Source organism: Clarias gariepinus, chromosome 17 (genome assembly GCF_024256425.1).
Source record: "Clarias gariepinus isolate MV-2021 ecotype Netherlands chromosome 17, CGAR_prim_01v2, whole genome shotgun sequence".
NCBI classification, from domain to species: domain Eukaryota; kingdom Metazoa; phylum Chordata; class Actinopteri; order Siluriformes; family Clariidae; genus Clarias; species Clarias gariepinus.
The window spans coordinates 6720520-6792088 of NC_071116.1; the positions used below are offsets into that span (position 1 = coordinate 6720520).

The 71569-nt window shown below is 38.8% G+C and overlaps 5 protein-coding genes across 15 annotated transcripts in view; 2 read left to right on the plus strand and 3 right to left on the minus strand.

The window, feature by feature from the left end:
* Positions 1 to 508: 508 nt before the first annotated feature.
* Positions 509 to 10958, minus strand: LOC128505682 (glycolipid transfer protein-like). Its single transcript, XM_053476227.1, has 5 exons — positions 10745 to 10958; positions 7277 to 7335; positions 7060 to 7193; positions 6581 to 6731; positions 509 to 1468 (listed from the first exon to the last, which is right to left on the minus strand). Exons 1-5 carry the CDS (start codon positions 10845 to 10847, stop codon positions 1286 to 1288), a joined length of 630 nt encoding a protein of 209 aa, XP_053332202.1. The 5' UTR covers positions 10848 to 10958; the 3' UTR covers positions 509 to 1285.
* Positions 10959 to 12374: 1416 nt separating this feature from the next.
* git2b (G protein-coupled receptor kinase interacting ArfGAP 2b) lies at positions 12375 to 36431 on the minus strand. 9 transcript variants are annotated; one of them, XM_053516218.1, is made up of 20 exons: positions 36200 to 36431; positions 35181 to 35314; positions 34808 to 34920; positions 33667 to 33772; positions 33410 to 33496; positions 32119 to 32249; positions 29158 to 29252; positions 28881 to 28926; positions 28618 to 28669; positions 26313 to 26385; positions 25848 to 25945; positions 23101 to 23209; positions 21919 to 22061; positions 21271 to 21423; positions 19339 to 19551; positions 19015 to 19101; positions 17412 to 17494; positions 16225 to 16404; positions 14386 to 14449; positions 12375 to 13531 (listed from the first exon to the last, which is right to left on the minus strand). In XM_053516218.1, the coding sequence occupies exons 1-20, from the start codon at positions 36249 to 36251 to the stop codon at positions 13325 to 13327; spliced, it is 2226 nt and encodes a 741-aa protein (XP_053372193.1). In that variant the 5' UTR covers positions 36252 to 36431; the 3' UTR covers positions 12375 to 13324. The 9 variants fall into 9 exon arrangements, with proteins under 9 accessions (XP_053372193.1, XP_053372195.1, XP_053372194.1 ...); XM_053516220.1 differs by lacking the exon at positions 21271 to 21423; XM_053516219.1 differs by lacking the exon at positions 19015 to 19101.
* Positions 36432 to 44869: 8438 nt separating this feature from the next.
* On the plus strand, positions 44870 to 63858 carry sgsm1b (small G protein signaling modulator 1b). Its single transcript, XM_053476275.1, has 25 exons — positions 44870 to 44942; positions 45077 to 45120; positions 51832 to 51907; positions 52546 to 52708; positions 52810 to 52968; positions 53653 to 53720; positions 54020 to 54162; positions 54252 to 54383; positions 54471 to 54595; positions 54710 to 54777; positions 54878 to 55041; positions 55139 to 55265; positions 55846 to 55972; positions 56065 to 56129; positions 56220 to 56365; positions 56484 to 56612; positions 56697 to 56861; positions 57119 to 57190; positions 57287 to 59803; positions 59938 to 60062; positions 60190 to 60272; positions 60394 to 60503; positions 60593 to 60689; positions 60797 to 60964; positions 62255 to 63858. The coding sequence occupies exons 1-25, from the start codon at positions 44936 to 44938 to the stop codon at positions 62341 to 62343; spliced, it is 5169 nt and encodes a 1722-aa protein (XP_053332250.1). The 5' UTR covers positions 44870 to 44935; the 3' UTR covers positions 62344 to 63858.
* A 3139-nt stretch (positions 63859 to 66997) lies between these two features.
* On the plus strand, positions 66998 to 68794 carry triap1 (TP53 regulated inhibitor of apoptosis 1). Its single transcript, XM_053476178.1, has 2 exons — positions 66998 to 67282; positions 68393 to 68794. Exons 1-2 carry the CDS (start codon positions 67136 to 67138, stop codon positions 68468 to 68470), a joined length of 225 nt encoding a protein of 74 aa, XP_053332153.1. The 5' UTR covers positions 66998 to 67135; the 3' UTR covers positions 68471 to 68794.
* Positions 68795 to 68915: 121 nt separating this feature from the next.
* The window catches only part of srsf9 (serine and arginine rich splicing factor 9), a 5618-nt gene continuing 2964 nt past the window's right edge, over positions 68916 to 71569 (minus strand). For all 3 annotated transcript variants that reach the window (XM_053476176.1, XM_053476175.1, XM_053476177.1), the window contains exons 2-5: positions 70947 to 71320; positions 70651 to 70820; positions 70043 to 70215; positions 68916 to 69655 (exon numbers count right to left, since the gene is read on the minus strand). In XM_053476176.1, coding sequence (XP_053332151.1) covers positions 69437 to 69655; positions 70043 to 70215; positions 70651 to 70820; positions 70947 to 71104 — 720 coding nt within the window. In that variant the 5' untranslated portion in view covers positions 71105 to 71320 and the 3' untranslated portion in view covers positions 68916 to 69436. The remainder of the gene's footprint in view (positions 69656 to 70042; positions 70216 to 70650; positions 70821 to 70946; positions 71321 to 71569) is intronic.

Sequence of the window (71569 nt, forward strand, 5' to 3'; positions counted from 1 at the left end):
GCGAATAATCAAACTGCTGTCAGCAACTTATAAGTCAGGAGTTTTGTGCAGCAAATCCCAGAGTGTCAGTACATATAATCGGAAATGTATGATATTATCAGTTAATGAGTCAGTCATCTAGATGTGTGTGTGTGTAGTGCATATATACACTATCATCTTTGCATATTAATAAATGGTTACCGATTGTTGTGAGGCACTTCATTGTGTATTTCTATTGTTAAAAACAGGAACGAGGACAAAATTGAAATGTTGCTATCTAACGAACACTTAATTGCGGGAAAAAAAACCTTCAAGGACTTTTTTAAACATTTTTTTAAACAAACTATATCTTAAAATTATTTTGTTTCAAAGTTTTAAATAATGTGACATATAAGTCCCAGAAATCATTGTTGAAGATCATCTCCTCCAGGACAGATTTCTGTCCGGTATTAAGGATCCTTTTATCTTCCAATCTTTGGAACTCCTTACTAATTTCTGATACTTAAATATATATATATATATATATATATATATATATATATATATATATATATATATATATATATAGCACCTGAAAGTACACCTTCTTGTTATAATTTATCCGGTTCAGTCGTCTTCTGTTTGTCTCAGCTTATTTTCTTTGTAAGAAATGTGCTATGTAAATGGTTCTTCGTTATCATCATCATCACTGGCCCTAATTATTCTAATGCTTCAGTAAATCTGGATCTCCAGTCTGTCCCAAACACTATGATTTAAAAGTTGTTTTTTTTTCAATTGTAAGCAATTATTATTGAGAAAACTTATCATAAAGACGTATCAGGTATTCTTGCTATTTGTCTTGCATTGTGAATCTCGTATCAGCCATGAAACAAATGTTAAAACTACGTATTTCTCTATCGGCTTCTTCCGAGTTCTGTGGCTACCTAGACCTTCTACCAGACTCCAGCGTTTGGGATTTTTTCAAGATTTCCAGAAGCAAGCTTTCATTTAAAAAAACAAAACAAAAAAAAAAAAAAAAACTGTACAAGTTTCCCTCAAACCAGTGAGAACTTCTTCTCACAACTATAACACCTTGTGTGATCTAGTGGTTCATCACAGGTAGTTCAGCATCTCTCCGCTCAGACACGCCAGACACGATGTAAATGCACTTTAGGTTCACGTCAAGACAAAAAAAAATTCTTTCAGAAACAAAACAACAAAACATACGGATAATAACAGTTAGAGTTAGAGTTGCATTGGTTTCGAGGACTGATGATTTCCAGCGGAATGCTGTCTGACCTGAGAAAGGCATCGGCGCCACAACCGGTCACACCGTGTAGTCCAGCTCAGCGTTCATCACCGTGTACATCTCGTAAATGGCGTCCACGGTGACGGTATAGTTCACCAAGAACTGCTGAATGTTCGCCAGGCAGTCTTCCTCCTTCACCACCTGACCTTTCGAAAGAGACTTCAGGAAATCCGACCTGTACGGCGCAGCCAGAAGTGCAGCCTAAAGCAGAGACAGGTTTCAAAAGTGAGTACAGCCCTCGAATTTCAGCATACATTTTAGTACAGCTTCTCAAAGGACAATACTATAAAAATGAAACTTGGATATATTTTCGAGTAGTCAATGTCAAAATAGCTGGCAACAAAAAAAAAAAAAAGTGAGTACACCCGAAGTGATAACAGCTGTATATCTTTAACCATGCAGAGTCACATGTCCTATTCATGTGTTTGTCAGTGACTGAGTACGTCTCCAGACCTGAACCCTCTTGAGCACCTGTGGGGCGTTCTCGAGAGTAAGGTGGTGAATCGCTGTGTGTCTAACAACCAGCAGCTCCGTGATATCATTATGGAGGAACCACATAAGCAGCTCTGGTGAATTTCAGGCCCAGGATGATTAAAGCGTGCTAGATAACAATAGTGCTCACACAAAATATTGACAGTTTTTGACACTGTTCGGGTGTACTCATTTACATTGCCAGTTATTTAGACAATAAACTCTGCATGCATCTGAGTTATTGTTAGTGGACAGTAATTTGAATCTTCTACGGTACAGTATATACAGTTTTTATTTCTATAGTAATGTCCCTTAAGAACATATAATAAAGTGGTTGCTGAAATGTGAGGAGTGTACTAACTTTCATGAGATACTATAACCCTTTTTTTTATTTATTTTTTTAATATTTGACAGTTCAGGGTTGTTTGTATGGACCTAAGTGTATACTGTAGCCTCAGATTTCCTTAACATGCCTGACCGACAGGAGATTAGGTGTGAAACTCTCACAGTTTTCATACGTTTGGAGATGCTTTTCAGTTTGTCACGGTTGTAAACTGGGGTTATTTGAGTCAATGTCGGTTCAAATTAGGCATTCTGGCCATTCACCTTAGATTTCTTTCAACAAAACTTTCCTTGTTTTTGTTTTTTTATTCTACAGAGTGTGAGATCAGCATTTTTGGTACTAACAATCATGTAATTTCCCCCTATATGTTTCTGATGTAACATACTGTAACTGAAGATCTTGACCTGTATCTAGATGATTTCATGCAATGTGCTGTGCATATAATCCAGGATCAAGTTACAGTTTACAATACACTATAAAGTTTTGTTGATGTTGCATGGGTGACTCACACAGTTACGGCTCTGGTTAACTTAGTTTAATTGGTGGTTTGAGCCCCAGCACTATCAAGCTGCCACTGTTGAACCCTTGAGCAAAGCCCTTAACCCCATCTGCACTGTATCCTGGCTGCACTCTGACCCCAGCTTCTTAACTGGGATATCCAAAAAAATAATAATTTTATTGGGCTTTAAGGTTCATGTGGCAAATAATTGAATCTTCTTTGATTGATAAATTCATTAACTCGTTCGTCTACAGGGGAAGTGGATGCTCCAGTGTGCTTCCCAGTCATGTGTAGAAGACTAAATGTAATTAAACACGTGAAATTAAGTTAAGGTAAAGTTAAGAAAGTTTAGGTAATTTAATAATACAAGGCCAACTAGACAAACAGTTACATGGATTAACACACAATAAGGGAAATAAGGGGAAAGTTAATGTGTGTACAGTATATGAAATTAAAAAAATGAGACAACTTGTGGCTGTCCTCTCCAAAGAAAAAAAAAGTGATGTAGCATATAAAATGTTTGTGTCTTTGTGTGAAAACGTCAGTGAATGTTTTAGCTTTTAGATATAGAGGAACAGTGTTCGATCTTCATTTCACACTTAGTCTGCTTACTGTCTTCATCTTCTTCAGCGTTTTCACACCTGCTCTTTTCCTTTCTTTTTTGTCACCCGGGCACGCTAATTAATTCAGCTATTAAAATTCCTTGTATCATCAGCCACCTCATGCCTCGACTGCAGCAAGGATTCGGAACGAGAAGTACTTAACTGTAGTTAACATATCAAACTTTTATAACCATCCCAATTATATATATATATATATATATATATATATATATATATATATATATATATATATATATATATATATAAATGAGCCTTCTCCAAACTGTTGCCACAAAGTAGGAAGCATAGCGTTGTCCAAGATGTCTTGATACGCTGAAGCATTAAGATTGCCCTTGACTGGGGATAAGCGACCTGATGGAAACTTTTTTTTCCAAAACAACCTTAGTGTTTTGGAGTGCACCACCTGCAGGATTATAGAGGAATGGCAACATTTTAATACCTAAATTGCAAATATACAGTGTCTGGCCGAAACAACAACAAAAGTTGCACACTTTAAGGTCTTGTCCACACGTAGTCGGGTATTTTAAAAAATTTTGATTTCTCTATGTGGTTTTCACCTTTATTCCACACGCAAACAACGTTTTGGTCGTTGAAAATGAAGCTTTTGGGGGAAACGAAGATTCTGGCTTGTTGTAACATCACCTTGTGTCGATGATGTAATTGTCTGTGTGCTCGTCTCCTTGATTTGACATCAGCTTTGTTTATGATGATATTTTGTCCAATGATGAACTTACACAAACATAAACATAAACTAGTGTGTGTTAAAGTTGCGTACTGGACTTTTTACATGCGTGTACATACACATGCAGTTACTTACACATTTACGTTAACGAACAGGTGGTGATGACTAAATGTACTAGACAGCGACGGCGGTTTCGGACGAAACCCGTCAGATTTCTACAAAGCGCAACAGGTAAACTCCATGCACACAGAGACGGGAATCAAACCCGGACCCTGGAGGTGCAAGGAAACAGTGCTAACCACTACACCACCGTGCCGCTATGCAAAGAGCTGTTTTCCAAAATTCAATAGGAAGTAGGGTTTGTTTTTATTTACCCGGTTGCTCAGTTTGCTTGGCTGCCAAAGAAACTGCACTAACCCGTAGAGAACAGATGCAACTTCACACAAGACAGTAACCGGAGCTCAGGATCCCTGCGTGCCAGATCTGTAACGCCCTTGCTTTAAATATTTATCACGATTCTTTCTGGTTTATATCTCTGCACACTTCTATCACGCTGTATATTTCCGTCTATTCGGCTTTTTAATCTAGTATTTTGGCAGCTCCAGGATTCCTGATTCTTTTAAGTGTGGAATTTCACATGTCTCCGTGCCTGCATGGGTTTCTCCTGGGATTCCTCAACTCTCAAATACTGCCTGGAAGTTAATTTGTGACTTTTCTTTGCCCCTAGATGTGAATGAGTGTGTGAATTGTGTATTGAGATAGATCAGTGTCTCAGTCAGAGTGTATCCCTGCATCAAACTTCCAAAAAAGAAAGATGCTTCGGATTCACCGCGACGTCATGATCGGATAACTCAAGATAAACGACCAAACTGATTTCATTTAAACCTGACACTTTATATGCAAAGACTGGACTCTAGGGTGATGTCTAGGACTCTTTCACCTATCTTATCCCCAACATGGCACTCTTTACCATAAATCTTACATTAAAATAAGAATTTGCATTACAGCAAAATGTTATTTAACATCATTAGTTGACGTTTTCGAGGATAAAAAGAAATAAAAAAAAGCCAGCTAAGTGTAGTGTGTGATTTGTATTTGCCTCCTCAAATCAGTGGACTGTAGAGTCAGTGTAAAAGTTTTACCTAATCATTTTATTAAAGGCATTTATATTGTATAGAAGATGTAAAGAAAGAAGTGCCCCTGTGTTTACTCTTCATGCTGTGAGCATCCGTGTCGATTTCGTTGTCACATGCCAAGGAATAGGAATTACGAGGTTTGTTTCCCTAGCCTGAGGTCGAACTTGGCGGGTTATATGCCAGCTGTAAATGGACGCAGTATAGCCTTTCTCAGATTCTCTGGTTTATACTTTTGATTGCATCCCATGTCCATTATATCCAGTAGACATATGGCTCGTTCCAGTGAAAGAAAAGAGTTACATATGTAAAAGGATTAAATGAGTCTCAGGTGAACTTTTTTACACTGTACTTGCATTCCGAGTGACAACCACTATCCAAACACACACAGGCACACAATGGATCTGTTCCTACTAAAATCTTATATAAGCTGAGTACTAAAAAAGGCTAGGTTAGCTATTAACAGTGTTGGGGGACGTCACTTTTTAAAGTAACTAATTACGTGACAAAATTACGGTCTTTAAAAAGTGATCAGTTACATTACAGCGATACTTTCTGATAAAAGTAACTAGTTCGAGTACTTTTCCATTTCAGAAAATAAAAACTCCTTTGTGATTCCTCATGCATGTTGTTTTAATCAAGACCTTTATAATTATTCTACCATCATCACTCAGCCAAGTTTGGCCCATAATCTGTTAACTACTAACACCCCTATCTCACCTACGTGGTTTCACGCGGTGGCCGTAAGTACGGTTCATCAGGATTCACTGTGAGTTTTGGCGCTGTGATTAGATTTTCATCTTTCCACGCGACAGTCCTCGCTGACCTTGCAGAATTTCACGGTACGCTCATGGTGCTCAACTAGTCAAACCGCATAGGTGAGATAGGGGTATAACGGGGGTTGGGGCACGGGGGCGGGGCTTGTAGGATGACTTTCACGCACTCACTAACGGAATGACTGCTGTCTGGCTCACGGATTACATAAATTGTCTGAATAAAGCTGCTTTGGGACAATGCCAATTGTTAAAAGCGCTATACAAATAAAATTGAATTGAATTGAATTAAATAACCGATTACATTTTTTTAAATATAACTAAATAACTGAGTACTTAAATGGCGGACCTAAGGCGTTAGATTACTCGTTACATCAAAAAAGTAATCCAAGTACTCCAACCCGTTACACGCAACAATGGCTATTAGCAGTTTGCCGCTACACACTAACCTTCTTACAATTTACCAAGTAAATTTCGCATAATAAGACCCCTTAAAAAAAGGCATGATGCTAATAACAATCTGATTGATGCAATAGGATGTAAAAGCTAGTTTGTGAATGTTTCTACTGAATTCAATAAGAAATTTTATTGCTGTTGTTTTTTTTTTCTTTTCAATTTCTAAAGCAATTCACCTCCTATAACGCTCTACTTTGGGGTATTGGGGATATTATTTCAAGGCTCTGATGTGTAAAATCTTAATACTGCACACCCTATTGCGGATTGACACGTTGCTTCCCTTAAATATAGCCATTTATATTCCATCTCGATCTGTCGGTTTCTTTCCCTTACCTTAAAGACCTTCTGCACTACCCAGCCGTGGTACCTCTTTAGCGCCCCATCGTAGGCTTTAGTGATATTGACACGGATGTGGTTTGGATTGTTCTCGTCCCGCTCGCCGTCTGCCAAACTCTGCAGCATGATCTGAATGAAGCGCAGGCCTCTGGGGGGAAACAGGTCACAAAGAGCGAGAGCTGAATTTCAGAAACATACTGACAGGAAGCCAAGAGGAAACTGAATGACTTTTGTTAATATGTTCAGGCTGAAAACATGACCAGCTCGCTGTAAAAGGCTTATCCTGTGATTCAAAGCCATGGTCATGTGATAGCACATTAGGAAGCGAGAATATTTTTGTACATAATATTACTCAATTGTAAAGCTTTATTCTTCCGTTCGTCCTCCAGTTGTCCACTTACTGACACGCCTCTCTTAGGTAAACTTGACGAAGATGTCTTGACGAGCATCAGTACACAAACGTGATTCTGTCTCACCTTTTTAACCACATGAGCGCTAACGTGGCTCCCGCTTTCGGCCACTCGGACCCGTACATGACCTTCTCAGCTTCCAGGATCATCTGAAGCGTCTCGTACTTCGCCGGATCGGAGTCATGTACAGCTCGGATTTTCTAAGTATTGAGATCAGAGAGCTGTCTAAATAATTGAGAGCAAAAAAAAAAAAAAGTGTTAAGGTGAGGAGAGTCACACTTACCGTGATGTTTCCGTTTATGTCGGCTTTGATGGGCGCAAAAACTCTGGAACCGAGACAGTCTGTTAAAACAAAGCACAAAAAACATTCGCAAATCAGATTGAGAGTAAATAGAAAGTGTTAACACGTTATACATTTAGATAAGTAGCAGTCACATACATCACACGTCCTTAAACTAATTATACAGCAGAAATTGAGATCCTGTTAAAAAACCTGAAGGTTCAGACTAATGAAGCATCAAATGATTGGTATTTCTTCAAAAACAAGATGTCCAGGAGTGTTTTATTCCCCTTATACAGTAATATGCTGATTAATTTAAACTCATTAATAAATGTCATGTACTATATACTTTTTACCATTTACAGTAATGTTGTGCAAAGTCTGAAGATAAGACTATAATTTTTTTAGTGTCCAAAAGTTTATGGACAGCTGCAGCATACACTACTTGGGATCACTTGCAATTTTCTTTGTTTTCGTTTAGTGATTTATTTTCTACATTCTACAACAATACTGGGGATTTAAAAACGATGAAATAACACAAATGGAATTAGGTAATTATGTAACAACAACAGTAGTTATTTTAAGACACGGAGGTCAGCCATTCTGGAATAGCTTTTGCAAGAACAGTATTGTGTCGAGTCTTTGCAAAAACCATCAAGCACCATGATGAAACTCTCTCATGAAGACCTTCTCATGAAGTTACCAGCCTCAGAAATCACCAATTAACAAACAGCACGTCAGATTAGAGCTGTTAAGAAGACTTTACAGAGGATGAGTAGGGGATACTACTGCGAATATTGTGTATTTTGGACGCCTTCTGTATTGTTTTATAGTGTAGAAAGAAATAAAATCAGGAACGACCATGGTGTTGGAAAGTGATCCCACGTTTTTGAGTGGTAGTGTACGTCTCACTCCTTTGCATTTGGAATAAGCTCCAGTTCTTCAGGAAGGCTTTCCACTAGATTTTTTCATCATGAGGTGCACTCCATCCAAAAAGACAGGACAAACTCTACCTTGGATAACCTTTGTCATCATGAAGCTCTCGTAGTCATGCAGGAGCACGTTCAAGTCTCTTAGTTCACTTGTAAAGCTCCATTGCACAAATATGTTAAAATAAATGTGTGCTTTTAACTTTAAGGTCACGTGTCCACATACTTACAGTACATATAGGATGCCATTGCATACAGTAGGCGCAAAAAGCAAGGGTGTGCCAAGATCCTAAAAATTACATTCCCCAAAATAGTGTGTTTTTCCCTTGTTATTAAGAACAAACACACCGGTACTTTTTTTGGCCTGTATTTTCTGAGGAGACTTTAAAAGTCCCGTCTGTGCTCCAGGAGACACCGGAGAACTTTTACCGCTGTACCACTGAGATTATCCTCACAAACGCATCTCAGTGTGGCACTCAGCTACCCACCCTGGAGGACATTTACAAGAAACGCTGCCTGCAAAAGAGCGAGAGGTACTATCAAAGGTACCTCTCTAACAGCAATCATGGACTATTCACCCTTCTCTCTCTGGCAGGCGCTACAGGTGCCTCAGAGTCTGCACAAACATACTGCAAAATAGCTTTCTCCCTGCGGCTGTTAGCGCACTGAACAACTGATCATAGAAGGTTAACAAATAAGCGACTGCACTGTCACATCATTGTCACACTAATGTTTGTTAAACAGGGTGGATACTCCCTCCAGGCTGGATATATCCGTCATTTTTGTGGTATTTCCTTACAGGGTCGAACTGCCAGCCCAACAGCCAATTGTATTCGAGCAATTGTATTTGTTGGACTTGGGGTCTAACTAATTTCGAATTTTTTGGTCACATACACACATACAATGCTTATACAACCGCCTGTAATCTAAAAAGAAGAGTCTCTCTGCAAGAATAAATTTACGATATAAAAATCTAATATTTAAACAGAGAAATAAGAACATGAAATACAAGAAAATGATACAAAACTTCAAGGTGAAAAAGTTACAATTTGTAAAACGTTGCTAATAGAATAGAATTGAAATAGAAGTGTATGAGTTGTTAAGTGTATAAATGCAGTTAGACCTCATTTGCATACAAATAAGCAATCTGCAAACACGAGCAGAGAAATGTGCAAGGTCCCATGTAGGCAATGTGCAAATGTGCAACGTGATGAGTGGTGTGTTACATCCTGACTTGGTGTGTTAGTAGAAATGCAATGTGAGTGTTTACTGTGTGGGAGAACAAAAGAAAACAGATCCGATTGTTTAGCCCTATGTGGTGTTTGGGTTGAGAAGCTCCTCCCCATCTGTTTGTGTTAGCCTTCAGGGAGTGGAAGCGCTTTTCTGACCGCAACAGAGGGAACAGTAAATTGAGGTGGCTGAGGTCCTTCACTATCCTTGGCCTTGGTCCAACACCATCAACCGTGGCACTCCAGTGGTATCAGGGCTCGAATTGGGGGACCTAATGATCAGCAGCCCAACACCTTAACAACCGTGCGTGTTATCTCCTTCCATTTGTCTAGAAATGGATTGGTTTCCATCCATTGTAGGTTTCCATCCTCTGTAGTTCAACTAGGGACCGTGGAGGCCAATGGTGATTATAATTGTATTTATTGTACATATGGGGACACACCCCTTATTTACCACATTTATTATTATTTATTGTAAATAGGCCAGGTGGCACGATGTCTTAGAGGTTAGCACTGTCGCCCTTGAACCTCCAGGGTCCAGACTCGATTCCCACCTCCGTCTCTATGTGCATGGTTTCCATGTTCTCCACGTGCTTGGTGGGTTCCCTCTGGGTACTCCGGTTTCCTCCCACAATCTGAAGACATGCAGATTAGGCTAATTGGCGTTCCCAATTTGCCCGTAGTGTGTAAATGAGTAGGGTGTATGTGTGTGTGTGCCCTGCGATTGATTTGGCACCCTGTCCAGTATGTACCCTACCTCATGCCCTAAAATAGGATGAGTGAGTGAGTAAGTGAGTGAGTGAGTAAAGGCCATTCATGTACTCCTGCTTAGATGCTAAGTGCATTTCATTGGCTCTGAATATGTACTTAAAATATAAAGTTGAATTTAATCGAATTGAATCTAATCTAACCAACGTGAAAGCCGAAACAGACTTTCAGGGCAGCACGATCATGAATAATTCACCAGTCTCAATTTTAGACTGCACCATTCCAGGATTTACAGGGGAGCACTTATTAAAAACCTTTATCTCCTCAAACAGCCTCAAGGTAACATTGTGTCAAAACATGAAAGAAAGAAATGTTAAACTGTTTCCACACAGCTTGTCTTTTATCTTACCGTCTCAGTTAGCTAACTTTAACCCCAGAGCCCCTAAAACCTCCAGACTCACATTAATGAGCCCCCACACTGTATATATAGAGGAGGAGCTTGGGTCTCGTTCCAATAACTTTTGTACGTTTTTGGTTCACTTTAATCATCAAACACTAGGCCACTCACTTACCGTTTTACTTACTCACGGGCTAACGTTACTCACCGAAGAAAGACGGAAGATGAGACACCGAGTCCAAAAACGACTTTGTAGCGATTTCTTTGGTATTAGGCAACTCTGGGAACTGTTTATCTAATAACAGAGACATGCCGAAAAACGAAAAAGATTTTAAAAATATATATAATTTTGATTAGGAGGTGGTAAAGGTAGCAAGCCAGGAGAGAGAGGGCAGAATTAACCCGGAACAAGCCGAAGTGACACTTCGTACAGCAACAGGGAAGTAGTGGGCGGAGTCTGAGTAGAATATTAAGTAGGTCGGCAGTAATCTAACCAATAGAAGAGCCGTATTTGGTAGGTTAACAAAATTGACCAATAGGCATCGTTTATGCAAATATGATGAGAAGCGACTTGTGTGTTCACTGGCAAAAGTGCATCAATGTACTTTACTTGTGATTTTACGCCGTCGTTAATATCCGTCGTCAACGTGAAAAGAGTTCCTAACTTATTAATACAACGAAATAAAAGTTTGTAAGGTTGAGTATTGAGCATTGTTTAGAGTGAATCACAGACAAGAAAGCGAAAAAGTGGATCGAATAAAGATTAACGACTCCGGCGCATTAAAATTCATTTATACCACTTCAGAATATATATATTAAAGCTTTTCATATTAATATCTATTGGTGCCGGTGTTTGTTTTCATTGAGAAAGTAGTTTATTTTAAGATAGATTATTAAATCCAGCACATAAATTGTTAATTTAACATCTTAAACTTCATAAGTTTCATTAATTTAAATTCTGTCCAGCGGTCGATTTAAGACACGCCCACAGTTTGACGCATGCGCAGTACCCTGTCGTGGGGGGGGTGGTTATAATCTGGCACATGACTACTCATATAACTTCACTTCCACTCAACATTCTGATTTAATTCATGTCGCAGGTTTAACTTCAATGTACAGATAAAACCTTTCTTTTATTTATATAGATACATTTATCTAAACAGTGTGTTCAAGTTATGTACTGCATTTCACTTATTGGTATCATTAATTTATGCTTTTTTCTGTTTGTAATTAGTATTATTACTTGTGACGTATATACTTTAATTGTATTCTTTATATATATCTATTTTTTTTTGTTCTGAGCATTACACTAGCACCTTTTTTTTTTTTACCATTTTTCTACTTACTATATGTAAGATATACAGTGTGCAGTCACATCTACAAACTGTCTGTGTTACTGTCACATTTGCTGTTGAATATCTCAAATTTCCTTTAGGGTAAATATAGTATCTATTGATTTATCTATATTATGAATCTATCTATCATTTCTAAATCTGCCTAATTACTCAACCAGCGGTAAACCTAGGGCAAAAGGTGGGGTACACTCTGGACAGGGTGACCATCCATCTCTGGATGCACACACATGATCTTTCACACACTACGGGCAATTTGGGAACTCCAGTTAGACTAATCTGCATGCTTTTGCACCGTTTAAACTATTATGCATCATTAAAAAAAAAAAAAAAAAAAAAACACGACTAGTGTAATTGGAAAATAATTTGACTTTACACGTACCACCACCCTGTTCCCGATTACTTTTCCGACTGCGACAACACTAATTACATACATCTTATTTTCATCCTGAATTCAAACAGACGAAAGTTACACATGCACAATGCCCATGTTATAAATTCTGGTTTATTATATTCAATGGCAAGGGTTTTCACAGAAGCTAAACCGCCACGGTTTTTGTTATTCCTGTACGCAGCTGGTACTGAGCCTACACCACCGTATTAGTTGCATAATGTAGAAGACAGCGTAGCAGCATTTATATATTATACAATATACTGAAGTATATGAGGACACACTATCAGCACCAAGTAAAGGAAATCACAAGCGCAACTGCTGATGAATTTTGAGACACAAGGCAACTGAATACACACACACACACACACACACACACACACACACACACACACACACACACACACACACACACACATCCTTTGGATGAATCTCCATTCATAATTGCACACAGCACAATTACAAATAAATGCAAGTGAAAACAAGAGCAGAGCTTTTGCAAAAAACAAACAAAAGTACTCAAACGAAGCAGAAAAGAAAAACAAATCGGTTTCCTGGGGTCTCTGGAACGTGGTAACACGAAGGTCTGGCACAGTCGACTATGTTTATATTTATATATATTTGAGGTATTACAGCGTATAGACTTCAGCATTACATGTATACATTAGATACTGTACATGTGTTAAAGTCACAGGATGAGGGTTTGAAGTGGTTTTTATGCAGAAAGGACTAAATATTCACAAATTATGCCTGGGTTTTATTACCACAAGAGACTGCACTGTCACATGACCATTCGACATTGACGTTACCAGAGAACGGCAGCACAGACTGAGCTACAGTAAAAAAAAAAAAAAAAAAAGCCTCAAGGCTTGAACATGTCCCCATGTCAAGGTTATAACTTAAAATTTGGTTAACACACAAGAATAAAATTCCTTTAAATAAAAATACATTTCGTAATACTGATGCTGTTAAAAAAAAAACATTTTTTTTTTCAAAAGTGACGGCGGGCGTGTTGAAATGAAGAGGATGGTAAAAGGCGAGCGGTTTAGTTGCTCTCTTTGGTGGTGACGGTGACGAGCTGCTTGGCGGCCTTGGCGATGTCATAGGCGCATTGGATGAGCTGCTGCGTGACCAGCTGGGAGTCGGCGGGGCAGGAGTCGGGCGGGGCTGCTCGCTGGCACTCACCCTGAAGTCGGCTGGCGCTGGAGGTCAGCAGCCGCAGCGAGCCGCGAACCATCTCCGAACTCGGCCTCTAAAAAAAATAGAAAGATGGCAGATGGTGATGTCAGTTACCAAACCCACAGTTTCAACTTAAGCTTTGGAGGAAAACATGGCTTGATATAAATTTTTCAATCGAAAATATACATGTAAAAGAATATAAATCTGGCCGGTATTTACCAAGCGTCTCAGAATAGGAAAACGCTTCTAAGTGGCCAAAAATTCTTAAAGTGGTGCAATGCCGCTTATTTTACCGTTTTGCTTTTCCACTTTTTAAAACTACAAAACACCCAATATAAAGAAACGCCTACTATGTGTCGTAAACCTTAACACCACATGCTTTCCTAGGAGCAGTAATTCTCGCTGAAAGTAAGCGTAGGAAGCTTCCTAGATAATTTTTATGTCCTACTCTAAGAAAGGAATATCTTTAGTCCTAAATGAACTTTGAGCGCTATTCCTAGGAGTGATCCTGAGACACTTAGTAAATACAGGCTCGGATATTAGTGCAACCAAATAAATAAAATACAAAAAAAACTTTATGGTCAATAAAATAAACGTGGATTCCAATTTATTTATGTTTTTAGCAGAGCTGATGCAGAATCAGCAGTTCTCTTAGTCTATATGATATTCTTCATATTAAACAGCTTCGATGAGAAATCTAAACAAAATCAGGTCCATACATCTTGGAACAAAGCTTTTACAATGCCGGATTGAATTTTAAATTTCAAAAGAGTTTTAGCTCTAATTTAAGAGGTTTGACTAAAGTGTGGCATTAACCATTCAGGAATTACAGCCAGTTTTACACACACAGACACACCCTTTTGTGGGGAGTCAAATGCAACAAACTAATAAGATTACAAACATTTGGACTACGGTGCACAAACTCACCTTGGGAAAGAGAGTGGCCATTTCAGTCACAGCTAAATGAATCCTTTCAGAGCAAGGCACGAAGCTGGACGAGAGAGAAAAATAAAAGTCATTTAGTGGACGAATTAACATTTCATGGGCACACGGCACACGATGCAGGATTTAAAAAATATATTTAAAAAAAACTGCATTCAGAAATCTTAACCATATAATGCATCTGAGGCAGTACTGTAAGTGATGTGCTGAACCTATTCATTTTCTATAAAGGTCGAAACTTTCAATGCAAAGTTGAACCAGGACTTTTGACTGTGCAGAATAACAGAACACAGTCATGCGAGTAAAAACTCTAAAAACTATTTCTCTACATAATGCATTGGATACCATCAAGGTAGAAAGTTGTCTCAGTAAAATAGAGCAACAATCAGGCTGCCTGCTTCATGCCTGAAACACTGGTCTCCCAGGAACTCCATTAATGGCCCAATTATGTGGTCATGGCTCGGAGCGAGGTCAGGACTGTAATATGCAAGTGTAAATCTGTAGATTTTCAGGGATCACGTGTTCCAATCGCTGAACATTTAAATGAACAACTGCAGAGGGCTCTAAGCATTATTCATAGACATACGACTTTCTTCACTGTGCTTGAAGTCTTCTGTAAATGTGAATCAGTTTAATGCCGTCATTCACAAGAAGTTTCATCCCATGTCCCAGTTTGACTTGAACACCACACGAGCAAAAGAAGAAGGAAAAAAAAAAAAAAAAAAGAACTTCCTCAACGTGAGTCACAGACACACAAACAAAAACAGTTCTGAGAACAGCTCTACAATTAGATTGAACCAGTTGAGTGATTTTAAACTGATCTTAGAACTGTTTGCGCATCTCAGGCTGCGGTTCTGGAATTTGTCAAATCAGGCACGCAGAGTAGGTACTTTGGTACCACAACACACTTTAATGATGAATATCGATGTAGTTATATTATAAGGCAAGATTTTTCATTGCCATTTTTGGACAATAATAATTGCCACCAGTGAAGCTATTAGGATAATATTTAGTTCAATTGAATTGAAAGTTTATTAATATCGCACCTAACAACTATCAAGTAGAACCTAGGTGCTGAACAAAGTGCAAATGTTCAGATTATAGTAATAAAATTAGAGTTCACAAAAAAGTCATAAGCAGAAAGCACAGTCGTGTTAAAAGCAGGAACTAAATGACTTGACCTCTTTACGCATGAGGGATCGGGGAACCCTGAGTGAGTCGGTGAATCGATATTTCTACACAACACAAATCTAGACAGAACAGACCGATGCCGTCACCTCTCCCTTAAGTGGAAACATTACTAACTTATAAATTTATTACAGAACTTATTATCAAGACATGCTCGGTGTCGCCTTAATGCAAACGGCGACTATTATGATAACATGCGATGCGGTTATAAATGGCAGCTGCGCCTGACACACTCGCGCCACTCGGCATCAAGACAAAGGAGCCGCTGTGGCCTCCGAGCAAACAGTACCAGGACGAGTCAGCCTGGAGCTCAGCGCAGGGCAGCAGACCACTGAAACAACCCGGGCTGAGGGGTCCACCCACCACACATACACAGAGAGAGAGAGAGAGAGAGAGAGAGAGAGAGAGAGCACAGATGACCGAAAGTGAAAAACATAAGATCATTCAAAGAAATGGATTTTCCAAAAGCATGCATTGGTCTCCTCTCAGTTCTGCTTTATGTACGACTGAAATAATAGTCATGACAGGAACTTCAGATAAGGAAGTAGAGAAAGTCGGTCAGGTCCGTGTGTGTGTGTGTGTGTGTGTGTGTGTGTGTGTGTGTGTGTGTGTGTATATATATATATTTTGGATCACCTCTCTTGTTTGTTCTCCTGTGCGGCTCGTAGCAGCTCCTGGATATTCTTGGTAATCTGCTCCGTCTTGCTGATGACGTCTTCGGTAGAGGGCAGCACCGAGTCCGTCTCGCTTTCGAAGTCACCTGATTCAGGGATGGCTCCCTCTCCAAGCCGGACAACGGTTCTAGGGACACTCGGCCTAGAACGAGTAACGTTAATGACGCGACGTCATTATACAGTCCAGGGGAGACAACTTCTTCTGGATACTAGAAGATCTGATGCCAGAGTAAAAATTCTTCTCATGCTATCACACAAGCCTGCTATTATATCTTCCTCTGAAAAATGATCAGCATCATTATAAATCGATGAAAATCAAAATACACAGTTATAACAACAATACGAGGGGTGTATTGTTATTATAACTATAATTAGGTCAACCCGGAACTTGTGATGAAATTTCTAGTAAATGAAGGCGTAGAACCAATAAAACCAAGCACAGTACGGTGATGAGACTCTCAGCCGCACTAAAACATTTGAATATTTTTTTTTTTTTTTTTTAAATAAAAGGCCGTATGCCCGTGAATGACCGACTCGGCACCCACGGCAGACGTTCCCGTGAACATTTAGCGAGTGAGATGTCTGATCCTTGAAAATCACCGATAACTTGTTGGCAACTTGCGGAAAAGACGCAAGTTCTCTGTGGGAACCGTAGACACACCACTTGAACAAAAACCCGGCTGGAAGTTATCGTCAGAATTCTGACCTCGCTCCAAGCCATTGGCACATGCTTGGGCTATTAAAGGAGTTCCTGGGAGGCCAAATCATGGCAGTCCGAACATGTCTACAGTGTTCTGAGAAAGCTTTCTACCTTGATGGTGTCCAAGCACAAGTGAAATCCTGGGATAAGTGCATTAGTGCAGCAGAGAGTGCAGATTATATACACCAATGGTTCTCAAGTCCAGTTCCAGAGGACCACCTGTCCTTCATATTTACTGTTTTTCTCGGCTCTATCACACCTAGTTCAATTAAAGAAATTGGCTAATTAGGTGAGAGCTGAGAAAACACTAAAACATGCAGGACAGGTGGTCAAGTGTAACTGAGAACCACTGATATAGAAAAATAAAGCTAGTTGTGTTATTCTCCACAATCAAAAGTCCCGGTTTGACCAGGTTCGAAACAGATCTAGATTTGAGTTTCAAATCCTACCTGGAATCGTCCTGCTCAGCATGATTGGGCGTGTTATCGTAATTGCTCTCGGACGTGCTGCTCTTTCCCTCCACCCTGGACCCCTGTCGCGAGAGAAGAAAAGTGATCAGAGCTCAGTCTTTAAACCACAAACCTGCTTTGCCTCAATGAGATTTACAGAGTATCACTACAGGGCTTGCAAGAGACACAGCCATGTTAAGAGCAGGCCAGGCTGCAGCAGACATGCTTTCCTGATTAGTCTCAACACTTCATCAAATCACTACAGATGTACACAGGGCGATCCAAAAGCCTCAAGTCCACTACTAACAACTGTTCAGTTATAAGAGAAATAATAATAATAGTCTTTCAAAAATAATAATAAGCGATTATAATAATAAAAGTAGGTGAACACTGGATTATGATATTGGTTGAATTTTTAATTTGTCATCTGGTTGTAAAGCCAATCACTGGATTATGTGGAATTTATGTCCTTGTTTTGTTATTTGTGTGCTAATCTATCTATCTATCTATCTATCTATCTATCTATCTATCTATCTATCTATCTATCTATCTATCTAAAATACAACTGTAAAGTTGGCGTGTCTGTACATTGAAAAGATATTTGAGAAATAATTATTTAGGAGAGATGAGTAATATGGATTGTTTGATACACGCTGATAAGTGTGTGTGATTAAATTCCACGCGAACAAAGTCACAGGCACATCTAGTATGTTATAATTTCTATAGTAAAACCAATTCACAAAAAACTTCTCGGAAAAATATTAATAAATAACACGGTCCAGTTTTCTGTAAGAACACTAATTTACATGTTCGGTGAATGAGTCTCTGGTGTCGGCTCTTTATAACAGTAGTTTTTCCACCACAGGAAAGTCCTCTTTCACCTAGAGAGAAGGTTCTGGCTGAGAGCTGCTACATTATAATGCAATTGGAGGACTAACATGTTTGACAGACGATCTACGTCAGAATTTTAATCAGGAAAAAAAAGAAAAACACAGAATCGACTGAATTGATGGTAAATTGCGAGCATTTCTTCTTCTTTAAAATTCAGTTCACTCGTTAAATCTACTGAATATCTCCTTATGGGATGCTGTACTTCTGTTTGGGTTATACAATAATAATTACAACACTATTCCGACCAATCAGGACCCGATTACACTTGAGGACACTGGGAAATTACTTTAAACTACTTCTAATCACTTCCATCCAAGATAAATAATTCTCCTAATCAGGTTTTTTTTTTGAGTCCAGAGAAAGCAAAAAACAATAGAGTTGTTGGTGGGAGACTGAGGACACTTTCACTTTATCAGGCATTATCGTCCGTGCCAGAGCTGTACAGTGAGCGGGCCTTCACAGTCCTTAAAAATGCAGCAAGCACAAAGGAGCAGTCTACTGCAAACCCTGCATCTCTGATAAAGAGATCAGTGTAAACTAAAACAGTGGTGTGTGTGTGTGTGTGTGTGTGTGTATACAGATGGGCTGCATGCGTATCTGCATAGAGCTGAGGAAAAGAAATGTGATGCAGTGGATGAAGGTGGGCTGATGGAGGAGAAGGGAAAACGGAAAAGAGAAAGGGAGCCAGGCAGTAGAGGAGCGAGTACTTCACCCTTTGGGCTCGCTCGTCCCACGCCCACGACAGGGTGGAAGGGAAGGTGGGGAGGGAGGAGGCGCCCATGGAGGGACCCTTCCCAATCTAGAAAGGGTTCAGATCAAGTTGGCGATTTCCATAAAATAGTATGAATGAAATTAGTGCTCTGATAAATAAATATAAAAACATGGCCTGGGTCAATGGGACAAATCACATGAACAGAACACACACACACACACATATATACATACACGCGCACATAACGCTGCGATTTCAGGCTGAAAATCACACTCAAAGCCACAAATCGAGCATGGCGTGCTCGCAATATCGACTGCAACTTACACCAGGAGGGAGGGGCTGGAGGGCGAGGCCGCCAGGCTCGGGATGCGCACCGTCTGCTCTGGCATGGTAGTGCTTCATTCCCGAGCCCGTCTCGTACATGGACATGGTTCTGCCTCCGCGGGGCGGGGCCCGTCGCTGCTGCTCCTGCGGGTGCACCATGCTGTTGGCGCCCTGCCATTTCAGGTTGCTGTTCTCGTTCTGCAGGGAGTTCAGCTGGAGACGAAGCAAACACACACGCGCAGACGTTTGTGCCTTTAACCTTTATGCTCCGGCCAGATCATTACAGATTTGTTTTTTTCCCCTCATTAGAATTTATTCGAGTATTTTCCCTTTGCCTTTCATCTTTTATTTACTTACTCTCACACACATCACAGGAAAGTGACAATGTCTCCGCAGACACAACCTTCGCTCTAACTCTGTGTATATTAGAATGAAGATAAAGGCAGAAGTATTAAATATTTTTAATAAACAAGCTAAAACGATACCTGGAATTCACGGCAACCGGTGAACCAAAAAAAAGAAAAAAAAGAAAAGCTAAATATTCTTGTTTTTAAGTACGTAGTTTTTTTTTTTTTTGTACCGTTATATAAATTGACAATTCTTAGGGTTGGGAATCACCAGGGGCCTCCCGATACGATACTAACACGATCTCAGGTGCCCGTTCGATTTATATTGCGATTCTGTAAGTATCACGATTTTATAAAAATACAGCTTCTATGACACCGTCAATGTGCAAATAACTTAACTTAGAGGATCTTAGATGATCTGGAAGAAAAATCTGCATGATTTTTACTACCCCAAACGCAAGCATTGACAAAATGTTTAAATAGTCTTAACAAAAAACATTTTTAGAGTCTTTGTGGCACAAAAAAAAAAAATCGTGATACATTACTGAATAAATTCCCCCACATCTCTATGGTCATTATAGTAAAGAAGCTTTTTAATGTTTCTTTATATAAAAATCACAATGTAAACATACAATAAAACTGGACAGTTAATGTGTCTGTATATTAAGGATATTTGCAGTAAAAATTATTTGGGTATGTAAGACGAGTAATAAAACACGAGATTTTTTTTGTGTGTTTTTTTTTGTCTGTCTGTCTGTGCACGTCATGTTAAAACTACAGGTGTATTTGGCTGAGCTCGAGATAACACACAGGCTTTGTTTCCTCATAAAATTTAAATTTAAATAGAAAATACCCTCATATCATATGCCTTTTATATATATAAAAAAAAACGACCTTGAAAAAAATCATTAGTTCATCTCAAAATTCAACAGTACTTTTTAATACGCGCTTATAAGTGTGCAATTAAAATCTACATACTAAACGCCATCTCACACCGACACGTCGCACACTTCACGTAACGTACAAAAATTTTTGTTCATTTTAAAATACAACAGATGGCGCTGTACATATTTTAACACGCTTATTGAGTGTTTAATTAAATTCCATGTAAACAAAGTTGCAAATAGATCTAATCAATACTTAATATTAATTATTAGCAAGTTCAAATCAATCTAATATTATGGTAACAAAATGTATTATAATTATACACAAAAAAAGGTTAAATCTAATCTCTCTAATGCATGTTTTTTTAATCCAAATCACCCAAAATATTAGCGCCTCCTGAATAACCTATAATAAACTTTACAGTAGTGCTACTGTAAAATCAACGGACGTGAGCAGTTATCGAGTCATCCGCGACTCACTCAAAGTCAGAGAGAGCGAGCTGTAAAACGAGACAGTGCATGAGGACACACTATCTGCCTCCTCATCTAAAATGCTTAGCAAGCAGCCCCGAGCCAGCAGCTCAACAAACGCAGATCAGATAAGCGCAGCAGCACCGAGCTAGCAGCGTTTCCCCGCACCCAGCTGAAGCTCGATCGCGCAGAGACGCTAGGGGTCATCGGACGAGCAGGGTCACACACACCTTGCTCTGCATGTGCCTGAGCTCCTCGCTCAGGTGGCAGTTGACCTTGAGCAGTTGCTGGATCTTGGCCTCGGAGGCATTCAGGGCGTTCTTCACCTCCATGAACTCTTGCATGGTGATTGGGCCGTCTGAGAGGTCGGAGGACTCCGAGCTCTGGTGGCAGAGAGACAGAGACAGAAAGAGAGAGACGCGGAGAAATTAACGCAAGAATAAACAGGAGTTCCTATAAAGTTTATTCATGCGTTCGTCCTTTTTCCTTATTTCAGTAAAGTGGCTGCTGTTACTGTAGATATACCGCTTCAGTCTGAGGTGTGTTTATTTTTGTCCTGTTTAAAAAGCTGCTGATCTATTCTTAAAATTTACAGTTATGTCAATCCATTCCTTAAACTTCAACGGACTCATCTAATAAACTTCACCAAAGTACTGGATGAGCGCTTAGGAAAAATCCAACGGGAACGATAAACCGACCGGGGAACGGCGAGCGACAGGGTAAGCGTAAGCAGTTAAGTAGCACAAGCTCCGTTGAAGAGAAATGCAAGATACCACACAGAACAGCAGGAGGAGAATCAGGATGATTCAAGTCGATGATTTGAGCCAGACTCCCTCAGCAACTTGAACACACAAACATTCATAAGAAAAAAAAAAAACCTTGGTCCGTTCGTCCTTCCCAGAGCCCGGCTCTCGCTCTGCGTCTTCATCAGATGCCACGCTGTCGTAATCGGGCTGTTCCGGCTCTTGGCTCTCGCTCCCGAGGCGGCTGCCGATATCTTTCAGAATCAGCTCCACGTTATCTAAGGAAAGATAAAGGAGAAAGGGTCTGAATATTTGCTTTATCTTTATGCCGTCTGTCAGCTATTTTAAAACGCAGAGCGCGCACAAACAACAACAGCGGCAGGCTGTGTCATTATCTTCCTCACAGGCGAGCACTGAGGTCCTGGTCAATGCTCTTGTTACAGCTCACCCGGACTAGTCGAACTCTATTTTATTTTGCATCCCCAAAAACATTTTACAGTGTTTATAGGGTATTCATAATTCTGCGGCAAGAGTTATCATTAAATTATGAAATATTAAAACACATTTCCAGCTCCTTTAACAAATCTCCAGGTATCTTATCGTTTCTCATTTAACTTTTAAAGCTTTCCATACTGTTCCTCCAGGGTGACTAAACTGATCGCACCGTATGCCTCTGCTTGATCATTGTGATCTTTCTTAGCTGGCACTCCATCTTCAATTTTTTACAGCGTGCTCTAGGGTGGCGCAGAGGCTCTGGAGAAAACTCACTTTGAACAGTCGACACTGTAACTTCAGCTCCGAGTTTAAAACAGCTGCCAGGACTCATCTAATCAAATTAGTAAATCAACTTTAGGTTCTGTTTTATGTAGAACTCATTAATTATTTACTTGAGATGACAGTGTGTGTGTTTAAAGCCACCGTAGCAAAAATGATGACAGAAAACTGTTTGTAACTAAAGACGGATTAGAAAAAAGTCGAAGTATGATCTTATGGATTGTCTTTGTTAATCCTAATTGTCTAATTTTTATACTTTGCATTTGTTTCATTTATAATTATTTACTTAATTGCTATTTTTAGTGTTTAAAATTTCTATATTCAGTGTAAAATATCTTGTAAATAATATATCATTATTAATATTATTATTATCATCATTATTATTGTTATTATTATTATTGACAGGATGTACAACTAGAACTGACTAATAGAATGAATTTACAAGGTTTGATATTATTATTAAAATACTTTATAGCAAATACAAAAGTAAAAATAAGGATCACAATAAAAAATATGAGTTAAAAGAAGACACTTTCGTCTCACCCTTGACATCCGGGGAATTGCCTTGCTGGCGGCGCTTCGCGTCTGTTAAAATGTCTATCACGAGCGTAGCGAACTCATGAGCGTTGAATCTTGCCAGCTTCTGTCGGCCCTGTGTTGCAAATAAATAAATAAATTACTCATATGTGAATATAAATTCCAGTATGAGCATATAAAGTGATAAGAAACTAATTAAACTATAAATAATATGTATAATACAATGCGGTTTAATTCTCCATTCTGATAAGAAAATGTTAGAAAATGTTGACTGATTTCCTATAACAGAACAAGAAAAGTCTCTGATGTGTGTGGAAGCTGCTTTGGGACAGTCAGTAAGTTTCCTGTCATGAGAAGGTCTACAGGACATATACTTATTCTGCAAAACGAAACCAGAAAAACTTTTACAATTTTTAGCAAAAGTGCACCTAAAGAACCTTGTGTAAAGTCTTTTGGCCAAGATCATATATGTGATCACATATAATGTGATATTTCTTCATTTATTTTATTATCATCATTACTATTATTTTTTTAAATTATTATTAGTTGTTTTCCACTACCCTTTAAATCCTTTACATTCTAACATAATATTATATTGGTTTAAATAAATTAGTTTAATGTTTACTATGTATCTGCCATAAAATAGCCTGTGAGACTGATATGGCAATAAATCCTAATACAAACAAACAAACAAAAGTCTACAGGACTGAAACCCTGTGTTTCCAGGGTCATGTTAATAGTAAGACAAGCAGAGGGTTTCTGTTTTAATTTATTATTTTTTGACTAAATTTCCCAAGGAAAAAAATTCTAATGACTGAGTGAGTGTTTAAAGCCACCATAGCAGAATTGATGACAGAAAACCAACCAGGCCAGAGATCAAAAATGTTTAGTTATACAACTCCATCACTTCTTATTTCTCTTCCTCATTTACAGCGGTACGCTGTCAATCACATGACGTGTAACAAGGAGGTGGAGCTAAACATGCTAACCAGTAATCTGGAGTTAGGGGAGGATTTTGTTATTTTAATGCCAAAACCTGTTTTACACACTGATTTTATTTCTGTCTACTTAAACGCTCACTTACGTCATCAAACTCACACTTACGTTGTGCTCAAACTATATTTCCTGCACATGCTCAATATCACAACATTCTGCTCGCTTAATCATAAGTCCTTTTTTTTTTACATTCTGACGACCTGCTTCTGATTGACACATTGACACGTGTGTCATGGTGTGTCAAACACCTATGCGGTCTGTGTTGTTTTTATCAGCATATGGTAAATGTCTCTCAAACACACATGCTAAAAACTAAAATACATCCTACTGTCTGATCAGAGACAGGCATGTGCAGTTCTAATTGGGCTGTAACTTAAAGTATTCGATAATTTAACCTGCCGTGTTGATTCAAACTGTTACACAGAGACACTGGAAATGTTAGGAATAAACCCTAACAACAATACATTTTACACTGTAAACTATGTATTTAATAACAAACTACCTAACACATTTACATTTACTTATGCTGATAAAATAATAATAATAATAATAATAATAATGTTATAAACGAACACACATGTTGAAATTCTGTAATTGTCCGAGTGTTACTTATTAATTATTTTATGTATTACTGTTCAAATCCTATTTATGTTTAATAACTTTTCACTTTATTTACATTAAAATAGGAAGAGGTGACTTTTATTTTTATTATTAAGAGAGTTGAAAGTCCTGTGCAGACAACACTTTTTTTTTCCTTAAGTGCAATCAATGTTTTTTGTTGGAAGAAAAAAAAACAAACAGAGCGAATCGTGAACTCAATTCCAACGAAGAAAAATCATGATTCACATTTTGTCAGGAATGGTGCAGCCCTAACCAGCCCTAACCTAAAACGTTTTGACATCTAAAATGAAAATAACACTACACATATCGTTTTTTACCTTTATGCTATGTATAAAAAAAAATATTATGTGTTTCTTTTATGAAATCAATGAACTGCTACAGAGAAAATGAAATTTTATTTCTGTATGCAACAAAAACATTTTGAACAGAGCTGAAGGTTACTTTGAAATAAATCACTCTGTCTATTCGAGTCCTCCTTGTATTTATAAAATAAAAAAACAAACTTAAATTATCCACCTGGAGCAAAACAGAAATGCCATCTGCTCCTGTGTGCCATCATTCTTTTATCGCGCGTACTGGAGCGTGCAGTCAGCTGTCAACCTGAATAAACCCGCGGATCGAAACGCTCAATAAACCATGTGACAGTGGGTTTCGAACATCGGCGGGTTGTGACATGTATTTTGAGTGGCAAAAAATTTAACAAGTGATCCTGTAACATTAAAACATATTTTTTAAATATTTTTTATTTATTTTTATAAATCTTATTTATAGCTAAAGTATTAATTTTATTTTAGCTATAACTAATTTTATAGTCTTGCTTCACATCTCATTGCATCAGAGCATCCAGTCATTAAATATTTTCAGTTTAGATGATGTAAAAAAAAATTAAAAAACAAAAAAAACAAAATGCAAGACGATATGAATAATTTATAAAACAATTATAGTATTTAAAATATTTCTATATAAAATATAATATTTTAATAGTCAAATATAATAGAAACAAAAGTAGTGTAAACCACTTTAGACTGAAAGCGATTCTCTTTCCAAGCCATTTAATACTTATTACTCAAACAAATCTGTAAATACAAGCTGCATTTTGTGTTTTTGACATCGCAAATTCGACATCACTGGTTTACCTGGTTCCTGGTGGACGAGTATTCAGGGTTGACTGGGAGGAAGGGAACCACTGTGGTCTCAGTCACCAGAGTGCTGTGGTTCTGCGTCGCGAGCCACACTGTAATCATACATACAGCAAGACGAGAGATCATCAACGTGAACATCAGAACGCTTGTCAATACTGGAAACCACAGTACTAACAGAACATTTACCTCTTTTTCACTTTTGCCTTTATGTTCCCCCTACGCAATGTGTGTGTGCGTGTATATATGACCACAAGGTAGACCACTTAATGTACTGACATACTTAATGACTTAAGTATTAAACACATGCTACAACAGGAAAGAGAGGTCACATGGTTACTCTCTGCATGTCCTGTGAGCCACTTTTTAAAAAGAAATTGTGTATAAAAAGTACAAAAATTGGTTTCGTTATATGATGTTTAACAGATTGAACAATTGAGTCGAATAATAATTTGAACCAACCTGCATCAGTTTCTCTTCTGTCCACCTCATCGTAAACATCCATGGCCAGCTCTTCAAACTGATGATTACTGAGCTGGAATTAAAATGAATAACTAATTAATTAATTCATTAATTGAAAACAAAATTTAACTTAATAAATATAAAAATAGAGCTGTTAGGATGTTACAGTTTCACGACTAGACAAAGCACAATAATTGCACCATACTTTTAATTTTTCTATTCTTGACAAAGTGACAAACACCACAGAACAAAACACTAAATTTTTGACATCACTTTACTAGCAAATTCTAGTTTACTAGAAATCTGCTTCTAAGCTCTTTAAAAAAAAAAAAAAAAAATCCTTCCCATCACACAGTAGACTGTACATGCACAACACAAGCCTGGTCATTGTGGGACTTTAATAAACATTGAAAATTTCTTTCAGCATTAAAGATACATGAGGTCGGACTACTCGCCATTGCTATGCATAAAAGACAGTATAAAAACAGTATGCTGATTGTGCAAAAGCTTATCTAGCAGAAAGGTCGTCACTTCGGGGTCTGTGATTCGAATAAAGTTTTAGCTGAAGTTTTGCTGAATCAATCAGAATTTTGAGCAGCGTGCTATTCTTTCCGATTCAGTTCTAAAGCACTTAACGTTTATTGTCTCATTTCTCTCAACCAGCCATATTTTTTCAGGTTTTGATCGATTGCATGATTACAAACTAATAAAAAGGTTCTAATGTAAATATGCTAAATGTAACAGGAGGAAAAGGTTTGTATATCGATTTTAGACCAATTAACATTTGTAAGTTTCATTTAAAAAACGTGAATCGATTCTGAGTCAAAAACTGACCTCAATTCTTAACTGAATCGACTAACAAAAGACTGATAAAAGTAAATCAAGATTGATTGAACCGCTGCTCTAGCAAGCAGATGGTTTAAACCAGTGTGATATAAGTTGTATTGCTATTCTGTATGCATCACAGTTTTATAAATATCCCAATTCGATGATAACCTTTTTTTAGATTTTGCTACAATTCCAAACAAACTTAGCAAATAATTTGGTCTTGCCACACAGGATGCTGTGCTGCCTGATATTGTGTGAATAAGAAAATTATTTTGGGTTCAGTATGGCAATACATTAGTGATGGGTTGTTTATGAACGATTTGTTCTTTTTGAAAGGATCTTTAACATGACTCAAAGGAATGAGTAGTCTCGGAAAGCGATTCGTTAATTTTCTACTCGGCGCGCATGCGCAAATCATCGAAAACCTTCGTAGGTTATGTACTGGAAACAGAATTAAGCGATTCTTTTTTAATGACTCTTCTACTTCGAGTTGTTCGTTCTTTTGTCTATGTGTCCCATAGAACGAAATAAACTAAATGACTCAAAAAAAAGAATCGTTCATTTTGATGAACGAGATTCAGAGAACCGAGTCACTGAATTGATTAAAACTTCCCATCACTACAATACATGAATCACCACACACAAAAAAAACCTGATACAGTCAACCCCTACATAATGGTGGTTCAGTGTCTGTTCGCGGAGTTTTCCTTGGATCTAAATATTTTTTTCCCTTTTGTCATAATTTTTCATGCGTTTTAATGCTAAACTATTAAGTACAACACAATTTACTAATTTTGTTACATGAATATTAATGTAAATTCAGATAGATTTCCTTATAAATTATAATACTATATTTTTTAGTACTAAAAGCAAGGTTTGGGATAAAGAATTATTAACGTATTTACCTTAACGTATTTACAGTACTTATGCCAAAAAAAAAAAGCATACCAAAGAAAACACGCTTGCATGAATTACAGTACATATACAGTAGGAGTAACATCGGTATTTTAAATTCCAGCACTGCAGACGACACAGCAGTACAGTACTGTACAGTATATGAGTTTATTGTTTTGGAAGCATATTAAAAGGTATACTATAAAAACTATAAAAATCGTCATTTACAGGCATTTATTTATTTATTTTATTTTTTTTCCCACACCCAAAATTTAATCCAATATTTCATAATTCGCAGATGCTCTAAACAACAAAACCCCCACCAATTTCGGGGGTCAACTGTACATCAACGAATAGATTTTTTTCCCCCCAGATCTCTATTAATCCAATGAATAATATGCTATCATGGATGTCAGATTGACCAAAAACATGTATAGTCTTGGCCAGAATTCAGAAATCTGCTTCTATAGTAAGATGACTATTTATCCAATAAGTCTGCAGTCTGACTTACAACACATCACGAGCTCTCACGATCAAATAAATCCAATCTAATATATTGCAACTTAACAGTTATGTAACTTACTGATTGGAGTTTCTTTTTCGCAGCTTTAGCCAATTCAGTCAAATCCAGAGTGCTGCATCAAAACACAGAAACGTACACTTAAAAGAAAACTCTATAAACCTTGCAAATGTCTCAGTTGAAAGAAAACATCAACATCATAATCTTTTATACTTACACATTCCTTATCCGTTTAAAGTGAGCAAGAAGGAAAAATCAAAAGTTACACTAGATGATTTTTTAAACATAATAATTATTCCAATATTCTATAAAAGTTAAAATCTTACCTGTCTGCTATCTGAGGAATAATGAAATGCTGTCCGTTTTTGTGATCTGAAACCAAAAACAAGCAGTGCATATGGTACATTTTAATAAATCTTACATTTCCACTGGCTGCTTAACGCTAGATCAGTCCCATTATTCACACTTCATGTTCTCCCGTGACCCTACACACAGGCTGGGATTTCTTTTATGATTCACTGCCTTGAGTAACGAATAAATATAAGTATTCAATACATACAGGTCTGAGTCAGGGATTAAAATATAGGTTTACAGTGCGGTTACCTGGTTTTCTTCCACACAGGTAGAAGGCTAATCTGTCGGTCAGTTCGTACTGGATCTCCACCAGCCTGTCGGCAAGGTCCTGATGTCCTGCTTGCCTAAAACGACAAAAGAAAAACCCTTAACTATTGCATGGGTTAAAAAAAAATTATAGGAAAACGTAAGAGACAGACATGACATTTTAAGCAATGTTTCGTTGTAGTCAATTTTGTTCTCAGTTCTTGAGGTTAGATATCATATAATCATATATTGGATTTCCTCAGCTTTATTTTGGGTCTCATGGCTTAAACCTATGCTTGGGTCACTTCCTGCAGCTAAGTCTATTCAGGAAAAAGAGAAAAAAAGAAACTGCAATCGAACCATGCTAGTGTGTGACTGCGATGCAAGACTGATAAAACCTCGAATAACCCGAATACAGGAAGTAAACAAATCATGCTGTGTGGTTTTAAATGCTAAACTGATCTATACTCAGCCCTTTATGGTACAAAGGGAAAAGAAAAAAATGCAAAAGGGGCATAGAATAGAAAAAAAAAGAGAAAAAAAAGAAAAACTACAGTGATGTGCAGAAGTTTGCATAAAGTAAGAATGTTTTTAAAAATATGTGTTAATAGTCTTTCCAATTAACAAAAAAACAAACAAACAAAAACACTTATTTGGTCTGACCATCCTTTGCCTGCAAAAGCAGACTTGCCACTTCTTCTAGACACACGTGCACACAGTTTTTGAAAAAACTCGACAGGTAGGTTGTTCCAAACATCTCGGAGAACTAACCACGGATCTTCTGTGGATGTAAGCTACCTCAAATCCTTCTGTTTTTTCATGGAATCCAGACAGACTCCATGATGATTGCTTGAGATCAGGGCCCTGTGAAGGCCAAACCAAACAAAGACAAGGGGGTAGGTCTTCTTGAGCTTCACTGTTGCCTGCAGACACTCCATTCCACATGTCCTTCAGCAAACATTCTGCCTTCTGCTACTGCCAAATATTTGAAATCTTTTACTCATCAGTGCAAAGCACCTGCTGTCTTCTTTCCGCACCACAGATCTGACGTTTGAAAGTCGTTTGAGTCTCTTTGCCTTGTTTCCACGTTGGAGGTACGGCTTTTGGGCCAAAATTATTTCATGAAGACGGCTCGAGAGAGGGATATTGCAAATGCAGTACCTTGTATCTTGAAGCTGTGCTTTATCTTGCCATGGTGTATGACCTGTGACATGAAACTGTCTTCCACAACCTCACCTTAGTAGCAGAGGTTAGCTGTGCCTCAGCCTGTTACCTACACATATGTGTCTGTTTCAGTTAATGACCAAGTTGACATGGTATGAAATTAAAAAACTTTTTCACACCTGCCCAAAATCTTTGCACAGTACTGTACAGTATATTAGATTAATTTAATATCATTTTAAAAACAATAACTGCAAATACATTATGTGGAGTTAAGAAATCCTGCATTCTACATTATGATTAGATGCAATAATTCAGTCTCATTCATGATTGGACAGAAACCTAAAGCATGAAAACGGGAATTAAAACATGACTAAGTTTAGAGTTTAGTGCAATTTTTTTTTTTTTTTTTTTAAGAGTGCAATATTTCTTTATTTTAAATGTTTAATGCAATATTTTTAAGTTTAAAAAATTTAGTTTAATATCTTTACATTTTAAAAGTTTAGTGCAATATTAAAAAAAATTATAATAATCTCAGTTTCAGTCTAAACCACACTTGGGTATCATTTTTTTTTTCAATGATTATTATCATCCAAGTCTTGCAGGTTATGGAATTCCCATCTTTTTTAGGCAAATCCTGCCTTCTGCGTTGTGAGCGGTTGCAAGAATTGCATCTTATCTATGACTGGTTAGATCTTCAATATGTAAAATGCAAGCTGATTCAAGCAAACTGATTCAAGATCCTAGTAAAGGTTTGGACGTACAATGAATGTTTACCATTTTTCAAATCAGTCAGTGTAGATACAAACATTTTTTCAAATATATATTTTACATAAAATTGCCATTAATCAAAAGATTATTTTGCTACACAGTAACAGCTTGTCTACTGATATAAGGGACACGGGGGGGCCTGGAGCCTATCCCAGGAGCCTTAGGGCATAAGGCAGGGTACACTCTGGACGGGGTGCCAATCGATTACAGGGCACACACACATACACACACTTATTTTACACACTACGGGCAACTTGGAAATGCCAAATAACCTAATCAACAGGTCTTTGGACTCTGGGAGGAAACCGGAGTGCCGGAGGAAACCCACCAAGCACGGGGAGAACATGCAAACTCCATGCACACAGAGATGGGAATCGAAGGTGCAAGGTGACAGTGCTAACCACTACACCACCATGCCGGCGCCTCTCTCTCTCTCTCTCTCTATATATATATATATATATCTATATTATATATATATATTTATCTATATTATATATATATATATATCTATATTATATATATATATATATCTATATTATATATATATATATATATATATATATATATATATATATATATATATATATAGAGAGAGAGAGAGAGAGAGAGAGAGAGGCGCCGGCACGGTGGTGTAATGGTTAGCACTATATTTTATATATATATATATATATATATATATATATATATATATATATATATATATATATATGAAAAAAAAAGAAAAGCTCAAAACCTTTTTTTTTTCTTTTCCAAAAGGATTGTTTTTCCTCAATGCACTTAGTTCATATCCCTTTAGAGGTTCCACAGTCTCAACAAACAAGGGCAAAACTGAAGCGTGGCAAAAATTTGATATGCCGTGGATATTCTTTTCTGTATCTCTTCATGCACTGTTTTTCCCGTTTATCTGATATTTTTCAAATGCAAGTTGACAAAAATAAACTAGAATAGCATCTTTTTTGTGGACATAAATTATTCAAACAATATCCCTTGTAGCATGCACTATCCTGCACAACTCGTAGGAAAATAGTTGACCTTGCGTAATCGACGGGCGTGTTCCCGCTGCTGTCTGGAGCGCCGGGGTCTGCGCCGTAAACCGTGAGAAGCTCGGCTTGGAGAAGCTGACCGGCTTTAGCCGCCACGTGTAACGGGGTGTTCCCTTTCTCCTGCGGGAAAACAAGAGTGTAGATACCGTTAATGACTTTCAGAAAATGTAGTGTAGACCTGTAGCAACATCATGCTGCACTGTGCTCAGTTCTAAGCCTCCTACACAGCCGTTCCTATTTCGGGTAATGGCTGCACTTTGACCTACATATGAAATTGAAGGTCATGATCATATATACCCGATCCTGATCCTCTAAAATATTTGTGCGAGTTTGCAAGTGTAAGAATTGATACGGGATTGAGACCAAACGGTAGTCACACTAAATATTGTTTGACTTACCTTCTTCTTCTTGTGATATGATTGATATAATTCGATCTCGTCAGTAATTTGACATTGAGTGACTTTGAAAAAGGAGAACTGAAACTGATCAGGCACAAAAGTACAAATCTGCAGTGCTTAAGGACTCTTGAGGGCTTTGTTAAACAGCCTGGTGTGTCAGACAGTGAAAGAGATGTACGGGTGCAGCATGCGTGGCAAAAAACCCGACCACGCTCCTGCTGCAAGCAACTGATTAAAATGTGGTGCATGCAAACTTATTAACACTGCTTTTTTTGTCACCTTAATAAGCTGCCTACATGCGAAAAAGCGCCAGATCAAAAGACTGCATTGGCACATAAAGTTTCAGCACCACTGTTAAGAACTGCTCAGTGTTTGCTGAGGCACTTCTACATGTACGCAGTCGAGAGTTTAGTAACCACATGAACCCAAGATCATCTCGAAGATCAGCTGATGATGTAATCATGAAAGTCTTCCCTCCTTGATGTACTGTTTCTTGAGAAACTGTGTTATGTTTTTTTTTTTTTTTAACACATTACCCAACAGGTTCTTGAGAAAGTTCTTTGCATCTAATCTTATGTTCCTACACAAGTGCAGCGATTATTATTTTTCAGTCTGGTTAGCTGCTTCTGAAAGCAAAAGGACTTGCATTATACTTGAATTATTATTGTGAAAATAAAATCTCTCAAATCCCTGGTAATTTCTTTCCCCTGGTCATTGTATTTATTTTTTTGCCATTGAAAAAGCTTCTTCAAAATTGATCACAGTTGCTGTTCAGATCATATTTCTCATGACTTGCAGATATAAAATATCGCAACCCGAGTTAGTCTGGATCACTGCGGTAAAAAAATCAGAGAAAAATAAATAAACGCAGCAGAAGCTTACAGGATGGAAAAAGTTTGCCTGCGCTCCCAAAGACAACAGCCTGAGACACGTCTCCAGGTTCCCGGTCCGCACACTCGAGTGAAGTTGCTGCCAAAAAAAAAAACAGAATCAAACTTCTAATTCAGTATCATTTGCTCAGGGTTGAGAGAGATGAGCATCTTACACATGTACTTATATGTTACATATACAAAAGAGGAAATAGTAAGAGGAGAGAAAAAAAAAAAAAGAGGAAGCGAGTTTTTGTTTATGGTTCTTACTTTACTTAGATCTTTTGCAGTCACGCTGTCGTCCTCGCGGCACGGCATTCGATGAACAAAAGCCAGCATCTGATATTTGGCTTTTATGAACTCGGTTTTGTTGGGACTAAAGACACAGATTGAGAGACAGAAAGAATTAAACACTTTTATTAAATTATTTAAGGTGGATGTCCTGTTAAATTCTTGATTATGGTCTGTCATTCGGACAACAAAGTTTATTATAGGAAGTTTTTTTTGGAAGGAGTCTCCAGTGTCGGTAGATCTTCCCCATCTTCCCTTCTCTAGTCCCATCACCTTAAATAAACCCATGAAATGCTTTCTCCCTTGTCCTCCTTCTCCACAAATGTTTCTCAATGTACTCAACCTTTCCAAATTTCCACTGCTCCTCCTCTAAAAGTGTCTGAAATCTTTCCTGCTGTGTTTGTTGGTGAGGTGGAGAGGAACTGGTGATGCAACAAACATTTGCAGCTGCTAGAATGCAAGCGATAGCAGGAACCAACTTCCTGTTTTTATGTTCCATAGCATACAGTACAATGCAACTGGATGTATACAGTACTTAAAGTTCTGCAAAAAAAAAAAAAAAGTCTTGCGCTACTCTCATTTCTTCATATCAAATGAAATTAAGGAACTGTTTTACTGTGACAGGCTGGTTGTTTATGTAACAAACAACCTCAGCAGCGACCTCATTTCCCCTCTCGTCTGTTGCAACCGCTCAGCATTCAGCATCACCAGTATACTAATCACCGGCCTTAACAAATTAAAAAAAAATCCTGTGAAACCGATCAGGTACACAGATTGGACTAAAAATGAGAGTCCTTCAGAAATAGTTCTCAAAACTAGATTGAAAATACGAGAAAGTTTGAGTTTTTGGAAGGAAAATATAAACAAATGAGGCTCAAGGCTTTTGCACAATACTGTACAAACGGAGGAGGAATAAACCACTTCACGACTGAAAAGAATTCACTTCAGGGTGGTAACAGGATTTCCAGCCAACCTGAGTTGTTGACGATTTTTCCTCTAACAGGATGCCACCTTAATGAAAACACGTCAAACTGCATTACACTTCCCATAACCCAAACTCAAACAGGCACATACAGTACTGTACAGGATGTACCAAGTGGAATGTTTAGAAATCACTTACTGCACTCTGTCTTGCGGATTGGCTTTGCGTTTCCCGCTCATAATGGAGGAAGGGTCCAGAAGGCTGTGCTCCCAAATCGAATTTGCGCCGTTGTTATATAAAGTCTGCACCATCTGCGAGGCAAACGTGACATTGTTTATGGGTTAGACAAGACCCACTAGATTCAACAAGACACGGATTCGTATTTGCACCGCACAAGGAAGGAAGAGCATCATGAAAGAGGCCACAAGACCAAGCCACTCTGCTTTATTCTATTTTTATTGGAGGAACTGAGGCACAATACTTCATTTCCTGATAACGACCGCAGCAGGCAAGGCGAAGCGGCGTGGCAAAAAACAAACATAAAAAAAAAACAAAAAAACAAAAACAGTACCTGTAACTGCGAGGCAGGCCACGGCGTGTGCGTCAGGTGGCGGACCTGCGAGCTGTGGCGACCCAGACCCCGGTGTATGCTGCAGCACTCGTCACAGATAAGGACTCCTCTGTTGATCGAAGCCCATCGAGGCTCTAAAAAAACACAAAAACACACGTCTGTATGAGGAAGACGTATTAAAACAGGAGTTTACGTCTTAACATATTTTTTGTTTTCTGTATGAATCTGACATGGCTCATCACAACTGAGATTCACAGATAAATACGTTTTCTTTTACATGATCTGGTGTTCCTTCAGCGGCGGTTTAACAGTTTGCTTTAAAATTCCTCATCTTGGGTTAAATTAAATTACAACATCCAGAAGTTAAACACTTGAGTAAAGTTGTCTTATAACCTATGTGATCTTTTATTTTTATTTATTTTTTTGACTTGTTAATATATTATTTGGACTTACTTTAAAATAATATGCAGCTCTTTACACTTGCACATATTTTCCATCATTATTACTAATAATATTACAACAACACATAATGAGTAATAATAACACCATAGTCCAAAAAAAGACACCTGTATTGCGTTATGGGCCAGCCTCCTTCATTGTGATTGGCTACGAGTTTCTTTGATTACCACACTAACTTTTATCATAAAACAAGACGGACACTGAAATCAGCCAATCGTAGCCGAGGGGCGGGATTACTTTGAATACGGATGGGAAAAAGAAGAAAGAACGACGGATTGAATTTGAATCAGAGCGTATAAAAAAACAAAAACAAAAAACATGATTGTATAGATATAGATATAGAAATATAAATTGATATACATTTCAATATCAGATCGAAATATCTTTGTCGTAGAGTTAAGCCAGAAAGCACAGGGTATCGTGTTTGCTATCGCTTTAGCCAGCTGGCTAACCAAGTTCCATCCTTTCACCAAGTAACATCCCATAATAAAATAAGCGTTACTCAGCTTAAAACAGTTTTTCTTTTTAGCCAGCTAGAAATAAGAGAAGCTGGTTCCTACCAGAGGCGCTGCAGTCAGCGCAGATTTCCCTGTTGCGAGGCCTCATTGACATCCTTTTACTGCAAAAAACTCCTTGAAATCTTCTTCTCCTTTCACATTCGGGGGATGCAAAACTTCTGATTATTTCACAAGAAAGATAATATGTGGTGAAAAAAACAAGCGTAGGATATTAAAAAGTGGAATAAATGGAGACAGTTCCGCCCTTGTTCTCTGCCCCGCCGATACAGCCTGATTTTTTTTTTTACTTCCGGAATGCAGAGGTGACGAAGTGGGCGTGGCGACTGTCGATCAAACCAGCAACATGAGGAATTATTAATTATAAATATTATATATTTTTATGTATTATTATTCTTATTTAATTATTTATAATTACTTGAAATATATATATATTTCAAGTAATTATAAATAAATAAATAAGAATAATAATTAAATAATAATTAATTTAATAATAATTAATTATTATTCTTATTTATTTATTTATAATTACTTGAAAAAAAATACATATATATATATATATATATATATATATATATATATTTCAAGTAATTATAAATAAATAAATAAGAATAATAATTATATATAATTATTATTATAATAATTATATAATTATATATATATATTATAATTATATAATTATATTAAATATATATAAATAATATTATAATTATTATAATAATAATAATTATTATTATTTTATTTATTTTATTATAATTGTATGGTAAACCATACAATTATAATAAATAAATAAAAATAATAAATTAAATAAATAAATAAAAAATTACAGTGTGGTCAAGCAGGGCACAAGGCGGGGTACACCTTGGACGAGGTGCCAATCCATTGCAGGGCACACACACATACACACACTACACACACTCACATACTCATTCCCCAAGCATTGGGAGAACACACACAGGTGCGAGGCGACGGTGCTAACCACTCCACCACTGTGATGTATTTAGATATTTGTGTCATTATTATTACTGGATGCAGTGCCGGTCCCAGGCCCGGATAAAATGACAGGGTTGCGTCAGGAAGGGCATCCAGCGTTAAACCTTTGCCAAGTTGTGTCCGGATCGGACGGTCCGCTGTGACAACCCATCAACGGAAGCAGCTGAAAGACAAACAACACCATTCTTATGCTACTTCTACATATTATTATTATTATTATTATTATTATTATTATTATTATAGAATAAACTCAAGCCTAACTTATTAAGTACACCTAGATTGAGTACACCTTTTTTTCCTATAAAACCAAAAAAAAAGCCCACTTCAACATGCCACGTTTGGTCGCTGTAAGATTTAAAAGCAAGAACCCAAATTGTTAAGTTTTAAGATAAATTTAAATAAATTTTGATAAGTATTATCCCTTATGATTATCAACCTACACCGCAGCTTGATACGCTTACATTTACATTTACATTTAGGCATTTGGCAGACGCTCTCATCCAGAGCGACTTACAAAAAGTGCTTTAAAGTTTACACCACTGGGTAGATACTTACACTGGGTTAACTAGGTTACCGACCCGTGTTCCGAACTGGAAAAGGGACAAACACACATGTATGCAAGATGTGTCTGAAGTTTTCTGTTTATTATCAGCAAAGAGAGAACTTTTAAGCTTTCGGCCAGGTGCCCTGAGTTACATACGTCCCATACATCAAAAAAAATAAATAAATGTGACAATCTGATCATTATGATCTACACACATTTTTCTGGCTTATGGACATTTCCATAATTTACACTAAACCCAACATTTCAACGTAAAGACACCTCAGTGTGTGCTTTCAAAAGCATGAAAGCATTTGAGTCAACAGCACCAATGTCTAGACTGACATACATCAAAAGAGTCAGAAATACCCTGCATACCAGATACCTTTTTTATGAAAGGCAATAATTTACCATTCACCGTTTTGTGGCACTTAATTTCATCATCTGCTCTGGGGGTGAGGAGCTCCTGGGTTTTGCTGCTATTCCTGACGGTTACACTTGTTTAGTTTCATTCCAGTATGGTTAGCTGTTAACCGTTTACTGTCATGGGTCACACAATGCAACAACAACAAAAACCCCCATTCTGTCTCTCTGAACAAAGGTACAACAGTTTGAGGTCAGGTTTTGGGTTTAGCCATCAACAAAAATAATCGAATCAACTTTTCAATCAGTATAAATACATGAATTATTTTATCAACACAAATCTTTCAGTCAGTTCAGTCAGAACACTGTTGGGTTTCTGTGTATAGAGTATCGTGACTTCTTTTTCAGCTGCTGGTGAGAAGGGCAATGGGAAAGAGCAGGGGTGTAAGCTCAATTAAAAAATTTTGAAGGCCACTGCAAATCCTTAGTGTCTACTTTTATATCCTTTTAAATCCTAAGTGTCTGAAGGAACGATATCGAAGGTCTTTTCTCCCTGCTGCTCTTAGACTGTACAATCAGAGCTGCTCCCACTCACTGTATACTGTCATCATTACTGTTATATACTGTTGGTGCAATAATACTTTAATTGTTTTTACAATATAATATTTCTATTATATTACCTAGTGCAATTTGATTCGATTGAAAGTGTAAATACTGTGTTGTATTGCTTTTTCCCCCTTCCTTTGTATTCATACACTGTACTGTATATAAATAATTGATTTATTTTTCATTATGTCTATTTTTCTCTTTTTGTCTTTATACAGTACTTTATGTTTGCACATTGTTCTTTGTTGCTGTAAATTTCCCCACTGTGGGATGAATAAAGGTGTATCTTATCTTGTATTGTCTTGTCTTACCTTATACGAGCCATTAGACCCTGTGGAGTATGAGATCACATCTATGCTGAACAGGGGCTTCCCCAAAATGAGTGGAAATGAAATAATTTTCGCCTCTGATAAAAGAAAGAAATGTTGTGAGAGATGTGTGAGAACCGTTGCCAAATCAATACAGGTCTTGTCAGATAAAGATCTGAATTCACACACTGCTTACTGCGGTGTCTTCTACATGAGACGCCTTCAGTCTACTCTGTTGTGTCTTCAGCTGCCTGTGTCATGAACTTTAACTGACACTTTTAAGTGTGCTCTATAAATAAAGGCGACTCGACTAATAAGCACACGGTGATGATGTTATGGTGCCCTGAGGTCTCGTTCCACTGTTGGACAAATTGGACAAATGTTTAAGTAGATTAGCTACAGTCAATAAAAGGACACTAACACTGCCAGCATATAATAGTTGTTCTTGCGCCATCATATAATACTGTGCCTAAAAAAAAAATTATAATAATAATAATTTTTTAAAAAGTAGTAAGTGGAGATTTAAGCTGGATCTGTAGTGGAGATAAAAAAAAAGTGGCAACTTGATGTATTATATATTAGTTCCTCCTATAGTCCAGTAATTCCTCTTTTTTGGTCGGTATAAAACTGCTTTTTAAAGAACGAGTTCCTATTGTGCGCGCGTAATTTCCTTCAGTTCTACCTAAAATTTAAATAGATTGTCAATCTATTTATTTATTAATCTTGGACATATTGTACTTTCTTCCTATTCTGCATTGTCTTATCATACGTTATTTGTACAAGAAAATAATTAAAAGCAAATCAAAAGATTGATTGTAAAAGATTGGGGACATGCAATGGAACAGATGAGATCAAAATGAATCATTTCATTCAATTACTGCATGAAGAATTAGCCAGTATTTAAATGATCTCGAGCTAAATGATCCTCAGCAGGGATTTTAAAAGATAAATAATGCTCCGGAACAACAAAATCCAGTCTGATGCAATTACTGAGACGGTTAGCTAAAGTATATAGTCATAGATTTAAATCTGTATTCATAGGTTTAATAAAGTGCTGTTGAGAAATATTGGCAGCCTTAGTAAAATATGTATAGGAAAGAAGAAGCAAGGATAAGTCATAGTTTCAGAATTGCACAGTTTCAGTTTTCTTCTGGTTGTGATCAGATATCACATGCTTAACAGCGTGATTTATACAAGATACTAAATTGAAGAATACATTTCTTAGAATATCCCACAGGAAGCACCAAAATACTAAACCCACTGTAAAGTATGGTGTGGGATAGTAGATCATTCCGATTGTAGAAAAAGTTTTGGGAAGAGTAATGTACTGCACTTATCAGCTATGTGAGCTCTAATCCTGAAAAATATACATACTATATTAGTTTAAAAAAAAGTTGAACACACATTATTATTATATTTAATATATTATTTTAATCTCAAGTATTCTTTAAGAATGTAGACATTATTATTATTATTATTTTAAAGATTTAGTTTCTACATTCTAGAAGAATACTGGAGATTTCAAAACTACATGTATAACATGACACATATGGCATTAAGGAATTATTTTAAGACATAAAGATCAGCTAATCTGGAACAGCTCTTGCAAGAACAGTATTGTGTCAAATGCCTTTGCAAAACCCATCAAGCACCCTGATGAAACTGGCTCTCATGAAGACCTGCCTAGGAAAGCAAGATCAAACTTAGAAGTGCCCAAGACAACCTGTGCCCAAACCTGGTAAATGTTACATAAAGAGATTTAGGGTTGTTATTTTTTTGCCATTTTGGGGCATAGTATACTGTAAGATTACAGAAGGTAGAATTAGTTCATATATTTTATTTATCTAAATTTTTATCTCAACTGTCCAGGGTGGACCCCGCCTTGTACCCTAAGTCTCCTGGGATAGGCCCAAGGCCCTCCCGCAAACCTGTACAGGATAAGCAGTATGGAAGACGAACAAATGAACAAATAAACAATTGAACATAATTTATTTTATTATTTTAGTTCTTAATGGTTTGCAAATCGAAATTCAATGGGGGGAAATCTGCAGAATTCAATGGGGTTTTCTTTGCATTACATTTGAGGTTGTTGGTGAAACAGCATTGTTCCAGGTTACAGATCTCCTCGCTGTCGCCTCCCTGTTGAGTTATACAGAGGCACACAGTAAACAGTAAAACAATGGACTCGGCACACAACCCTGTGGGATGCCTATGTGTTCAGTATAAGGGTATGTGATTTCCCAACCAGACTGAGGTCTGTCAGGTAGAAAGTCTAGAAACAAGCTACCTGTGGAAGTGCTGATGCTAAGTCAGAGCTTTGTCAATGAACATTCTTACATACAGCATGTGTTATTGTTGTCCTGATAGGGCTGAATGAAATGATTGCAGTGGCATTCTTTGTTGAAATGCCATCCTTTGTTAACCTTTTTTTGGGTAGTAGTCAAACTGGTGGAAGTCCAGGATTGGTGGTAGTCCTGCTTTGAGGTGACTCAAGACCAGGTTCTCAAAGCACTTCATAATAATAAGGTTAGTACAAGCGGGTGGAAGGCGTTCAAGCACACTGCAGTAGAGCGCCTAAGCACCGGTGTGATTGTAGATGCCTTCAATCATGTGGGAACTCTATCCTGACAGGTTGATGATGTGAGGGAAAACCTGTGCCAACTGTTCAGGACAAGCAGTCTTACAGTCTTAGCATCTATTTTTCTTAGTTCTGAGTGCAAATCTTTTGTGGAGAGTGAGGGGGGAAGGTCAACAGGGAAACGGTCCTCATTTATGGCAATCAATTTTGTCCTTGTTATTTACAGGCTGTAGTATAGGCCTCTTTCAAATAGTTGAAATATTGGTTTATGGTAAGACCTTAAAAAAAAAAAATCACATAAAATTCCGAAATGCCTTGTGGTATGTTACAAAGCAAGAAAACACAGCATCATTTTGTTTTGCCTCGTATACCTCAACCAAGTGGAACACATGGCAGTGACAGTGTGATAAAGTGAAAACGTGCTTTACCAAACCATTAAGCAGAATGCTAAAGGAAATGTATTTTGCATATTATATATTATAATAGCAATTGGTGTGTAAAATAAAAAGTGGAAAGCTAAAGTGTCCTGACCTCAATCCCACTGAACACTTTTGGAATGAACTGGAACATTGACTTCACCTCAAGGTTCTTTACACAACATCAGTGCCTGACCTTGTTAATGCTATTGTAGCTGAATGAACAGAAAGCTCAATCAAAAAGAATTAAGGTTATTATAACAGCAAATGGGGACTAAGGCTGTGTTCCATACCACTCTGTACTTTAAAGTGTGCATCCCTACTCCTTGTTCCCCATGACGAAAATATTGTTTAAAGGATCTTGCCTTGACAAAAGTCCTTTATTTGGAACACCCTGCAACAGCACCAAGGTGGACGTCACTTCCTCCATGCATTACCATGGTAACATAAACATCTCTGGTACCTGTAGCTGCTACTGTGGAAATTTTACACTAGAGAAATTAAATATTGAATATTTACCAAAACAAGAACTATTATAAAACATATATTATTGAAATTCATATAACTTTTAAAAATATATTTAATTAATTTACAAGATAAAAACTACATGTAAATTAAAATTTTACATCAGTTACTAATTTTTATTGTGTCATATTAATATGATGTTGTCCTCAATAACAATTATATCACTTGTAGAGCTCCATTTTTCCATGCTTCAGCGAGGCGCAATGACTGATTAGAAAATTTGTTTGTCTACTCCCTGCAGAGTGATGAAGCATTGTTTGCTGGTTCCCTGCACTGTTCTTGGGTTTCTTTGAGCTGATCAGTTTCGCTCCCTGCGATTTAGAATTGTATTTAACATGGTTGAACACCCTGTGCAATATAATGTACTTCACAGGAAACTACCGGCTGATTGGAACGCAGCTTAAATCTGGAGTAGGATTTTCAGCAAGCACATACAGTCCACAAACTTTTGGCTGTGTCCTTCTAGAACATTATGAGAAACAATATTTTTGTGAAATAAGCACACAAGTAGTATATTTTAAACTAGTCTACAGTAAGTACACGTTGGAAAAGAGTTTGTAGGAATAGTAAAATGATTAAAGCTAAAAATAAGATGATCATCCTATTTAATTTATTTAAATCAGTGTCATTATTATTTCAGGTTGAAGCCCACGTACTGTAATTGTCTGCTTTTCTTTCTTGATTTTTTTAATTAATTCTTATTAATACAAAGAAATAAAATTTTGTAAGGTTGAGTATCTTACCTTATCTTAAAGAAGATTATTAAATCCAGCACATAAACTGTTCATAACATCACTCTTACCCAACATTTTGCTTTCACTTATGGTGCAGGTTAAAGTTTGATTAAATTCTGTCTAGACTGTTTCTTGTGATGCTGTGACATAATCTGGCTGAAAAGACATATGGTTGTGCTCAAACGTTTGCATGGGAGAATTTGCAAGAGGTGTACTATTTAAAAAAAAAAACATGAGTAAGAAGAAATTTTTTTTTAATTTATTTTAGGACCCAAGCTCATATGTAAGTTCAAACAATGAACTGACAATAAAATGACAATAAAGAAAATGCAGGCATGCAGTCTTTTGTATTAATCGTGCATCAGGTCCTTAATTCTCTCAGGTGGTATAGCTGCCCATTTCTTCAGTAATTCCTGTACCAATTCCTGTAAATGATTTGGTTGTCTTGAATAAACTGCATGTTTCAGATTTTTTTTTTTTAGATTAAAGTGGCTTAATGATATTGAGGTCATTAGTCTGTGATCGACACTCTGGACCCTTCAGCTTTTTCTGCTATAGCCATTAAAGGGTCAACATGGCCTTGTGCTTTAGATCAATGTCATGTTGGAACATTCAAGAGCATTCCATGCACAGCTTTCGTGCTGTAGAATGCAAATTGTCTTTCATTCATCTTGCCATCAATTTTGATTAACTTCCCCGTGTCAGTGGAGCTTACACAGCCCAAAAACATATGGAATCCTCCATATAATCCTCCATTTTGCTCTTTGAAAAACCACCACTGCTTTTTTTTTTCCCAAAACAGCCTGTATTTCTCTTTTAGTCTATCTAAACTTACTGGCTTACTATTAACGGAACCCCTTATTTTTTCCTTTACTTTTAGGGTTTACAGTGAAGATGTACCATTAGCTGTGTGCACCAGCACAACACTGACAACAGCAACAACAACAACAACAACACAGTCTTTATTTTTAACACTAAAGCTTAGACAGGCTTTTGGATAAACAAACTCGATGCACACTTGTATTGAGTCATTTCTTTATTCAGTTCCAGTAGTTCATGCGGTTGCTGTCCATGGTGCTGCAGTCCAGCCGCGTGTCGGTGCACAGGTATCATTACACCTGTCATCTCGTTTATTCCTGGGGATTGCTCGTAACCACAAAAAAAAAAAGAGAAAAAAATCATCACACGTGACGCACAAGCTTCATCAATCGACACGGTACCTCACGGAAAAAGAGGCGGCGCCAAAACGTTCCCTGAGACACGGTTGGCTTTCGTGCAACCAATGAAACCGGTGTGTGTGCGTGTATATGTCTGTGTGTGTGTGTGTGTGTGTGTGTGGAGTGCTGTGCAGACCTTCTCCGATCAAAATGACACATTAAATAAATGTGTTCCCAATCCTGCTTTAATCGTCCCGAGCTCGATAAATAAGGATGTCAGTGCGGAGATTCTGCGCTTAACCAATCCGGGACTGCGTCGATGCCACACCCCGGGCGCGCGCCGCACTGACTCACCGCGCTTCACGGTGACCGACCGACCGACCGACCGACGGGATCCTGCGCACATCGCCGTGCGTCCCTGATCTCAGGAATAAGAAGAAGGACGAATCATAATAATAATAATAATAATAATTAGAATAATTAGAATAAGAAGAATAAGAAGAAATCTGCCATCAACACCAAGTGGATTAGTAAAAAAAATAAAAAAACAAAAATAAAAAATGGCAGGTAAGACACGGAATGACGCGCGATGGTGGTGCGTGATGGTGATGCGACGGCCTCATCGGGGAGGAAAAATCCTGTCTTCTTTTTTTTTTTTTTTTTGTTGCTGTGTGTAAATACGGGTTTTGTTTACCTTGCAGAGGCGGAGACGCGTCAGCGATTACTGCGCAGCGTGAAAAAGGAGGTGAGTGACCGAGCGGCTGAGCTGCTGCACCGCCACACACACGTTTCTCTGCAGCATCCTTTATTAATATTACTGTTATTATATGTTGTGCATTCTTTATACCCCCTCTGTCTATCCAACAGCTTTGCCTCCTCGTTATGCCTGTTTTATTTCTAATAAAGCATCTAGTAAATCCTACCATATACACTACATCCATCCATCTATCTAGGAACCAGCTAGGGATCATGGAGGCCAATTGTGATACCACTAGTCAACATTTACACATGCTCATTTGGGAAAGCCAATTAGTCTAATCTGGATGTTGGAGAAAACCCACTAAGCACGCAGAACATGTAAACTTCATGTACACAGACCTGAGGCAGAGAATCGAACCCTTGACCCTGGAGGTGCAAGATGACACCATATATACCGTTCAGCCATAACATTATTATGACTTTAACCACCTGCCTAATAATATTAGGTAAAACTCCCTTAGCCCACCAAAATAGTACTGATCTGTGTGTGTTTTGGCATCTATAACAACCAGCATTGACCTTTTTTTTTTAAACAATTTGATCTATACAAGCGGAATTGGACTGGACTAGACAGGCCAGCCTTTGGTCTTTGCCCCCCATGTGCGTCAGTGAGGCTTGGCCACCCTTGACCCTGATGCCAGTTTACTGGTTCTCCTTCCCTGGATCACTTTTGGTATGTCCTGACCACTGCAGCCCAGGAACATCCCACAAGAGCTGAAGTTTTGGAGTTGCTCTCACCCAGTCCTCTAACCATCACAATCTGGCCCTTTACACGGTAGCTACATTTTCAATATCTTGTTACGATGGCGGCTGAAAGTGGGTGGGATATATATTAGGCTGTAAATGAACCTTTTTCCCCAAAGTTAATGTGTTGGAAGCAGACAAAATGGGCAAGCATAAGAATTTGACTGACATTAATAAGGACCAAATTATGATAAAAAGGTGTCAGAATACACAATACATCACTGTATTGGTGGCAAAAGGGGTGACCTACTGAATATTAGGCAGGTGCTCATAATGTTATGGCTGATCAGTGTATATAGCGTGTATCCAGATGTTGGTGTTTGTTAAGAACCGTATGAGCAGTTTAACATACAGACGCTTAATAATAAACCCATGCATTCTTCAATTCTTAGTACATTTTATCATTTGTAGGGTCACAGGGGGCCTTGGGCCTATCGTAGATAGGAAACACTAAATGGGGAACACACACCTTAATAGAGTAAAGCCAATGCAGCACATGTCTTTGGACTGTCTGAGGAAACTGGAGCACCCTGTGGAAACCACCAAGCATGGGCACATGGACCATAGATGAGATTTAAACCCTCTAACCTTGGAGATCCAAGGTGACAGTGCTGACCACTAAGCCACTGGACTATGTCTGGAATAATAAACCGCCTCCTTTTATTTAATCCCCACTAAAATAACTCAATTATTGAAAGGTAGCCAGTCTGTTTACAGTAGCATTCTTTTGCTCATTAAAATGAATGCATCAGCAGAAGAAACAAGTTTACTAACAGCCCCTGTTACCTTCCCAGTAAAGAAATAAACGAGCAGAGTAAAGGAATAAACAGTGGTGGCAAATTGTTGTGTTCTAAAAGGAATTAAAGGTTTTGGTACATAATGTTCCAGGAAAGTAAACTGCTTGAATTCATGCTTCTTGTGCCTCCATGGTGTTGTGTGTGTGTTGCTGTTAGTCTGTCTGTTGCTCCTGTCGAGGGGTTGACGCAGAGTCCCATCCGATCCGCATATGACCTGGTACAGGTTTTACACCGGATGCTCTTCCTGACACAACCCTCCTATTTTACTTGGGACCTGCACTGCATCCAGTGGCTGGGATTTGGGCATTGGGTGGGAATTGATTGATTAAGTGATCCAGAGATTATTAAAATGATCATACTACGTAGTAAGCCTTTTGGATTTGCAGTAAGGACGGGGAAATAAATAGCAAATTTGTTATAAGACAAAAACCCTTTTTTTGGTGACATGCTGTTACAGGAAACTAATCAGCTTTTTGTGCCTCCATGTTTTGGTTGTTTAAAAAAAAAAAGAAGCAGGATCACATCGTATACAGTATGCTATAGTGCGCATCCAGATATTTGGTCGTAGCCTTAACCATAACTGTAACCATGTGTGCAGTTTACAGATCCTAATTCCCCCACTATAGTTATTGAGATAGCCAAGGAAAAAAATATTCAGGCTGTTAAATATGTTTCTTTTTCTAATTAAATGATTACAGAACTAAGTGTTCATAAGGTAATTTTTTTACTTCACATATAATTTAGAAGTAGGACAGCCTTAATTAAGAAAAAAAACTGAAATTTCAGTTTTGGCACCGGTTTCCTCCAACAGTCCAAAGACTAAGTTAATTGGCATTCCCAAATTGTCAGCAGTGTGTGCGCATGTGTGTGTGTGTGTGTGTGTGCCCTGCAATGGATTGGCACCAGGGTGTACCCTGCCTCGTGCCCTAAGTCTCCTAGGATATGCTCCAGGCCCCTGTGACCCCCCCCCCCATTCTGTCCCCAGCACACCACATCATCTTTTATTTGTCACTTGTGGCAAGTCATGTGCACGGTTCCATTATAATCTTAATTCTGTACAAGGTTTGTTGGAATTGCTCTTGGCATGTAATAGTTCTGGCTGGGAGGTGGTTAATACAGAGAACAAAATATTTAATGGGACATCTAAGACATTGCACCACTTAGGCTCTGCGTTAGCTGCTTGTACGTCCGTGTTTTGTTTGTTATTTTAGTAATAAATAGTGTGTGTTTAGCTATTTGGGACATTAAGGACTTTGTTAATGTGTGCTGGTTTTAATGATTTTGTAAAAAAAAAATGTTTTGTACCGTTTAGTTTCTTTTGCTCATTAAAATGAATGCACTCGTAAGCATTAACAGAATAAACAAGTTTACCAAACTGTGCTCTTACTTGTCACTGGGGTGCACCTTTGGTGAAAATTTTTTTGGAAACTTTCAAAATTAAATGTTAATTAAATCTATTTCACATGGATTTTGCCAGGCAAAAGTTATATACTAAGGGTAGTAAACATGCGCTTGTGTTGCTGATGCGCATGCTGATGATATGGAATGTACTGTATGTAGAGTTTGGTAATTTTATGCTTAAGAAGGTGTTTTGTATAACTGCGTAATTTTGTATAATTAAATACCTAAATGCGGGACCCTCAAGCAAGAACCTTAACCCATACCTGCTCTTTTAAAAACTGACTATTCAATCTTCTCTGATGAGGTACAAAGGGCGTTCAAGTGAAACCGGGACTTGTGATAAAACTGTCTTTTGAATGAGGACGTAAAACCGATTGATATTTACAGAAGACTTCAAGCACAGTATAGTGATGAGACTCTATGGTGATGACGCAGTAAAACATTTGAACGGTGCAAAGAAGGCCAAGATGGCTCAAAACACACTGCAGTCATTCTAGTGATCATTCAGCGAGTGGAATGCCTCACTCACTCACTCTCACTCATCTTTTATACCACTTTATCCTGTATTCAGGGTCGCAGGGACCTGGAGCCTATCACAGGAGGCTTAGGGCACGAGGCAGGGTACACCCTGGATAGGGTGCAAAATCAACGCAGGGCACACACACATACACACACTCACACTTATTCACACACTATGGGCAATTTGGGAACACCGATTAGCCTAACCTGCATATCTTTGTGGGAGGAAACCGGAGTACCCGGAGGAAACCCACCAAGCACGGAGAGAACATACAAACTCCATGACCAAACCTGCACCCTGGAGGTGCAAGGCGACAGTGCTATTCCCCTCACCAGCTCGAGTGGAATGCCTGATCTTAACTTGTGCTCACCTTGCAAAAAAAAACTTAGTTGGTAGTTTTTGCCACATCCACGGTATAGTCCAGACCTCGCTCCACATGTTTGGGCTGTTAAAGAAGTTCCTGGGGGGCCAGCATTTCAGATGCGAAGTAGGCAGTCTGATCATGACTCTGGCCTACTGAGCAAACTTAATGGTATTGAAGCACTACTGAAACACTGGGATAAGTGCATTAATGTAGCAGGGCATTATATGGAGAAATAAACAGAGTTCCTACTACATTAATGTGTCCTGTTATTCTGCACAATCAAAAAATCTTTAGTTTGACTTGAACAAAAGATAAGTTTGGAATATAAACCTTCTCACCTGATGGTTCTGAACCAATACTTAAAACGCTTATTATATTTAAGCCATGCCTGTTGACGTATTGCAGTATGGATTGTCTAGAAGAAAAGCTTTGTCAGTGGACCGTAACTGAATAGCACTTCATTTTCAAATATAGTTCAGCGGTGGTGGTGATGGCAGTGAAATATCATTCACAAGAAGAGGACAACTTAACGTGGGTGAGCGTCACAGTGCAAATGGTGTGATGGCATTGGCTCTTTTTTACACCAGTGAAGCAGAAAAGAAAAAGCATGTCACAGCATGTGTAGGCCTGCCCGTGAGACTGTGGGGGGAAGAGATAGATGTGCACATGGAGAGATACTTTGCTTATATCCTACAGAATCGAAAAGAGGTGTAGAGAAGAACAAGTAAGAACAGAGTGTGAAGGTTTAATTATCAGAGTGATATCAGAGTTCAAAAGAGGACAAATTGTTGGTGGGTGTCTCACTGGCACATCTGTGACCAAGACAGCAAGTCTTTGTGATGTATCAAGGATAATGTCAGAATACCACCAAGAAGGACGAACCACATTCAACAGGAGTAACAGTAGACGCAAGAGGAAGCTGTCTGAAAGGGATGTCTGGGTGCTAACCTGGATTGTATCCAAAAAAACATAAAACCACAGCTGCTCAACTCACTGCAGAATTAAATGTGCACCTCAACTCTCCTGTTTCCACCAAAACCATTCGTCGGGAGCTATACAGGGTCAATGTACATGGCCGGGCTGCTATAGCCAAACCTTTGGTCACTCGTGCCAATGCTAAACGTTGGTTTCAATGGTGCCAGCAGCAAAAAATCATGGGCAGTGGACAATGTGAAACGTGTATTGTTCTCTGATGAGAACATCTTGTTACACTGTCACTGTCTTTCCCACATCCGGGAGAGTTATAGTGTGGAGAAGCATACCACAAAGAAGCATACCACCCAAACTGTTGCATGCCCAGAGTGAAGCATGTGGATGGATCAGTGATGGTTTGGGCTGCAGTATCATGGAATTCCCTAGGCCCAATACTTGTGCTTGATGGGCTCGTCACTAGGCCCAATACTTGTGCTAGATAAGTGCGTCAATGCAAGGACTACCAAACCATTCTGGAGGACCATGTGCACCCAATGGTTTAAACATTGTACCCTGAAAGCGGTGCCGTGTATCAGGATGGTAATGCACCAATACACACAGCAAGACTGGTGACAGAGTGGTTTAATGATCATGAAAGTGAAGTCGAACATCTCCCATGGCCTGCACAATCACTAGATCTAAATATCATTGAGCCACTTTGGGGTGTTTTGGAGGAGCGAGTTAGGAACTGTTTTCCTTCACCAGCATCACGTAGTGACCGGGCCACTATTCTGCAAGAAGAATGGCTCAAAATCCCTCTGGCCACTGTCTAGGACTTGTATCTGTCATTCCCAGATGAACTGATGCTGTAAAAGGAAGCCCTACACCATACTAATGAATTATTGTGGTCTAAAACGTGGCGTTTCATTGTCCAACCCCTGTATTTCTGTGGGAAAAAGTTGCTTGTACACATAAATGGGTTGAATAAACATGTGTAGTAGGTCATATTTACTTTTAGCAGACAACCTTATCAAGAGCAACTTACATTTGTATCTCCATTTAGAGAAATGGGCAGTTGAGGGTTAAGAGCCTTGCTCAAGGGGCCAACAGACACAACTTGGGGATCATGGGATTGTCAAGCATCAGTGTTTTGCAATCATCAGAGGTGAAGTTGTACCGTTATGTTTACAACACAAGGATAGTCTTTAGGATGGCGCAGTTTGCAGGCTCTGACTAACTTGACCAAAAGTGTTGCGACTGGGATCTGGGTCGTTTGGAGGCCAGGTGGGCAGTTTCAGTGTCTGGGCGAGGCAGTGTGTGGCAGACTGGGTGTTCTGGTGCCTTTTTATCATGACCAGCATTGACTTTTTTCTGTAATTTTGTATGTGTCAGACTGGATGGGTTTGCCTTAACGGTCCATGATGCTATCCACAGTTTGCTGGTGTATAGTTGGTCAGCAATGCTGTTCACGTCACCTGTCAGTGGTCATACATTCTTAAATTTTTTACTGTTGATATCGTTGCAAATTTGTTTCAGTATCCAAGTAAGAAAGCATTTTAAATGTCTTCGTCAAGACATCATCTAATGATCACTTCCTGTTGGCTAAAAGTGCAAGTTTCTTTTCTCTGTCAAGTCTGCGAGGCTAAAAATGTTTTACTCACTACTGTAGAACTTCGAGATTTCCACCCATGTCGTCTTCATCACGTATGATTCACCCTGAGCTTGCTAAACTGGTAGTGGAAACGATGATGCACACAATGATGCACTCCTACCTGTACACCTCGCAGTATATATTTTATCTCCTCTCTTCTTTTTCACGCTCGCAAGTGGCGACACGTAATTATGCCTCACTGAGAAACAGTTCTCAGCTTCCCAGCTCAGGAAGGAACAAAATAAACATTTGTTGTGCTTTCGGAAATGTCTACTGTAAAATAATTAACCTCCCTCATTGGCCTTTAGGTGAAGCAGATTATGGAGGAGGCTGTAACGCGAAAATTCGTGCACGAAGAGAGCAGCCATATCATTTCTTTCTGCGGTAAGCTTGTCACCTCTTGACATTTTATCACGCTGTGTTTGAGAGCGGATTGAATAAATCTGGTAGGCGTCCAATTTGCTAGACATGCGAGTCATTACTGATGGATATGTTTGGCAGTAATAGTCATAAGTTGTTGCATATGAAGAATGAAAGTTGTAAAATTATTTTTTTTAAGTGAAAAAGTAGTTGAAAGTCATTGGGTTAGGGTTAATAATGCAACAGATTCCTTGTATGTAAGGATGCTGGAGGGATGCCTGCACCAGTCTAATGGTGGTTAATGACTGTTGACATTCACTGCTCTGACCGAAAGCAGAGATCATATCCGTGCGTGTCAACAATCTGAAATGTCAAGCAGTACCACATTCACCTACCCATCTGCTTATGAGACAATCCGAGAATAATATATAGAGAGAAATATAGAGAAGAAGCAAACCATGCTGTGCAGTCAATAATTAATTAATAAAAAAAAAAAGAAAAGTGAAACATGTTGATGTATTTGACTTGAAAAAACACTTCAAGAGACACAGAGAGTCAAAAAAGTATAATAATAAAATGAAAGCTCAATATTTCATACTGTATTTGTCTGTGTAAATGTTACACTGGCAGCATTTCTACCATAATGTACGGATTTTTCTCAGCTGTTGTGGAAGCTTGCGTGCTGCACGGGCTGAAGAGGCGTGCTGCCGGCTTCCTGCGAAGTAACAAGTTGGCAGCGCTCTTCCTGAAGGTGGGGAAGATCTTTACACCTGCTGAGGATCTGTGCAAGAAGGTGCAGGAGCTGGAACAACTCATCGAAAACAAGTGAGACCCGCATACTTTCCAATATGTTCCCAGGTTTGAGGACAGACAGCCACTATACTATTCATCCTGGTTACTATACTATATGCTACCCAATTCTACAGTTCTAGACAGAACCAATCTCAGACGAGTCAAGATGGTATCCGTAAGCAGTCGCGGACTCCCAACCTCTCCCCTCAAGCCATTAAACACCTGTGGATCCGCACGGCGCTGACAGAGAAAGTGCTCGACAAGATCGTTCTGTACTTGGTGGAGAACAGCAGGTTGAGAATCCGTTTCACTTACAGTCTAGTTCATAAAATATTTATCAAAAGTTTGGGCACACCTTGTAATTCAACTCTACCGAACACATGGCATTATGCAGTTAATTATATATAAACCGCTCATCATTACTTTAAAGACATGAAGGTCAGTACATCTGTAAGATTTTGAATGTACAATATCATCAAATTGTTGTTAGTCTTTCGGCTGTTCCAATTGAGGGGTCGCCACAGTAGACCATTCAATCCACCCAACAACTTGGCACAGGTTCTACACCAGATGCCCTTCCTGACACGACCCTCCGATTTTATTTGAGCTTGGGACTGGCACTGCATTCAGTACCTGGAGTTTGGATGGGCATTGGCTGGGAATCGAACCTGGGCCTTCCACATAGTGCACATGATGCAACTGGTTCTCACATGGACCATCCCAGGAAATGATGATCAAGACTTTAGCTTTGCTCGAGAAGATTAGTTCAGTTAGAGTTACCAGCATCAGAAATCACCAACTAACAGCACTCCAGATTAAAGCCTGCATCAATACTTCATAAAGCATAAGTAGTAGACACATCTCAAGAAAAGGAAAAACAATTGAATCACAATGTGTGTCCAAACTTGTGACTGGTAATGTGTAAGTATTATTGTACAGCCTGATTAATATATACGTTTGATTTTGTATTGTTGCAGTAAATTCTATGAGAGGGAAGCTTTGCTGAGGGATCCTGTTGATGGACCAATCCTTGCATCGCTCCTGGGTATCATAATGATTATTCATTTTCAAGCTTATCATAAGCAACAATTATGGTGAATTTAGTTAGATGGTAGAGTAGAGCAGAGAACCAACAGCGGTGGATTACTTCTCACCATATTTTTCCATCAATCACCTGAGTAACTCGGTTCTGGATGGCAGTGCATGTGATAAAATATGGGGTTTAACCAACAGAAATAATATATGATAAATTGTTATACTTTAGTGCAGGAAAAACATCGGGTCTTTTAGTGCTAATTAAGGTAACGATTTTTATACATCTCTGTCATACCTTGACTTTTCTAGTTGGTCCCTGCGCTCTGGAGTACACTAAAGCCAAGACAGCTAATCACTTTTGGACAGATCCTTCGGCCGACGAGCTGGTGCAGAGACACCGTATTCACAGTGGCCATTGCCGACAGGACTCACCCACCAAGCGCCCTGCTCTTGTTAGTACTGCAGCTTTTTTGTGTATGTTGAATATGCTCTTTTTACGGATTGATCCATTGTTCTAATCCATGTGTACTTGTTTGGGTAGATCCAGAAACGGCAGTCAAGCGGTAGTATGGATGACAGGCCCTCACTCTGGGCTCGGGACTACGTGGAATCTCTCCATCAGAACTCCAGAGCCACGCTGCTGTTTGGCAAGAACAATGTTCTAGTCCAGCCGGTATGTTACCTTAAGAATTATTATGACTGTTTGGCCCAAATGAGCCATGCTATTATAATCTACATACTTTTATGTTTAATTCTGTAGACAGATGACATGGAAGCGATCCCAGGATATTTGTCTCTTCATCAGACTGCAGAGCTCATGACATTGAAGTGGACACCCAATCAGCTGATGAATGGCAACATGGGAGAGTTTGATTATGAAAAAAGGTAAAAGTATCTCACTACTAAGAGAAAAAGTTGTATTATTGAAGTATTATTGTTGTCTTTGTATTGTGTTGATTTGTACTTTGCTTTGAAAAGCACTTATTTGTCATTCACCAGTGTGTACTGGGACTACGCAATGACCATTCGTCTAGAGGAAATAGTCTATTTGCATTGCCATCAACAAGGTAAAATCGTCCACAGTGAATGGACAGCATCTTATGTTGATCACTGTGTATGTGTCTGAACAATCCACCATCACTAACTGAGTAATTTCCCTGTCTTCAGTGGACAGCGGAGGCACTGTGGTGTTAGTGAGTCAGGATGGGATCCAGAGACCTCCATTCCGATTTCCAAAAGGAGGCCATCTGCTGCAGTTCCTCACGTGTTTGGAGACAGGACTCCTTCCACACGGCCAGCTTGATCCCCCTCTCTGGTCCCAACGGGGAAAGGTTGGCATGGAACTCAACAAATCTAACATCAGTTAGTAGCTAAGAAAGTACCATGGTTGTTTCTGTAAAAATGTATGTAACTTTTGTTATTTAACAGGGAAAGGTTTTTCCAAAACTACGGAAAAGGAGCCCACACAGCTCCTGTGAGTCATTTTCTGACAAGGATGAAGATGAAGCAACGGATTATGTGTTTCGAATAATATATCCAGGAAGTCAGGAGTTTGGTATGTGGCTTTGTACTGTGATCATATGTTGTAGCGTCAATGTTGTGTGGACTGTCATTGTAAAGTAGTTGGTTTTCCTCTATCTTGTGTGTATTTTCCACCCTGTCTTGTGGACATCCTTCCTGTTCCTGTAGGTTATGATACTTTCCCAGCATCAAATCCTTCCTAGCATCCTCTCATTGTGCTACACCGTGCACCATCAACCTCATGGGTCACTTTGTTATCGGAGAAAGAGAGAGAACATGTTCGGTCTGTCACTGTTTATTTTCTTAGTCACTCTCTCTCATACTTTAGAGCAGCTGTCTTCAGCATTATCCCAAAAGGACAGGCGTGGCTGCAGGTTTTCATTTCCCAAAAAAAATAAAAAAAGAACTAATGATTAAACACATGTTTTTCCTGATTGCCTACAAAAAAAAGAAAACCTGAAGTAACCCCAGCCTATTTGGATAAGATAAGACCCTTGCTTTGGAGCCAACTTTCTGAGATAAGATTTTTCAGTCAACAATGGCAAACTGAGGATGATGGTGGTGATGAAATTGCAACAAGTAGTTACAGTTTGGATGCTTTTTTAATGATGCAGTTGGCCCAGAGCTGATAGACCAGAGCATGACCATGTGGCAGCCTGCTCCAAGGAAGTCTTCTTGCTCTTCTTGTTCTCAGAATGGTTCTTCTGAGGGTGGACTTCCCAATGGGTGCAATCATGACAGGTTAGTATGAAACAAACAGTACAACATTGTGCAATAAAAAAAAAGAAAATGCAACCTTTTATACTGTATCTATATGTTTTATCTTTGTACAGGGCTCCACTGAAGTTACTTTGCGAGACCATGAAGTACCAGATCATTTCTCGTGCCTTCTATGGCTGTATGTACTTTCCAAAATTGTCTTGAATAAGCCTTGGTTTATTTAGAAGATCCAAAAATGTATCATTTACCATTCATAACATCCATGTAGGGTTGGCCTACTGCCGTCACCTGTCCACAGTCCGCACACATCTGTCTGCGCTGGTCAATCCTATTATCATTGAACCTGATATTCCATATGATGCTAAAGAAGGGCTCTCTGCAGATGTTTGGAAGACATTTCTTCAAGATAGTTCTGTAAGGAGACTTAAACAAATCTCTTACTTTTTTCTATTAAGGAAGTATTGCAGCACCAATAATGCAGCACAAATTCAGGTGTTCAATCAGCTGCTTTCAACTGCTTTCCCCCCGGCAGGCATATGAAGAAGCAGAAATTCTGCGGCTTGTATACTATGGTGGTGTAGACCCCACCCTTCGTAAGGAGGTGTGGCCTTTTTTGCTAGGCCACTACCACTTTACAATGACTACTGATGAGAGAAAGGAGGTATGGTGCAGGACACTTATAACTAATAGAATTTGATAAATACTTTGAGGTATCAAACATCCAGGTGTCTGGTGTGTTCTGAAGGTGGATGAGCAGGTTCGGGCCTGTTATGAGCAAACCATGAGTGAGTGGCTGGGCTGTGAGGCCATAGTGAGGCAGCGTGAGAAGGAACAACATGCTACTGCCCTTGCAAAGTGTGCCTCTGGAGCAAGTGTGGATCTTCGACAGGACTCCACTATCAGCACTGATGTAAGACATGGACAAGAAACTTCTGGATAATGTTGTTTAAGTTATTAACCAAGGGTAATACGATTTCAGTTCTGTTAGGTCCATCCAAATACATGAATTAGTCTTAAACATTAATACTAACCATAAACTGGTTCTACAGTATGTGAAAGATCTTAATTACATTAATACGTGAATACATGTCTAGAAAAAATAAGGAATCATTTAATAAATTAATGAAAAATAAGTCTATTTTTATTTGTTATTTTTTTCCTGTCCAGTCATCCCAGAGCTGCAGTTCAGAAAAACAGAGCAATGCATGTTCCCAGTGTGACTCCAACAGTAGCACTCAGGTACCCCCCAACATACACACTTAAAAGCTTCACATTTTTTTACACCAAAGTTCAATTAGCATCTGTTTCACTGGTAGTTCTCCTAACTTTCTGTAGGTGTTTGGGTCTGTTGATGAGGTTGACCCAATTGAATCTGAACCTAAGCCAAAAGATGAAAAGCCCCAGCCCAAAATTCCAAACGGTACTCTTCCCAACTGCACTAGCTCTCCAGACTCTGGACATCCATCCTCGCGCAACTTCTCGGTCACGTCTGCACTCTCAGATTGCTCCCCAAGCACAGAAGATGCTTCAACACAAGAGAATGGAACCAAAATGAAACTAGCAGAGCCATCAGCAATGACTTCTGAGGTTAGTGTGGACTTTACAGCCAATTCTAGTCTTGAAGATAAGCTCAAAGAAGAACCAGCAAATCAGAGTTCCCTGGTGCTGGGTACAGAGCAGGGGGATGTTATGAAATCATCCATAGGAAGTGTCCCTTCAGAAGATGAGATGATTAGAGCTCAGGAAAATGAGAAGGTAGAAAGTGCAGATGCCAAAGATTTTAGCAGAAATGACACAGTCAAGTCTGTAGACTCTCAATGGGATTCAAGTGAGTTGAATGTGAAAATGATAGAAACTATAGAATCTGCCATAGAAAATTCTGAAAGAGTAGAAACTACAATGTTTTTGCATTCTGAAAAGAGTGCAGAATCTTCAGATAGCATTGAGAAAAGCAAACAAATACTGCAGTCATCAGGGACTACTGCTGAAGAAATCACGAAATCCTTAGAAGGAATTCAGGACTCACAAATGGTGGTTGAAACTCAGATTAACACAGAGTTTAATGATGATAGAGACAAAACTGCTTTAATAATGCAGGCAATTGAAGTAACCACGTGTGATCCAAAAGCACTGACTAGAGAGAGTTCTGTCGAAGAAGCAAAAACCAGAGATATAAACTCACCTGCAAATGCTGAGGATCTCACAAAGTCAGAGAAGACCTGTGAACTTCACTTTGAGCCTTTGGAGGAAAAAGCAAAACCCCCGCAACCATTATCGGAATCGTGTGCCCCTGACATGGAGGCTTCAGAAAAAGAATTAAATCCCCCTCAACCGCTATTTAAATCAGAGCCAACCAGTACCCCTGACACGGAGGCTTCAGAAAAAGAATTAAATCCTTCTCAACCCCTATTTGAATCAAAGCCAACCAGTACCCCTGACACGGAGGCTTCAGAAAAAGAATTAAATCCTTCTCAACCCCTATTTGAATCAAAGCCAACCAGTACCCCTGACACGGAAGCTTCAGAAAAAGAATTAAATCCTTCTCAACCCCTATCTGAATCAGAGCCAACCAGTACCCCTGACATGGAGGCTTCAAAAAAAGAATTTAATCTTTCTCAACCCCTATCTGAATCAGAGCCAACCAGTACCCCTGACATGGCGGCTTCAGAAGAAGAATTGAAGCCCCAACCCTCATCTAAATCAGAGACAACCAGTGCCTCTGACATGGAAGCTTTGGAAACAGATATGAAGTCTTCTCAACACCTATCTGAATCAGAGACAAAAAGTTCACCTGACATGGAGGCTTTGGAAAAACAATTAAAGACTCCTCAGCCCTCATTTGAATCAGAATCAGCCAATGCCTGTGATATAGAGGCTTCAAAACAATATATGAAGCCTCCTCAACCTCTTTTTGAAACAGAGATGTCCAATGACCCTGGCATGGAGGGTTCGGAAAAAGAAACAATGTTTCCTCAACCTTTTTCTAAATCAAATATCACCAGTACCCCCAACATGGAGCCTACAGATATAAAGCCTCTTCCACCTCTTTCTGAATCAGACATGACTAGTGACTCCCACAATGGGCCTTTGGAAAAAGAAACAAAGCCTTCTGAACCTCTTTCTGAATCAGAGATGACCAAGGCCCTTGTTTTGGAGCCTACAAAAAAAGAAATAAAGCCTCCTCAATCTCTTTCTAAATCAGATATTACCAGTGACTCCCACATGGAACCTTTTGAAGAAGAAACAAAGCCTCCACAACCTTATTCTGAATCAAAGATGACCAACAACTCTCATGTGGAGCCTTCAAAAGAAAAAACAACACCCCCGCTAACACTATCTGAATCACAAGATATTGAGTTCATATCGAACGATCCACCTAATGCCGAAAAGCCAGATTTGAAATCTATAATAAACTGGTCCTATGATTCCAATAGAACCAAAGCATTAATAAAGCAAATGAATGAACCTCTTCTTGAAAGCTGCATTTCCATTATGGCTTCATCGAAACAATCTCCAGATACTTCTGATGATTCACCATCTGCCCTGGAAATGGAGGAAATCCCAGCTGCATTGGTTTATATGCCTTCAGAGGATATCTTGGCCAATGTTCCTATTACACTGGGTCCTCCTTTGGCTCTGACGATGCCACCAGAGAGGGCCGCACTAGGTATGCCTGCCTTGGAGCTGTGCATGGAGGCAGGTCAGAACACGAGTCCAGAGGCTACTGAATCAGCCCTGTCTGAAGAAGAGCCAGAGATGGAGAGTCTTTTCCCCAAACCAGATTCCTTAGCTGTAGCAGACCCTAAAAATGATGTTGCATCTCCAGTGTCCTCTATCGGAACTACTTACTCTGTAAGTTTGTTAAAATCATCCATTGACTTTCAAAGCATTTACATGTATTTTGGTATACAGTAGTTCTGCCGGAATGCTCACCTGCAAATCCCAGCTGTTCATTTATTATTTTTTCATCATGTTTTACTTTGCAGCAAGAGCTGCTAGACTTGTATACCCTCAATCTACACCGCATTGACAAAGACGTTCAAAGATGCGATAGAAACTACTGGTACTTTACCGCTGTCAACCTGGAGAAGCTCCGCAACATCATGTGCAGGTAAATCTGAAGATCCCCATTTTTTTTACTTCTGTGAAAAGTATTATATAACTATGTAAAGCATTTAACACTTACTTGCTCATTTACGAAAGTTTGTTTGTGATCTGTTACATTTTTTCTCTCGTAGCTATGTTTGGCAGCATCTAGATATCGGCTATGTGCAGGGAATGTGTGACTTGCTTGCGCCACTGCTTGTTATTCTTGATGATGGTAAGTTCACACCAAGCTGCCCTGCTGCTTATAAATAGCAAGTGAATCATTGTCTAGCCATATTCTCCAAGCCTATGAGTTGATTTGATCCATCTTTTTTTTATCCCTTTTTTTCTCTCAGAGGCCATGGCATTTAGCTGCTTTACAGAACTCATGAAAAGAATGAATCAGAACTTTCCTCATGGTGGAGCAATGGACACGCATTTTGCCAACATGCGTTCCCTTATTCAGGTATGACCCCCAAACTTGAAACATGTTTCTTCAGCAATGCGGTAAATGATTTTCCTACAGAAGTGTTTATTTATTTTTTGAACGTTCAGATTCTTGACTCTGAGCTATTTGAGCTGATGCAACAGAATGGAGACTACACCCACTTCTACTTCTGTTACCGATGGTTCCTTTTAGACTTTAAAAGAGGTAAGATCACTTATAGAGATGAACAAGGTAAAAATCGAATTTATACAATTTTAATACAGTTTTAAATCAGAGCACAGCATAAACAAATCCTACTTGTGTGTCTCAAGAAATGGTGTACGATGACGTATTCTCCGTATGGGAGACCATCTGGGCGGCCCGCTCCATCTCCTCTGGCCATTTTGTTCTGTTTATTGCCTTGGCACTGGTTGAGTTATATAGAGACATAATTTTGGAGAACAACATGGACTTCACTGACATCATCAAGTTCTTCAATGGTAAGATGCCCATAAAGGGCAATATAGCCATTCTTACATTTGCACTAAAAATAATTCTACACAGTCACTGTTGGTTTTGTCACCTTACAGCTACAGGTTCCCCAGTTAGATCCTGAACTTAAAGCTACTGTATATATGGACTTTCTGTGTATCCTGTCCCCATATCTGCATGGGTTCAATCTGGGTTCAGACATGCTACTACAGTGCTGTAAAAAAAAGTATTTGCCCCATTCCTGTATTTTATTTTCTCGGGCATATTTGCCACACTTAAATTCTTCAAATCATCAAACTAATATTACACAAAGATAACCAGATTAAATACAAAATGCAGTTTTTAAATGATTTTTTTTATTAAGGAGAATAAGCTATGCAAACTTTCCTCACCCTATGTGCATAAACTAATTGCCTAATAACTGATTGTGCCATTATGGGTGGCAACAACTGCACCCAAGCGTTTGTCTTTTACATCGCTTTGGAGGAATTTTGGCCCACTCTTCTTTGCAGAATTTTGCAGAATTCAGTTAAAATGGTCATGTCACAGCATCTCAATCGGCTTTAAGTCCAGACTTTAACTTGGCTGCTCCAAAACCTTAATTAAGGTTTTTATTTTAGCCAGAGGTGGACTTGCTGATATGTTTCAGATCATTGTCCTGCTGCATAACCCAAGTACACTTGATTAAGGTCATAAACTTATGGCCGGAAATTTTTGGTTTCATCAATTATGGAAAGCTGGTCAGGTCCTAAGGGCCCTAGTCCTCAGTCCACAGAGAATTTGCCCAAAAGTCTTGGGGATAACCAAGATATTGTTTGGCAAATGTGAGACAAGCCTTTCTGTTCGGTTTTGTCAGTGGTGGCTATTGCCTTGGAACTCTCCCATGTTTGCCATTTTGCCCAGTCTCTTTTTTATTGTTGAATCATGAACACTGACAGTGACTCAGGGAAATAAGGCCTGCAGTACTTTAAATGTTGTTTGAGTTCATGAATGAGTCGTCATTGTGCTCTGTTACCAATTTTGGTATTCGGCCCACTGCTGGAAGGGTTTAAAACTGTTTTCTCCTTGTGTGGAACATGGCTTTCGCCATGATGGATGAACAATGCTAAATTGCTAGATGTAAATCAGTGTGTGAATGTGTGCACATGGTGCCCTGGTATGGACTGGCAGTCCTAAGTCACGTTGTGTTCCTTGAGGGCTAGGCTCTGGGTCCACTGCAACCCTTACTAGGATAAAGCAGTTACTGAAAATCAATGTTGAATGAATAACCTGATTACACACCTTGTGTTCCGTTTCAGAAATGGCTGAGCGGCATGACGTCCCAAAGCTTCTAGTCATGGCCCGAGACCTGGTTCACAAGGTCCAGATCCTCATAGAGAACAAGTGATGAACTTCACCGTCGTCTGATCAGAAGATCACTCATGTCTGCTTATTTTTAAATTATATATTTAGATCCAACCTTTCGAAGCATCTTTCAAGATCCACATAACGGGTTGGCGGAAATCCTTTCCTATGTAATTTAACTTGCTTAAGAGCAATAAAACCCAACAACAAATTACACACAGGACAAGAAACAAATAAAAAATACATACATATACATATTCATGGCTAATCACGGTTAAGGAAACTTTAGTTGCATGAATGTACAGGATGCCAACTATACACAGTGTTTTCCAGCCTTGATCATGAAGTACCCCAGATCTGCAGTTTACATTGTTGTTGTTTTTTTCATTCCAGCTTCCCCAATGGCATCTGGAATGTCCTTCAAGATATTTGATTAGCTTATTAAGGTGTGTTCAAGCAGGGAAAAACACAATATTCAGGGCAGGAGCACCCCAGGAAGATAGCCAGGAAAAATGGGTACCATAACAATGATGAGTCTATGCTAGTGACCAGAAGGTTAAGCATGGAGCTATTTTTTGGACATTGAGCAAAGTTCCTAGCTTAGGACTACTTTTCTAAATGTCTGAGTTAAATATTTTTTATCATTATTAAAACTGTTTGCCAAATAAATATATATTATGGGAGGAACCCAAATGATGGCATTACCAATAGAGATTCCTTGAAAAGCACAAATATATTTGTCCTTTTTGTCTGCAATTAAGAAACACATCTATTAAGAGGGGTGTTTGCTGTTAACAGCACTTAGCAGATTTGATGAGTATTGCTTGTCTGTCATGATAATTGCTCCATTTTTGCTTGGAATGCCCTCGGTCTGTGGCAGCACACCCTTCTGTTTTCAGGTATTATCAAATTTGTATTCTAGATAAAAACAAGTGATTTTTTTTTTCTTGTAATTACCAGTTGAGCTTTCTAGGGTGACTCGGTCACTCGGTGACACGTTGAGCTGCTACACAATTGCGTACCTCACCCGAACTGACCTTACTCGAAAACAATCAGAAATATACTCTAATCTCGAAAATGTGTTTATTTTTGACCAGTCTTTTTGCCTTAAGTTCCTTTCTTTAGGGACACATTCAGCGAGTTTGTTTGTGCTCTGTGACTGAATGAGTGAGTGAGTGTGTAAGTGCAGAAAAAAACAATCCAATTATGATTATTGTTATGTCTGTACATCAAAATATGGATTCATTACCCACAGTAGTATAAACATATACAGCATTTACATAGCGTGTGTGTGCAAGTGTACGAATGACTACATGAGCGTATGATCCGAACTACCAGCAACCAAACGTCCGTCTCAAATTTTAGCCGATGGGTTCATCGTGGTTGTAGGACCTCTTGTTATTCAAACCAGTTGTTTCAAGTGCCAGTGTTATTAACACTAACCATCACCCACATGCCATTTTCATTCATATGTGTGTATCGCCATTTCTTAAATGCTCTGTGTACATTAGAAATTATAAAATGATAAATATATTATATAGTATAAAAATACTATATGAAACAGAAATTATTTGTCAATTATTAAAAAAAGAAAAATTAAAGCAAAGAAAAAATTGCTGTATTTAACTTATGAAAGTGTTAATTTATTTAAGAAAGAAAAATCCTATATGTTAAAAATATACTGTATGCTTATATATTTTTATTGTAATCAATGTGACTATACAGTATATTGTCAGAATGTTTTGGTGCTGTATTGTAAAATGGAATAAATGTGGATTGTCATGAAAGCGCTCATGCTTCAGTTATTTGCTTTTCACTGCAAATGTGCAAGCGATTGTAATATAAATACAATTATTTTCAGTAACTGTGTTTATACTAAGACGGGTATCAGTGTTAGCCTCGTATAGCCTCCGAATCACCTTTCTTAGTCTTTTGCTCCGTAGAACACAGCTAGTGCATTTACAATGGCATTTAACAATTTCAAACATAAATGATAATGGCTCACGTTTACTTTTACCAGCTAAAACTCAAAAGAGTACAAAAGAGATTACAGCAGTTGAACTTAAAATGCAAATTCTGTCAGTACAGAACTCTACCAATTAATAAAATATGAAATGACACATGCGATGGGGTTGTTGATGGTACTAGCATGAAAAATGATATGTTCCTGGAAGCTTGTAAAATTTTGAAGCTTATCTGTTGAAGCAGAGAGTACAGATCAAGAGATGAGAGAGCTGCCCTAGCTAAATGACTGAAGCGTCGTTCCCACAGTCACAATATTTACTACGAATATAATATGTCTACAAATGTAATATGTCACTACGAATTTGCAAATCATGATAAATCATATGCAGCTTTACAGTAAAGTAAAATCGTGAGTTATCAGGATGATTCGCAGCATGCTAGCATGAGCTACCAATTTTTTGAGCACTCTTGGGGAAGTGGTCTGTGGTCATCTCTGCCCTACTGTATGCCTATGAGACAGATGGCTATAACTACAAATTGATATGGGAGCGGCCAAACCAGTGTTGTGTCCCATGGCGGTGAGGAGTTTTAGGTGCCAGGAGGGTATTACTGGTAAGTGAACATTACTATTTTTTGTTATTTTTGCTGATAACTAAGATACATTTTACTCCAACTTAATGATTAATAATAATTTAAGTCAGAGCATTTCATGTAGGTGGTATAGTGATGTAGTGGTTAGCATTGTTGCCTTGCACCTCCCGGGTCCATGTTCGATTCCCGGCCAGGCTCGATTCCTGTCTCTGTGTGCATGGAGTTTGCATGTTCTCCCCCTGCTTGGTGGGTTTCCTTTGGGTACTCTGGTTTCCTCCATAGTCCAAAGACATGCAGATTGGGCTAACTGGCATTTTCAAATTGCCTATAGTGTGTGTGTGCCCTGCGATGGACTGGCACCCTGTCCAGGGTGTACCTTGCTTCGTGCCCTAAGCCTCCTGGGATAGGCTCCAGGCCCCCCGCGACCCTGAATGCAGGATAAAGCGGTATAGACGATGCGTGAGTGAGTGAGTGAGTGAGTGAGCATTTCATGTCATACAATATTTATTCTTAATTGCCTATATTTATAATTATTTCAAGACTGTATTGCAACTCATCTCTGGCAGGTCTTCGTCTATCAACCATTCGTCCTCTGCAGCTAATCCAGAACGCAGCTGCACATCTCGTTTTCCTTTCCAGGTTCTCCCACACCACCCCACTTCTCTGCACCCTTCACTGGCTTTCTGTAGCTGCCCGAATCAAATTCAAACCTGCCTACAAAGCTAAAAATGGCCCAGCACCCACATACCTCTCAGCCCTAATCACACACTGCACCACGTTCCCACCGATCCTGCTTGCCTTATCCCACCATCTCTCAGGGATCAAGGAAGATGTGCATCTAGACTCTGTTCAGTTCTTGCACCTCTAAATGTCTCTACAGCGGCGTCTTTGGCAATTATTAAATGACGACTCAAGACGTATCTGTTTTTTTCAATACTTGGACTAATCCTCCCACCCCAAAAAAACAGTGACTACCATAATTCAGCAGGTATCTATTATAGTAGGTTTGTACATATTCACGTATTGTGCAACATTAGATATGTTAGACACTGTTATGGTGTAGTATAGTACGTAGTACCATATTATATACCTGCTGCTGAACTTGGGTAGCCACCATTGTATGCAATAAGTACCATGTTCTTCACCAAAGTATTGTGTATCATTCTTTGTAAAGTATCATAAGAGGTAAAACATTAAAACAAAAGTTTTGACATAAATGTTACCATTGTTGTTGGTCTTTCGGCTGCTCCCATCGAGGAGTTGCCACAGCGGACCATCCGATCTGGACAATAACTTGGCACAGGTTTTTACTCAGGATTCCCTTCTGAATGCAAACCTCCCATTTTCCTGGTATGTGTTCGATAGTATTATACTATAGTATGATACATGGTTGTAACATGTACACTCACTCATTGTCTATACTGTATATCCTGTATATAGTCGCAGGGGGCCTTAATCCTATCTTGTGAGACTTAGGGCACTAGGTGGGGTACGCCCTTGATGGGGTGCCAATCCATTGCAGGGCATGCCAGTTTTATAATGCCAATTAGTCTGCTCTTCTTGTCTTTGGGAGAAAATAGGTGTATCTGGAGGAAACGCACTGTGCAGACCCGGAGACGGGAATCGAACCCGGAACCTTGAGGTGCAAAGCGACAGTGTTAACAACTACGCCACGATAGTAAAGTATAAAGTATGTGGTACCATGGTAGAACAAAATACTATAGTGCGGTACATGTACTCTATCAGGTCAAATATTTGATGGGATTAATTGGCATTTTATTTAGATTTTAATTTTCCCAAATCAAATATCTTACTACATATTTAATTTAGACTTATTTTCATTAAGTGATAATATGAATGCTTTCTGAAAATAGAGTAACCTTGGTACAGTAATATATTTTTGTTTTGGAGCTTATTTTGGTGTTGATAAAAGTGCTTAATCGATTAAATTAAGAATTAATACCAGAGACAAGTGAGATTTGGGTAGAAATCTGAACATCAACACAATGGGGTGCTGCGTTTTGACAGGGAAGTAAAACGTTCAGCCGAAATGTAGCCTTTAGCTACAAGGCAACTCATCCAAACCGCGCTAGCTTGACGCAACGTCATCATCCTGCGCCGCTTCTTAATCACGTGATATGAAGCAGCAAAGTCAAGGGGGGAAAAAGGAGGCTGCAGATCGGCTTACTGTTACGACATATTGATAAATAGATCCACATTGCCCGGAAATTGAGACCCTATCGCGAACCTAAATCCTGTGCCATTTACCTGGTGTGAAGATGAACAGCGTGGGTGAAGGCTGCACTGAGCTGAAGCGCGAATATGACCAGTGCTTTAACCGCTGGTTCGCAGAGAAATTCCTGAAAGGAGACCGTGGTGAAGATCCGTGCACTGAGCTGTTCAAGAAATATCAGACCTGTGTTCAGGTAAACACGAATAAAACGGGAAAATGATGTCTTGCTGCATGTTTTTTTTTGGATAGAGTCTTATATAAATTGCGGCAAGTTTCCTCTGGAGGATTCCTTCCTCTTGCATGTTTAGAGGTGATAATCAGAGATCCTTAATCAGAGATGCTCATATTGATTAAGTGCAGGACAGTTAAATCACAAGAACTGGTCGACAAACATTCCGAGGTATTAATTTTGTCAATAAAACAGGAACTACTACACGTGATTGTGGTTCAATCCATAACCTGCTGAAGAGTTTCAGGAATACTGTATACACTATACCATCGTGTTTATTTCAAAGCACATTAAACATATGGTAGGCATGGTTTGAGAAGAGAATCCAGCTTTCTTCCTTAAATCTGGGATACTGCTGTACATTTATTTTTACAAATTGCCTGTTACCATATTTTGCATTGCATTTATAGCTTTCTATGGTACTGCATGCTGAAAGATACCTTTTAACCATGTGTTGGCAGGGAAACCTTGACCTTCATGATATATGGGATCTAAACCCACAGCCTGTTATAAACAACCTGTTATAAGTATACACAAATCTAATATTACTCTATTCCATCCATCTAGGAACCTTTGTAGTCTAGCTAGGAACTGTGGTAATTACATTCCCATTTTTATGATCGTAGTAGGATCTCTGGTCATACTTACGTAGTATGTGGTCATACTTACGTAGTATGACCACATATCATACGTAGTAGGATCTCTGGTCATACTTACTTACACACTAAAGGCAATTTGGGAGCGCCGTTTACAATAATCTAAATGTTTTTGAAAATGTGTAAGAAAAACAAAGTACCACACAGGGAGAGAACACAAACTCCATGCCCAGTTTTTATTTATTAATTTTACATTCATTCATGAGTGGTTAATGTTGCTTTGATCAACAGACGAGAAAAAGTCATCCATTCTTGCTATCCAGAAATAACTACTTTTTTTTTTTTTTTTTTTTTTACTGTGCCATCATCAGGATTGTGAACTTCTGACATACAAAGTGAACATGATACCAGATAAATGTTTTCTCCCAGGAGCTTTCAGTATTTGTCTGATTAACGCTGGTTTAATTTTGTTTTACAGAAAGCCATCAAAGAAAAGGATATCCCAATTGATGGTGTGGAGTTCATGGGTCCAAACAAGGAGAAACCAGGCAGTTGATGCGACTCCTGAATTGCTTAAGGAAAATCCTAGATTGCACTGAAGATGTCCGCATCATACGTGGTGACAAAGACACATGGTTAAGAACTTTTTGGGGGGTTCAGAAGGAAAGCTATTTAACACTTAGTCAACCGGAAGGCTACAAAGGACATGACCGGTCGAATTAAGTTTTTTTGCTTCAAGTCAGGAAATCCATACATGGTCTACATGTAATGACACCGTTAAAAAAAGAAAAGCTGGCTTTTGGAATACAAAGAAGCTGCTGTTAGCATGCCTCTACAAAATCACAAATACACATATAATTAAATTGTTCATTTCATTGTGTTTGTGTATTTTTTAATGTCAGTTTAATCTTGTGTCAGTTTAATCAATCCTTCAGGTCAGGGAATTTAAGTCGACTGTTCGGTTGGTGCTGAAATGCAGGAATGATGACATTGCAAAAATCTTGGGAGAACACCACCATGATTCAAATGTTTAATTGGAGAAATAAAGAAAAAAATATATATACCAAGCACACATTTCACACATCTCTAACATGATACAAAAATGACAGGAGGGTGTACATAAGTAAATAAACAAACCTTTTCACTTTATTTAAAAGAAACGATTTAGAAGATTAAACAGATTAGCGGAACTTCTGTAAGAACAGCCTTTTTTTTTGCTACAAGAACAACCAAGATGGACAAATGATTTAATCAAGAAGTCTGCCCTACATGATGAGAAAAATATCTCTTCTTGGCAGTTTTACTGAATTACCCAGTTATTAATGGCCAAAAGAGGAACATTTCCATCTTTCGAGACCATTTTGACACTCGTGAATAGAGACTAAAGGTTTCCAGGAATGGTCTTGATTGTGGAATGTCAATTACAAAATAGAAAAAAAAAAAAAGTCCAGGGGGAAAAATTTTTAAAAGATTGGACATGAAGGATGAGTGGGTTTTAAGCAGGTTGAACTCATTTGGCTGTTTACCGATAGTGGCGTGGCGGTGGGCTGTGGTGCTGAGGCGGTGGTCTTCGTGAGGGAGGGCTGAGACGAGCCATGTGGCGTGGAGGGGATCGGTAACGGGGAGGAGAGCCTCGGCTTTGGTATGGAGGACTGTACCGTCCACGAGACCTGGAACGGGAACGTGAGCGACCCCAGCTCGCACCGCGCTCCTCCAGTACTCTTATGTATGCTGTCTCACCCTGTAGGATGAAACAGAGAAGCTGTTAACCCCTGACCACGGTTATCTCTTCATATATATTATGTATGATACAGATGGGTTTTATAAGCTGTTTTATTAAGTGTAAAGAATTCTATTTATTTGGGCTGCCAGTATGGTTGCAAAACAAAGTCCACCCACAGCTTTAGCCCTGTACAGAAGCAGCTTTAAGGCAAGCCTGTTTATTATAATTTGCCCGTTAAATAGTGTTATAACTAATGATTATAATAATTGGCTGTGATTGTCAATATAAATTATTAACAATACCCCCATTAAGAAGCGCCGTGAATAAGAAAGTTTGATATACATTAGAAAGTACAACTACTGAATTTGTCTGTTAGTGTTTCTCTATTGACTCGGGGTCTGTAACCTGATGGGATCTGAACTCTGTGCCATCTAGTCGACGTAGGGCATACTCCATGTCTTCCCGTCTAAGAAATTCCACCACTCCTTCACCGTCACGCTGCACATCAGCAAAACATACGTCTCCTGCCTCTCTCATGTGGTCTTTAAGATCTTGCCAACTTCCAGTGGGAGGAAGGCCTGAAAACACAACAACAGGACTCATGGACACAAACATAAGTCAAACAGTGTCACATCCATGTTAACCCACTAATACCCCTAATGATTAGCAGTGGAATTAGTTAACTCCAAGCGCCTTGCAGAAAATATTAAATTAGATTCAATTCAACTGGTCATTGTTCAAAGTGCATGTACAGAGCCGATGCAGGTGGCATCTAACCAGAAGTGTAAGTGGCACTTGTGTGCATTTACAATAAATTACAAAGGGTTGTGTGTTTATACTGTATGTACGGGGTGAGAGTGATTAATGTACAAAAGGTGAAGTGCAATAGGTAATAAGGATAGGTACTACAGTAAAAAAACAACAAAAAAAAAAAACAACAGCATAAATGCAAACACTGCGCAGTGAAGAAGTCATGTCAAGACACACTGAAGACTTGTGATGTTTCGACCTACCCGTAACTAAAACCCGAAACTCGGATCTACGTGACGGAGGGCCGAACCTTCCCCTTGGTCCTCCGCCTGATCCGCCAAATTTGGATCCTGAGGAGCGAGGATATTCCACACGCAGCTTACAGTCTCCAAATCCATATCCGTTCCTTCCATAGACAGCGTCCTCCGCATCCCTATGGGAAAAGAGTAAAGTGCTCCTAACTTTTTTTTTCTACTGAGACTTTTGAGAAATGGCTCCTCCATGTTCCCTGTCTTCAGTCAGTGATGGTGAAAATGACAACATCAGCCCTGGAACTCACCGTGGGTCCTCAAAACGAACAAAGGCAAAGGGGATGGTGCCGCGGTTGTTCTTCAGCTCGATATCCCGAATTTTGCCATATTTGAAGAAGAGATCCTCAATGTCCCTCTCCTGCACATCCATGGGAAGGTTCCCCACATAGATCCTCCCGTCCGCCATGGTTTATATAAATGTACGCTCGATGGACCTGCAGCCTTCGAGGAGATACAGGGTTCCACAGAATGGCTTTGAACGACAATCCCGGCTCAAGTCCGTCCTCCTTAAAAAATGGCTTATTTAAAACTCTAAACTCTGATAAGAGCAGCGGCAGAAGTGCATGTTGAGCCCAAGTAACAGACCGTAGGACCTCTTCAAGACTTCACCAGAGTCTAAAACCTTAAAAACACAGGATAGATAATGAGTAAGGTAAATCTGGTCATAAATTCATTCCAATCCTAAGTGTAATGCTACTAGCAGTGTAAGGCCACTTTTACGGTTGTATTTGTCTGGGGCCTAGTGAGAAGATTTACATGATGTGCAAAAGAAATTTGCATTAGTCACAAAGGCATGGTGATTTTCAGCACAGGTGCACCTTTATAAAGTGCAGCGAGTCACCTTTAACACAAATTTGACATTCACATAAAA

What these genes read in the sequence shown, in the direction of transcription:
- LOC128505682 (XM_053476227.1), bottom strand. Translation starts at nt 10,847, where the DNA reads ATGTCTCTGTTATTAGATAAACAGTTCCCAGAGTTGCCTAATACCAAA. An exon ending in TCATCTTCCGTCTTTCTTCG is followed by an intron (nt 7,336 to 10,744) that starts GTGAGTAACGTT and finishes TTGTTTTAACAG; the next exon opens with ACTGTCTCGGTTCCAGAGTT. An exon ending in GCGCTCATGTGGTTAAAAAG is followed by an intron (nt 6,732 to 7,059) that starts GTGAGACAGAAT and finishes GTTTCCCCCCAG; the next exon opens with AGGCCTGCGCTTCATTCAGA.
- git2b (XM_053516218.1), bottom strand. Translation starts at nt 36,251, where the DNA reads ATGTCAATGAGGCCTCGCAACAGGGAAATCTGCGCTGACTGCAGCGCC. An exon ending in AGGCAAACTTTTTCCATCCT is followed by an intron (nt 32,250 to 33,409) that starts GTAAGCTTCTGC and finishes GTTTTCCCGCAG; the next exon opens with GAGAAAGGGAACACCCCGTT. An exon ending in GCTGAGCAGGACGATTCCAG is followed by an intron (nt 16,405 to 17,411) that starts GTAGGATTTGAA and finishes TACTCGTTCTAG; the next exon opens with GCCGAGTGTCCCTAGAACCG.
- sgsm1b (XM_053476275.1), top strand. An exon ending in AATCCTTGCATCGCTCCTGG is followed by an intron (nt 53,721 to 54,019) that starts GTATCATAATGA and finishes TGACTTTTCTAG; the next exon opens with TTGGTCCCTGCGCTCTGGAG. An exon ending in ACATGCGTTCCCTTATTCAG is followed by an intron (nt 60,504 to 60,592) that starts GTATGACCCCCA and finishes TTGAACGTTCAG; the next exon opens with ATTCTTGACTCTGAGCTATT.
- triap1 (XM_053476178.1), top strand. Translation starts at nt 67,136, where the DNA reads ATGAACAGCGTGGGTGAAGGCTGCACTGAGCTGAAGCGCGAATATGAC. An exon ending in AATATCAGACCTGTGTTCAG is followed by an intron (nt 67,283 to 68,392) that starts GTAAACACGAAT and finishes TTTGTTTTACAG; the next exon opens with AAAGCCATCAAAGAAAAGGA.